The sequence below is a fragment of the Zea mays genome, chromosome 1, assembly GCF_902167145.1.
Source record: "Zea mays cultivar B73 chromosome 1, Zm-B73-REFERENCE-NAM-5.0, whole genome shotgun sequence".
Taxonomy (NCBI): Eukaryota; Viridiplantae; Streptophyta; class Magnoliopsida; order Poales; family Poaceae; genus Zea; species Zea mays.
The window spans coordinates 208,910,675-208,981,378 of record NC_050096.1 but is presented as its reverse complement, the minus strand read 5'-3'; the positions used below and the strand labels follow the sequence as shown (position 1 = coordinate 208,981,378).

General features: G+C 48.1%; 4 protein-coding genes and 1 pseudogene across 5 annotated transcripts; all 5 read left to right on the top strand.

The window, feature by feature from the left end:
- The first annotated feature begins 13,078 nt into the window (after positions 1-13,078).
- Positions 13,079-14,781, top strand: LOC118476114 (uncharacterized). Its single transcript, XM_035964231.1, has 2 exons — positions 13,079-13,879; positions 14,709-14,781. The coding sequence occupies exons 1-2, from the start codon at positions 13,467-13,469 to the stop codon at positions 14,755-14,757; spliced, it is 462 nt and encodes a 153-aa protein (XP_035820124.1). The 5' UTR covers positions 13,079-13,466; the 3' UTR covers positions 14,758-14,781.
- Positions 14,782-19,050: 4,269 nt separating this feature from the next.
- On the top strand, positions 19,051-20,769 carry LOC118476113 (uncharacterized). The gene is made up of 2 exons (XM_035964230.1): positions 19,051-19,851; positions 20,701-20,769. Exons 1-2 carry the CDS (start codon positions 19,439-19,441, stop codon positions 20,750-20,752), a joined length of 465 nt encoding a protein of 154 aa, XP_035820123.1. The 5' UTR covers positions 19,051-19,438; the 3' UTR covers positions 20,753-20,769.
- Positions 20,770-22,945: 2,176 nt separating this feature from the next.
- LOC103645230 (3-ketoacyl-CoA thiolase 1, peroxisomal-like) lies at positions 22,946-52,664 on the top strand (annotated as a pseudogene).
- A 5,781-nt stretch (positions 52,665-58,445) lies between these two features.
- Positions 58,446-63,603, top strand: LOC100273676 (Dihydroxy-acid dehydratase chloroplastic). Of its 2 annotated transcripts, XM_008669651.4 has the most exons (15): positions 58,446-59,126; positions 59,708-59,779; positions 60,100-60,147; positions 60,244-60,398; positions 60,506-60,700; positions 60,772-60,883; positions 61,121-61,190; positions 61,275-61,333; positions 61,420-61,543; positions 61,625-61,695; positions 61,872-61,973; positions 62,767-62,847; positions 63,008-63,166; positions 63,256-63,326; positions 63,422-63,603. In XM_008669651.4, exons 1-14 carry the CDS (start codon positions 58,650-58,652, stop codon positions 63,304-63,306), a joined length of 1,776 nt encoding a protein of 591 aa, XP_008667873.1. In that variant the 5' UTR covers positions 58,446-58,649; the 3' UTR covers positions 63,307-63,326; positions 63,422-63,603.
- A 644-nt stretch (positions 63,604-64,247) lies between these two features.
- Positions 64,248-65,450, top strand: LOC100277774 (uncharacterized). Its single transcript, NM_001291589.1, is given in 3 exon segments — positions 64,248-64,546; positions 64,896-64,975; positions 65,051-65,450. Coding segments are annotated over 3 exon segments (411 nt in total). The 5' UTR covers positions 64,248-64,462; the 3' UTR covers positions 65,298-65,450.
- The last annotated feature ends 5,254 nt before the right edge of the window (positions 65,451-70,704 follow it).

Genomic DNA, 70,704 nt, shown 5'->3' with positions numbered 1-70,704 from the left:
CAAACCTCTTTAGCAAATCTTGTGTGTACTTCGTTTGGGAGATGAAGGTGCCGTCCTTGAGTTGCTTCACTTGAAACCCAAGGAAGTAGGTCAACTCGCCCATCATCGACATCTCGAATTTCTGCGTCATCACCCTGCTAAACTCTTCACAAGACTTTTGGTTAGTAGAACCAAATATTATGTCGTCGACATAAATTTGGCACACAAAAAGATCACCATCGCAAGTCTTAGTGAAAAGAGTTGGATCGGCTTTCCCAACCTTGAAAGCATTAGCAATTAAAAAGTCTCTAAGGCATTCATACCATGCTCTTGGGGCTTGCTTGAGTCCATAGAGCGCCTTAGAGAGCTTACACACGTGGTCGGGGTACCGTTCATCCTCGAAGCCAGGGGGTTGCTCCACGTACACCTCCTCCTTGATCGGCCCGTTGAGGAAAGCGCTCTTCACATCCATTTGGTACAACCTGAAAGAATGGTGAGCGGCATATGCTAGCAAGATGTGAATTGACTCTAGCCTAGCCACAGGAGCAAAAGTCTCCTCAAAGTCCAAACCTGCGACTTGGGCATAACCTTTTGCCACAAGTCGAGCCTTGTTCCTCGTTACCACCCCGTGCTCGTCCTGTTTGTTGTGGAACACCCACTTGGTTCCCACAACATTTTGCTTGGGACGAGGCACCAGTGTCCAAACTTCATTGTGCTTGAAGTTGTTGAGTTCCTCCTGCATGGCCAACACCCAGTCCGGATCTAGCAAGGCCTCTTCTACCCTGAAAGGCTCAATAGAAGAGACAAAAGAGTAATGCTCACAAAAATTAACTAATCTCGAGCGAGTAGTTACTCCCTTGCTAATATCACCCAATATCTGGTCGACGGGATGATCCCTTTGAATCGTCGCTCAAACTTTGGTTAGAGGTGCCTGAGGTGCTTCTTCCTCTTCAACTTGAACATCCTGTGCTCCCCCTTGATCATGCGCCTCCACTTGAGGCACCTGTTTGTCACCTTGGGTTGGGGGATGCACCATAGTTGAGGAAGATGGTTGATCTTGCTCCAAATGTTCTTGAGGCCGTACATCTCCAATCGCCATGGTGCGTATCGCGGCCGTTGGAACGTCTTCTTCATCTACATCATCAAGATCAACAACTTGCTCTCTTGGAGAGCCATTAGTCTCATCAAATACAACGTCGCTAGAGACTTCAACCAAACCTGATGATTTGTTGAAGACCCTATACGCCTTTGTATTTGAATCATAACCTAATAAAAACCCTTCTACGGCTTTGGGAGCAAATTTGGAATTCCTACCCTTCTTCACTTTAATGTAGCATTTACTCCCAAAAACACGAAAATACGATACATTAGGTTTGTTACCGGTTAGCAGCTCATACGACGTCTTCTTGAGGAGGCGGTGAAGGTAGACCCTGTTGATGGCGTGGCAAGCCGTGTTCACGGCTTCCGACCAAAAGCACTCGGGGGGTCTTGAATTCTCCAAGCATAGTCCTCGCCATATCTATGAGCGTCCTGTTCTTTCTCTCTACCACACCATTTTGCTGAGGTGTGTAGGGAGCGGAGAACTCGTGCTTGATCCCCTCCTCCTCAAGAAACTCCTCCACTTGAAGGTTCTTGAATTCGGACCCGTTGTCGCTCCTTATCTTCTTCACCTTGAGCTCAAACTCATTTTGAGCTCTCCTTAGGAAGCGCTTGAGGGTCCCTTGGGTTTCAGACTTATCCTGCAAAAAGAACACCCAAGTGAAGCGGGAAAAGTCATCAACGATAACTAGACCATACTTACTTCCTCCTATGCTCAGATAGGCGACGGGTCCGAAGAGGTCCATATGTAGCAGCTCCAGGGGTCTTGATGTTGTCATCACATTTTTGGTGTGATGAGAGCCTCCCACCTGTTTCCCTGCTTGACAAGCTGCACAAGGTCTATCTTTTTCGAAATGAACATTGGTTAGACCTATCACGTGTTCTCCCTTTAGAAGCTTGTGGAGGTTCTTCATCCCCACATGTGCTAAGTGGCGATGCCACAGCCAGCCCATGCAAGTCTTAGCCATTAAGCATGCATCTAGACCGGCCTCTTCTTTTGCAAAATCAACTAAGTAAAGCTTGCCATCTAGTACACCCTTAAAAGCTAGTGAACCATCACATCTTCTAAAGACAGACACATCTACATTTGTAAACAAACAGTTATATCCCATATTGCATAATTGACTAACAGATAGCAAATTATATCCAAGAGACTCTACTAAAAACACATTAGAGATAGAGTGCTCATTTGAGATTGCAATTTTACCTAACCCTTTTACCTTGCCTTGATTCCCATCACCGAATATTATTGAGTCTTGGGAATCTTTATTCTTGACGTAGGAGGTGAACATCTTCTTCTCCCCCGTCATATGGTTTGTGCATCCGCTGTCAATAATCCAGCTTGAACCCCCGGATGCATAAACCTGCAAGGCAAATTTAGGCTTGGGTCTTAGGTACCCAACTCATGTTGGGTCCTGCAAGGTTAGCACAAATATCCTTAGGGACCCAAATGCAAGTTTTGTCTCCCTTGCATCTTGCCCCTAATTTTCTAGCAACTATCTTCCTATCCTTTCTACAAATAGCAAAAGAAGCATTTAAAGCATGATATATTGTAGAAGGTTCATTAACTTTCCTATGAACATTAACAGCATTTCTCCTAGGCATATTATGAATAACATTTCTCCTACCAACATTTCTATCATGCACATAAGAAGAACTAGAAGCAAACATGGCATGAGAATCAAAGGCATTATATACATTACAACTCCTATAAGCATTTCTAGGTTGTCTTCTATCATAGTACATAAAGGCATGGTTCTTTTGCACACTACTAGCCATAGGGGCCTTCCCTTTCTCCTTGGTGGAGATGGGAGCCTTATGGCTTGTCAAGTTCTTGGCTTCCCTCTTATAGCCAAGACCATCCTTAATTGAGGGGTGTCTACCAATCGTGTAGGCATCCCTTGCAAATTTTAGCTTGTCAAATTCATTCTTGCTAGTCTTAAGTTGGGCATTAAGACTAGCTAATTCATCATTTAATTTGGAAATTGAAACTAAATGATCACTACAAGCATCAATGTCAAAATCTTTACACCTATTACAAGTTTCAACAATTTCTACACAAGAATTAGATTTACTAGCTACCTCTAGTTTAGCATTCAAATCATCATTAAAACTTTTTAACTTAGCAATAGTTTCATGACAAGAAGATAATTCACTAGAGAGCATTTCATTCCTCTTAATTTCTAGAGCAAGAGATTTCTGAGCTTCTACAAATTTATCATGTTCTTCATACAACAAATCCTCTTGCTTTTCTAAAAGTATATTCCTATCATTCAAGGCATCAATCAATTCATTAATTTTGTCTACCTTGGTTCTATCTAATCCCTTGAATAAGCATGAGTAATCTATCTCATCATCATCACTAGACTCATCCTCACTTGAAGAAGCATAAGTACTAGTATTATGAGTGCTTACTTTCTTCTCCCTTGCCATGAGGCAAGTGTGACGCTCGTTGGGGAAGAGGGATGACTTGTTGAAGGCGGTGGCGGCGAGTCCTTCATTGTCGGAGTCGGACGAAGAGCAATCCGAATCCCACTCCTTGCCAAGATGAGCCTCGCCCTTTGCCTTCTTATAGTTCTTCTTTTTCTCCCTCTTGTTCCCTTGATCCTGATCACTATCATTGTCGGGACAGTTAGCAATAAAATGACCAAGCTTACCGCATTTGAAGCATGAGCGCTTCCCCTTGGCTTTGGTCTTGCTTGGTTGTCCCTTGCGACCTTTAAGCACCGTCTTGAATCTTTTGATGATGAGAGCCATCTCTTCATCATTAAGTCCGGCCGCCTCAATCTGTGCCACCTTGCTAGGTAGCGCCTCCTTGCTTCGTGTTGCCTTGAGAGCAAGGGGTTGCGGCTCGTTGATCGGACCATTCAAGGCGTCGTCCACGTACCTCGCCTCCTTGATCATCATTCGCCCGCTAACGAATTTCCCAAGAACTTCTTCGGGCGACATCTTGGTGTACCTGGGATTTTCACGTATATTGTTCACCAAATGAGGATCAAGAACGGTAAATGACCTTAGCATTAGGCGGACGACGTCGTGGTCCGTCCATCGCGTGCTCCCGTAGCTCCTTATTTTGTTGATAAGGGTCTTGAGCCGGTTGTATGTTTGTGTCGGCTCCTCGCCCCTTATCATCGCGAACCGTCCAAGCTCGCCCTCCACCAACTCCATTTTGGTGAGCAAGGTGACGTCGTTTCCCTCATGAGAGATCTTGAGGGTGTCCCAGATCTGCTTGGCATTGTCCAAGCCGCTCACCTTGTGATACTCGTCCCTGCACAAAGAGGCTAGCAACACAGTAGTAGCTTGTGCATTTTTATGAATCTGTTCATTAATAAACACAGGGCTATCCGAGCTATCAAATTTCATTCCACTTTCCACAATCTCCCAAATGCTTGGATGGAGAGAAAACAGGTGAGTACGCATTTTGTGGCTCCAAAATCCGTAATCCTCTCCATCAAAGTGAGGGGGCTTGCCAAGTGGAATGGGGAGCAATTGAGCATTTGAACTATGCGGGATGCGCGAATAATCGAAAGAAAAGTTTGAGTTAACCGTCTTTCGTCTATCGTAGTCGTCGTCGTCCTTTTGGGAGGAGGAAGATTCGTCGCTGTCGTAGTAGACAATTTCCTTGATGCGCCTTGTCTTCTTCTTCCTCCCGTCTTTTCTTTTGTGGCCCGAGCCTGAGTCGGTGGGCCTGTCATCATTGGGCTCGTTGACGAAGGTCTCCTTCTCCTTGTCGTTGATCACCATCCCCTTGCCCTTAGGATCCATCTCTTCGGGCGGTTAGTCCCTTTCTTGAAGAGAACGGCTCTGATACCAATTGAGAGCACCTAGAGGGGGGGTGAATAGGTGATCCTGTAGCACTTCAAAAACTTAAGCCACAAAACTTGGTTACTTGTTAGCACAGTAATTTGCCAAGTGGCTAGAGAAGGATCTCAACACAATAACCAAGAGATATCAATCACAGAGATGGCACAGTGGTTATCCCGTGGTTCGGTCAAGACCAACGCTTGCCTACTCCACGTTGTGGCGTCCCAACGGACGAGGGTTGCAATCAACCCCTCTCAAGCGGTCCAAAGACCAACTTGAATACCACGGTGTTGCTTTGCTTCTCTTAATCCCGTTTGCGAGGAATCTCCACAGCTTGGAGCCTCTCGCCCTTACACAAGATGTTCACGAAGAATCATAGAGCAAGGGAGGGATTAGCAACTCACACACGACACAAAGATCACAGCGAATACGCACACGCAAAACCCAGACTTGAGCTCAAGAGACTAGCACACTAGAACGGAGCTCAAATCACTAGAATGTCGAACAAGTGCGCAAGAATGAAGTGTGAGTGATCAATGATGCTCAAAGGATGCTTGGTGTACTCCTCCATGCGCCTAGGGGTCCCTTTTATAGCCCCAAGGCAGCTAGGAGCCGTTGAGCACAAAACTGGAAAGCCATTCTTGCCTTCTGTCATCGGGGGCACCGGACAGTCCGGTGCACACCGGACACTGTCCGGTGCCTGATTTCCTTCCTTAAATAGCGAAGTCGACCGTTGACAGACTTGGAGCCGTTGGCGCACCGGACATGTCCGGTGCACACCGGACAGTCCGGTGCCATCTTCTAGTCGTTGGCTCGGCCACGTGTCTCGCGCAGATTGCGCGGCCGACCGTTGGCCCGGCCGACCGTTGGCTCACCGGACAGTCCGGTGCACACCGGACAGTCCGGTGAATTTTAGCCGTACGTCGCCGGTGAATTCCCAAGAGCGGCCACTTCGCTCGAGCCAGCCTGGCGCACCGGACACTGTCCGGTGCACCACCGGACAGTCCGGTGCTCCCAGACTCAGCAGATTCTTGGCTGCTCGAGCCAAGACATTTCCAATTGGATTTTTCCTGTTTCCAGCACTTAGACACAATACATAAGTCCATAAAACAATGTACTAAGTCTGAGAAACATACCTTTATTCTTGATTTGTACTTTGTCCACCTTTTTACACTTAGACACTTGCGTTGGACACTAAATCACCAAAACACTTAGAAATGGCCCAAGGGCACAATTCCCTTTCAGTAGGACCGCTAACCTAGAGTAGAATGGTCGTTCTAAGGACTATAGACCTCTGTACCTGCCTTGACTTTGGTACCCCTTCAAAAGTTGGTCATATCGACCAAACCTATGTTCTACTATATATTATACCTTGCTGAAAATTATGTTTTATTCTAATCCTTCATTTATTTATGATTCATTATTTGCTGGTCATATTAGTTCTGTTCTCACTCTTTTGCTTGCGGTGCCTTTTGTAGATGGCTCGTCTTAGACACACTGCACGAAAGTCCGTCATCCCCTTCTTACCCTCCCGCCTTGCTGAGCGTCCGCTTCGCCGTCCCGTGGCCGGACAGTCCAGCCACTTGGAGAGACTGCACCACCGCCTGCATGAGGAGCAGGAACGTCGACGACAGGAGCAGCAGGGCTCTTCTTTCTCGCTCCAGCAGGAGATAGAGTCCGTGAGGAGCTGCTCTCCCGTGCTTCCCCTGGAGGCGCCCCCTGCACCACCACTAGGCGCCCCAGCCCTTGGAGTAGCTGCTGGAGGAGACCCAGATGGCGGAGGTAGCGACGACAGCCCGAGCCACGACACCGACTTCCCTGCTGACCATGAGCCGGAAGGATGGGTTGCTCGACCCATCACTCGCGACGCTGCTCGCGGGTGTCACTTCCATGATGCGCTCGACACCCTGCTACGTCAGGCACTTGACCGGCGTACTTGGTCCATCGAGTATCGCTGTGTGGTCTACCAGCACAGTCGCGGGGTCTACCCGGACCGCTGGGAGGCGACCTGCTTGGTGCGCCGTCCGGAGAACAGTCTCCAGGGCACGGAGGCTTGCTCAGAGCACTATTCTATCTCTGAGCGGGACTCAGCTGAGGCAGCCATGCAGGATGCTGCACGGCGTGCGCTTTCGCACTACTGCTCGGTTCTCGGTGGGGTAGCTGACGGTCTCGACCTGAAGTATTACCCCCGCCGTCCATCTGGCAGCACAGGAGGCATGATTGTTTCACCTGCTGGTGAGGACAATCCTAGGTTGAGCAGCACAGTCAACCTAGCCGCCGTGCTAAACACGGAGCTGGACCATGCATTAGACGAGCTGAGTAGGGCTCGTGCTGAGATCGCCCTGCTGCGGGCTGAGCGCGCGGAACGTCGTCACTTGGATGATGGTTCCCCCGCTCCCGTCGGGACTCAGCACCCGTACCGCTCACCTCGGCGTGGACGCCAGTCTTATGGCAATCCCGACTGCAAGACTAAGATAAATCTAGAACCATAGATCGCTAGAGTTGGATCTTGTAATTAATACAAAATACATACGTAGAAGCTACAGTCTTAGCGTTAGTCTTGCTGTTAGTTAGTCTTAGTTAGACAGGGTAGTTTGCTATATCCTGTGCATTTATGTTTGTCATGATGAACTATGTTTGGTTTGGATCTTTGTAATGACTGTCACCAGAGTGTGGGTACCCCCTGCATTATGGTTTACCTGTTATATGTTAATGGAGTTAGTTATATAGTTGGGAAAACCTTTATTCCACTTTCCTCTTTATCTGAGAAGCTGTGTGGTCTGTGTTGGAGATCAGTGAAGATGCTCATCTGTTCAGTGCTGTTGAAGAATTCTATACTCTTTTCTTATGCTGCAAGATTTGCCAGATCAGCTCTGATGTGTGGTTGCATTCTGCAGATGTCAGAGAACAGGCGCAGAGGAGGAAGGCGTGCTCAGCAGGAGCGAGCCGCTCCGCAGGATGAGGTGCCTCAGCAGCAGCACCTGCCGCCCCCGCCCCCGATGTCGATCGAGCAGATGTTTCTGATGCAGACTCAAGCGGTTCAAGCCATCGGTCAGACTCTGGCCGCCATTCAGCAGCAGCAGCAAGCACCACCTCAGCCTCAGATGCCTCAGATGCCCAGAGACAAGCGTGCTGAATTCATGAGAGGTCATCCACCAACGTTCGCTCATTCTTCTGACCCCATGGATGCTGAAGATTGGCTGCGCACTGTGGAGTGAGAGTTGCATACCGCTCAGTGTGATGACAGGGAGAAAGTCCTGTATGGTCCCCGTCTGTTGAGAGGAGCAGCCCAATCATGGTGGGAGTCTTACCTCGCCACCCATGCCAACCCCGATGCCATCACCTAGGAAGAGTTCAGAGGTAGCTTTCGTCAGTACCATGTTCCTGCAGGTCTGATGACAGTGAAGAAGGAGGAGTTCCTGACCCTTAAGCAAGGGTCATCATCTGTCAGTGAGTATCGAGACAGGTTTCTGCAGTTGTCTCGCTATGCTCCTGAAGATGTCAACACTGACGCCAAGCGACAGTACCGTTTCCTGAGAGGCTTGGTTGACCCTCTTCAGTACCAACTGATGAATCATACCTTCCCGACATTTCAGCACCTGATTGACAGAGCAATCATGACAGAAAGAAAGCGTAAGGAGATGGAGGATCGTAAGCGCAAGATCAGTGGAACTCAGCCTAGAAGCAGCAGCCGTCCTCGTTTTTCAGGCAATCAACCTCAGCAGTTCAGGCAGAACCAGCGTCCACCCCAGCAGCATCAGCAGTTCCAAAGGCAGTATCCTCACCACCAGTACCAGAACCGTTAGAGCAATCAGTCAGGAGGTCAGTTTCAGAGGCAGAATCAGCAGACACCTCGTCTTCCTGCCCCAGCAAACCAGTAGAACAGTCAGGCAGCACCAGCTCAGGTTGGAAACAGAGCATGTTCCCACTGTGGAGAGCAAGGTCACTGGGTGATGCAATGCCCGAAGAAGGCAGCCCAGCAGTAGTCAGGCCCCAATGCCCCAGCAAAGCAGAATGTGTCTCAGCCTGGAGCAGGCAACCGCTCTCAACCGCGCTATAATCATGGAAGGCTAAACCACTTGGAGGCTGAAGCAGTTCAGGAGACCCCCGGCATGATAGTAGGTATGTTTCCAGTCGACTCCCATATTGCAGAAGTGTTATTTGATACTGGAGCAACACATTCTTTCATTACTGCATCATGGGTAGAAGCACATAATCTTCCAATTACTACCATGTCCACCCCCATTCAAATTGACTCAGCCGGTGGTAGGGTTCGAGCCGATAGCATTTGTTTGAATGTAAGTGTGGAAATAAGGGGGATAGCGTTTCCCGCTAACCTTATAGTAATGGGATGAAATCGGTATGGATTTCATAGTCGGATTGCCTCGCACTCGAGCCGGCTACGATTCCATCTGGGTAGTAGTGGACTGTTTGACCAAGTCAGCCCACTTCATACCTGTCAAGACCAACTATAGCAGCGCAGTACTGGCAGAGTTGTATATGTCTCGGATCGTTTGTCTTCATGGTGTGCCAAAGAAGATAGTGTCAGACAGAGGAACGCAGTTCACCTCTCATTTCTGGCAACAGTTGCATGAAGCCTTGGGCACACATCTAAATTTCAGCTCAGCTTATCATCCGCAGACAGATGGCCAGACCGAAAGGACCAACCAAATTCTTGAAGACATGTTGAGAGCCTGTGCGTTGCAAGATCAGTCCGGATGGGATAAGAGATTGCCTTATGCAGAGTTTTCCTATAACAACAGTTATCAGGCCAGTTTGAAGATGTCACCATTTCAAGCGCTCTATGGGAGGAGTTGTAGAACTCCATTGCAATGGGATCAGCCTGGGGAAAAGCAAGTGTTCGGGCCAGACATTTTGCTTGAAGCCGAAGAAAACATCAAGATGGTCAGAGAGAATCTGAAGATAGCGCAATCAAGGCAGCGAAGCTATGTAGACACAAGAAGAAGAGAGCTGAGTTTCGAAGTCGGAGACTTTGTCTATCTGAAAGTGTCACCAATCAGAGGAGTCAGAAGGTTCGGAGTGAAAGGCAAGCTAGCACCCCGCTACATTGGTCCATATCAGATTCTTGCAAGGCGTGGAGAAGTGGCCTATCAGCTCAGTCTGCCAGAGAATTTGTCCGCTGTGCATGATGTCTTTCATGTGTCTCAGTTGAAGAAGTGCTTGCGTGTGCCAGAAGAGCAGTTGCCAGTGGAAGGTCTTGAGGTCCAGGAGGACTTGACCTACGTTGAGAAGCCAGTGCAGATCCTTGAGGTTGCATACAGAGTCACCCGAAGGAAGACCACCAGAATGTGCAAAGTCAGATGGAATCACCACTCTGAGGAAGAAGCAACCTGGGAGCGTGAAGATGATCTGATGGCCAAGTACCCAGAGCTCTTTGCTAGCCAGCCCTGAATCTCGAGGGCGAGATTCTTTTAAGGGGGATAGGTTTGTAACGCCCTGAATTTGGGGGTAGAATTTTTTCTTCTTTTCTCTCACCAAATTCAGGCGTTACTCTTTTCTTTTCTCGTTCTCTCGCTAAACCTTGACCTTTTCCAAAGTTTTAGCGGGGTTCGGCTTGGAATTCCCGTGTTAAGCAAAACCTTAAAATACTTTATGTTGCTTGATGCACCATGCCGAACTATGCATTCTTTGATTGCTTAGAGATGTAAGTGCATTCATCTAGGAAGATCGGATTTCGAAAAGGAGAAAAACCTTTTCTTTCTTTTTCTTTTTTCTTTCTCTCCCTCCTCCTTTTTCTCTCTCCCGCGCCGTGGGCCGCCCCGGCCGGCCCAGCCCCCCCCCCCCCCGCGCGCCCCCTTTTGGGCCCAGTTGGCCCAGTCGCCCCTCCCTCTTCCCCCAAATCCCTCTCTCTCTCCCTCCCTTTCTCCCATTTTCTCTCTAGCCGCCGCCCCCTGCCCTAGTCACCGCCCCTGCTCGTCGCCGGTTCGGCCACCCGTCTCCATCCCCGGTGAGGTCCCCCTCCCCCTCTCCTCCCTTCCCTCTCCCCTCCTCTCCCCCTCCCCGGCCCAACCGCCGCCCGGCTCGGCCGCCCCATGGCCGGCACGGCCGCCGCCGCCCCTGCGCGCCCTGCCCCGCCCCCTGGCCGGCTCGGCCGCCCCCTGCCCCGCGCCCTGCCCAGCCGCCCCTGCCCCAGGCCGGTTCAACCGCCCCCTGGCCGGTTCAACCCCCCCCCCCCCTTTTTATTTTTTTTATTTTATTTTATTTTATTTTATTTCATTACTGTTATATATTTTATTTTAGGCAGGTTAATCATTGTTCATGTTATTGAAATAGGAAACTTAATTTAGAATTCTGTTACGCTAGTTGATTCATATAATCAATTGTTTATCCAGTTCAATGTTGATCAACTAAAAATGACTAGGTTTCCATTAGTGCATATAACTAAATTCTTTTGTTAGAACCAATTGTAACTAATCATTAGTGCATAAGCTTTAACCCCTGTGAGACCTTTCCCTATTTCTTTCTAACCTTAACGAATGCGATGTCGAATGTCATACTTGATGCATATTTACTTTATTTGTCCCCTTGTGTGGTGTACTGTTTGTTTCCTAATTTGAATGGATGTATGTATGTATGCTTGCAATCGCATAGAGAACGATCTGGTCGAAGAGCCCGAGGAACTCGCAAGAGAAGCCCCTGAGCAGCAGTCGGTTGGTGGAGCCAAGTGTCCTTTGACCTATCTCTGTCCTAATCATTCTTTAATTCACCTCCCGCATTACACATTTATACCTAAGGATTGACTAGCTTTAGTTATCCATGTCCTTGTTTACCTATTTGGGTCGGATTATTATTGTTTAGCTTCATGCTATTGCTCAAACTCTAATCAATGAACATGATGAGATTATATATGATACGCTGTTTTCCCTTCTCTTATTATGATGTTGTACTTGTGGTCTTCAAGGGGGCTCGAGCGGTTTCTCGAGTGCCTCTCCGTAAGGACCTGTTCTATGGATGACCGCCCGGGAAAACAGTGCAACCATGAGGGTGGAGTGGGACGCCCTTAGCTGAATAATTAGAGGAACCGGGGTGTAGTTCGCTTAGCCGTTGTGCCGTCAATGGGGCTCGGTGTATGCGGCTCGCTCTGCCAAGGTTGATTTGTCCCTTGGGGAGGAGTGCGGTACATTTAGGAAACCTAACGGGCGGCTACAGCCCCGGGGAATCTTTGTAAAGGCTACGTAGTGAGACCCTGCCTATTCACCTTGGTAGTGTTTAAGGGTTTGATCGGCCCGAGGCAAGAGGGAATCACGGCTTGTGGGTAAAGTGCACAACCTCTGCAGAGTGTTATGAAACTGATATATCAGCCGTGCTCGCGGTTATGAGCGGCCAAGGGAGCTCCAGTGATTAGTGGTACTTGATCAGAGACATTTTGGTTTACAGATGACAATGAGGATGGTTATGATTATGCTTATGGTAATGGTAAGTGGTATTCTTTCCGTTTGGAAAGGGTACTTTGGGTTAATAACTTGGGTTAATGCTAAAACCTGGCTTTCTACTAGTAAATAATAAACTGACCAACTAAAAGCAACTGCTTGACTTATCCCCACATAAAGCTAGTCCACTACAGCCAAACCCTATCAAGATTTTGGACACTTTGACTCGAGTTACAAGAAATAAGGTGATAAAGATGTGCAAAGTACAATGGAGTCATCACGGAGAAGATGAAGCTACGTGGGAGAGAGAAGAAGAGCTTCACATAGATTTTCCCCATCTTTTCCCTAGACCTTCCTAAATCTCGAGGACGAGATTTTTGTTAAGGGGGTAGGATTTGTAATACTCAAAAGTGCAATAATGAGAATAGAGATAATCTCAATAATTTGGGACCTTTACTTATCATTACATGTGATCAACCCTAGTTAAAAGTGGATAATTAAAACAAAGAACACCTAAATAACCTATGCATCATGCTGGAGTTTATTTGATTGTGCATATGTGGATAATAAAAATAAAAGTATCAATAGCAACGTATTAATGTGCCCACAACATCCAAACCCTAATTTGAAAACAAAACCATGAAAATGGAGAAGGAAAGAAAGGAATATCATATAATACAAAATAAATTTATAAATATATAACTTCATCACACTTTGGTATAACCAAGTAGAATATTCAAACTGAGTACAAATTCTGCTGTGAAATTGAATTCAAATTCTAGATTGAAAATTTGGATTCAAAATATAAGAAAGAAAAGAAAATAACAGCAAAAGAAAAGAAAAAGGGATAAAAAGCCTACCTGGGCTGTGGGATCCAATTCGGCCCACTTTACTGTTTTCCCCGCGCAGCCCGTCATCCTGTTCCACACCGTTTTGCTGGTGTCGCCGTTGTGTGGGGCTGTCCGTGTCAGCCTCGCGGCTTACTCAGGGGCGCCATTTACCTCTCACTGACACAGGGGTCGACTCGTCAGATCTTCCACCTCCCAACAGAACTGATGCCGAAGTCTTCGGCCGCGTGACCGGCATCCGCGATTTGGACGGCGCCCCTTCCAACCGTCTACCCTAGGTACATAAAAGGGTCCAGCCGCATCCTCCCTTGGCCATTGGGGCTTGTAGGAGTAGCTTGCCATGTGAATGAGGGCGCCATTACCGGGCACAGGGAGGTGGGATGAGAGTGAAAGAGTCGTCGCATGGATCCGGCCGCCGACCCCCTACGTTCCTTCGCCGTCCTCGGGCTGGCGGCAACCACTGCCGCAGCCAACTCCGGCTTCGCGGACTCCAACCCGATCCGTCCTGTCACCGTCCGCGCGGCCTCTGCGCTCTTCCACCGTCTTCGTCGCGCTCGGCCGCACCCGCGACGCGCTTCGATTCGCCATCCTCGATACACCTGGTGCAGGCCTGGGTGTTGCGACTTGCCGCTGGGGGGTTCTCGTGGATTCACTAGCAAGGTTACCCTCGGATGCTCGCCCAGTTTCTCATCAGAGCTTCAACTCCGTCGTGTGCCGCACCGTGCCGTATGAGGCTCTTTGGACTTGTGTCTGCATCCGGTAAGTTCCCAGCTATGTTAGTCGCATTCGCAGGATCGTGTAGCGCCTGTCCAATTCGATTTTGGTACATGGGAGGGTCATGCAGGCGTCTCGATCGGTGATGCTCCGCCGTACTTGCTACCGAGAAGAAGGTGGGATGGGGGGAATTATCTTGGGCCATTGGATTCGTGTTGTGCGCACCAGATTAGATCTAGGGATAACCAAAGCATGAGCCATTGGATCAAGATTGCACGCGTTAGAACGGATCGCGGCACATTAAAATCTGGACCGTCCGGATCAGATCAAGCGGTTGTGTGATGTCCATACCCCTTCGACCTCGCGACTTTTACAAAATAAACCCCCTGGTTTCCAGTATTCAACCCGCCGTCCATGCGGATGTTGTCCTGAGTCTGGAGTCTTTTACGCGATAGCCCCTGTACTTTACAGAAAATGAGGCTCAGTCCAGAGATTAGAAAACCAGGGAAACAAAATTAGAAAATAGGTTTTTGGTATTAAATTAATTGCATAAACTTGTTTAATTTGTAGAAAATCCATATGAACTCCAAGTTGGTCCATTCCAGTTCCTAAATTTTCATAATATTATCGTCTATCCATTAGTGCCTCTGTTCTGGCATGAAAGACACATTAAAATTTATCTAGCAATTAATCTTGTAGTAAATACTTAAAACCTTCAGAAATTCATATCTTAAAATCTGTAACTCCAAATTTAATAATTCCAGTTCTTGTGATCTCATTTTAGTGTCTAGATTATTATTATGTATTTTATTTATATGTTTGGTGTAATGTTAATTTTTGTTATACTATATATGTATTGTGTTGATGCGAGTAGACGAGCAAGCTACAGAGGATTCTGGGGTTCAGCTGGTAGAGACTGCTGAGCAGGAGCTCGTTGAAGGCAAGTTGTGCCCTTGATCACTTCTTTTACCTATTCATGTTCTTATTAATCATAATGATCTGCATGGATTAATTTTGCTGGGACCCAATAGGTTACCCTAGATTTTGACTATCTTTATACCTTGTTTCACCACTGGTTTTACTACTAGATTTTTGGGTAGTACATGCTATTGCTTTATGTGGATTTGGGTATAGAGATATTTACTACTCATGATTACACTCTTTATTATCTGTTTATTCATTACTATTCATGATAAGATCATTATGTTAAATGGGAACATGGAGAACCACCCGGGAAAACAGTGCTACCACAAGGGTTTAATGGGACGCCCTTGGCTGATTAACTAGGAAAGCTAGTGGATGGCTATCTTACCCGAAAGGGGCAAGGGCAGTAGGGGAGTGGTCAGTGTAGGGAGGTCCTTGGGTTGATTTTGCTGCGATGGCGGTCAGGCGAGGGATTCCTGCACTGGAGCTTCCTATAAACTGTAGCGGGTAGTCTGAAGCTAGTGGAACTTTGTAAAGGCCTCGTAGTGGTACCCTGCCTCGCTCCTTGGTAGAGGTGTATGGGGTCTGATCAACTCCGTGGCAAATGGGTAACACGACTTGTGGGTAAAGATGTGCAACCTCTGCAGAGTGTAAAACTGGTATACTAGCCGTGCTCACGGTCATGAGCGGCTCGGACACTCACATGATTAATTATGGAACTTAAATTTAATTTGACATTTGCATTGCATTTGGGATTATTTTACTATTACCTTTCTTTATTATTATTAAGGTTTGGTATTTACTTACACTTAGTAATTGCTAATAAAATTTTGACCAACTTATAAAAGCAATGCTCAGCCTCAACCTTTATTTCATTAATCAGCCTTACACTTCATGAACTCCCACCTTTGGTGAGTTCGTGCCACATTATTCCCCACGACTTGTTGAGCTATGAACGTATGTGAGCTCACTCTTGCTGTCTCACACCCCCCCACAGGAGAAGAGCAGGTGGTTCAGGAGGAGCCACAAAGCGAGGAGTATGATCTGATCTAGGTGGCGTTGCTCAGTTGACATTGGCGCCGACGATCCTTAGTTCGTTTTATGTTTATTCTTTTATTTTGTATTATGTCTTCCGCTATGTAATAAATACTCTGATGTTTTACGACATTTATCTCTATACACTCTGTTATTATATATGTTGTCTCCTTTGGCGCATGTATGAGATGCACCCGGCTTTGTTCCTTAAAGCCGGGTGTGACAGAAGTGGTATCAGAGGAAATGTTGACTGTAGGACGAAACCTAGATAGAAATGGACAAAATCCTTACCTACTTATCCTACTTTGATTTATTCTATACTTATCTTACTCTGATTCATTCTATACTTACGTTACTTTGATTCTCTCTATACTTATCTTGATCCTGTCTCACCTTCTACTATTCTACTCTGATTATTCTTACCTTCTCTACTCTGAGACAAGATGGATTTCACACCTTGGAATCCTACATTTATGATCTTTTTAAGAGATATGAGACCTAAGACAAAAAAATTAAAATTATTTTCTCTATTAAAAATGTTGGTTGATTGTTCTGATGATCAATGCCTGATTTGCTTCTTTGATTGACTAAAATAGTATAGACGGGCATCTTAGCATGTACCACCATAAGGTAATGTATTAGCTTTAGTAGGTGACACACTAATCTACTTAGCTAATAAAACCCCTCGCAATAACATTCTTCGTAATTACTCGCCTTGTCTACAATCCTTTCTTTCATACCCTGTGTTTCTAACCCAGATGGGCTACCCCTATAGTGTTAGAAGAGAGCACTATAGATGTGATCCTTGGTATGTCATGGTTAAGAAAGACAAAGGCAGTATATACACCATGCTAAGGGAACCGTAGAACTCACCAGTTCGAAAGGAGAAAGATTTGAAGTTGGAATTGCAGTAACAACCGCCACCAGACTAGCGGCATTCATAGTAGATGGGAAGTTTGTTGGTAACAGCATCCATGCAGTTAGAGATTTTCCGGATGTCTTTCTAGAGGAGTTACTAGGGATGCCACCATATAGGGAAGTTGAGTTGGTTTTTGATCTCTTACCTGAGACTGCTCCTATTTCTAAACGGCTATACAGGATGTTCGTAGAAGAACTAAAGGAACTTAAGAAGCAATTAACAGAGTTACAAGAGGCTGGGTACATTCGTTCGAGTTCCTCACCTTGGGGAGCACCGGTTCTGTTTGTACAGAAGAAGGATGGATCACAACGGATGTGTGTGGATTATAGATCACTTAATGATGTTACTGTGAAGAACAATTATCCGTTACCCCGCATTGAGGATTTATTTGATCAGATGAGAGGTGCTAGGGTGTTCTCGAAGATTGATCTCCGATCAGGATACCATCAAATGAAGATTAGACCATCGGATATCCCTAAGACGGTTTTCTCAACCCGATATGGATTATATGAGTTCACGATTATGTCATTTGGATTAACCAATGCACCAGCTTATTTTATGAATTTGATCAATAAGGTGTTTATGGAGTATCTGGACAGATTTGTCGTGGTGTTCATCGACGATATTCTTATCTATTCTAAGAGTGAAAGTGATCATGAAGAACATCTAAGGTTGGTGCTACAGAAGCTACAAGATAATCAACTCTACGCCAAGTTTAGCAAGTGCGAGTTTTGGATTGACAAGGTGCCATTCCTTGAACATATTATTTCTAATGGAGGAATAGCAGTGGATCCTGCTAAAGTGAAGGAGATAATGGAGTGGAGAGTGCCCACTACTGTTACCGAGATTCGGAGTTTCTTGGGGCTTGCAGGATATTATCGGAGATTTATTGAAGAATTTTCTAAGATTGCCAAGCCTATGACCTCGCTTCTGGAGAAGGGTAGATAATTTAAGTGGGATGATAAATGTCAAGACAGCTTTGATCAATTAAAGAAGAGGTTGATGTCACCGCTAGTATTGATTATGCCAGATCTACAGAAGGGATTTGACATTTATTGTGATGCATGTGGCCAAGGATTGAGATGTGTGCTTATGCAAGAAGGACACGTGATCGCCTATGCGTCTCGTCAGTTGCGGAGACATGAAGTTAACTACCCCACTCATGACTTAGAACTAGCAGCCGTTGTGCATGCACTTAAGATTTGGAGACATTACATTATGGGAACCAAGTGCCAAGTGTACACGGATCATAAGAGTTTGAAGTATATATTCACTCAGAAGGATCTCAACATTAGACAACGTCGTTGGTTGGAGCTCATTAAGGATTATGATTTGGAGATTCATTATCACCCGGGCAAGGCGAATTTGGTTGCAGATGCCTTGAATCGGAAAGAGCATGTTCACTCCACTTTTGTTGTCCAGCTACCCGATGAATTAGCAAACGATTTTGAGAGACTCAACCTGGGAATTGTTACACACACTGAAGGTGTCACCACTCCGGGGTATGAGGAGATTTAAAGTTAAAGGAAAGTTGTCCCCTCGCTTCATTGGACCTTTCTTGATCTTAAAGCGAGTGGGAGAAGTTGCATATCAATTGGAGTTACCGGATAATCTTGCGGATGTTCATGATGTTTTTCATGTATCTCAGCTAAAGAAGTGCCTCAGGGTTCCTGAGGAGCAGTTACCAATGGAGGACCTTAGTGTTCAAGATGACCTGACTTATGCTGAGTACCCTATCAAGATTTTGGACACTTTGACTCGAGTTACAAGAAATAAGGTGATAAAGATGTGCAAAGTACAATGGAGTCATCACGGAGAAGATGAAGCTACGTGGGAGAGAGAAGAAGAGCTTCACATAGATTTTCCCCATCTTTTCCCTAGACCTTCCTAAATCTCGAGGACGAGATTTTTGTTAAGGGGGTAGGATTTGTAATACTCAAAAGTGCAATAATGAGAATAGAGATAATCTCAATAATTTGGGACCTTTACTTATCATTACATGTGATCAACCCTAGTTAAAAGTGGATAATTAAAACAAAGAACACCTAAATAACCTATGCATCATGCTGGAGTTTATTTGATTGTGCATATGTGGATAATAAAAATAAAAGTATCAATAGCAACGTATTAATGTGCCCACAACATCCAAACCCTAATTTGAAAACAAAACCATGAAAATGGAGAAGGAAAGAAAGGAATATCATATAATACAAAATAAATTTATAAATATATAACTTCATCACACTTTGGTATAACCAAGTAGAATATTCAAACTGAGTACAAATTCTGCTGTGAAATTGAATTCAAATTCTAGATTGAAAATTTGGATTCAAAATATAAGAAAGAAAAGAAAATAACAGCAAAAGAAAAGAAAAAGGGATAAAAAGCCTACCTGGGCTGTGGGATCCAATTCGGCCCACTTTACTGTTTTCCCCGCGCAGCCCGTCATCCTGTTCCACACCGTTTTGCTGGTGTCGCCGTTGTGTGGGGCTGTCCGTGTCAGCCTCGCGGCTTACTCAGGGGCGCCATTTACCTCTCACTGACACAGGGGTCGACTCGTCAGATCTTCCACCTCCCAACAGAACTGATGCCGAAGTCTTCGGCCGCGTGACCGGCATCCGCGATTTGGACGGCGCCCCTTCCAACCGTCTACCCTAGGTACATAAAAGGGTCCAGCCGCATCCTCCCTTGGCCATTGGGGCTTGTAGGAGTAGCTTGCCATGTGAATGAGGGCGCCATTACCGGGCACAGGGAGGTGGGATGAGAGTGAAAGAGTCGTCGCATGGATCCGGCCGCCGACCCCCTACGTTCCTTCGCCGTCCTCGGGCTGGCGGCAACCACTGCCGCAGCCAACTCCGGCTTCGCGGACTCCAACCCGATCCGTCCTGTCACCGTCCGCGCGGCCTCTGCGCTCTTCCACCGTCTTCGTCGCGCTCGGCCGCACCCGCGACGCGCTTCGATTCGCCATCCTCGATACACCTGGTGCAGGCCTGGGTGTTGCGACTTGCCGCTGGGGGGTTCTCGTGGATTCACTAGCAAGGTTACCCTCGGATGCTCGCCCAATTTCTCATCAGAGCTTCAACTCCGTCGTGTGCCGCACCGTGCCGTATGAGGCTCTTTGGACTTGTGTCTGCATCTGGTAAGTTCCCAGCTATGTTAGTCGCATTCGCAGGATCGTGTAGCGCCTGTCCAATTCGATTTTGGTACATGGGAGGGTCATGCAGGCGTCTCGATCGGTGATGCTCCGCCGTGGGGAAGTCATCAGCGCCGCCGTACTTGCTGCCGAGAAGAAGGTGGGATGGGGGGAATTATCTTGGGCCATTGGATCCGTGTTGTGCGCACCGGATTAGATCTAGGGATAACCAAAGCATGAGCCGTTGGATCGAGATCGCACGCGTTAGAACGGATCGCGGCACATCAAAATCTGGACCGTCCGGATCAGATCAAGCGGTTGTGTGATGTCCATACCCCTTCGACCTCGCGACTTTTACAAAATAAACCCCCTGGTTTCCAGTATTCAACCCACCGTCCATGCGGATGTTGTCCTGAGTCTGGAGTCTTTTACGCGATAGCCCCTGTACTTTACAGAAAATGAGGCTTAGTCCAGAGATTAGAAAACCAGGGAAACAAAATTAGAAAATAGGTTTTTGGTATTAAATTAATTGCATAAACTTGTTTAATTTGTAGAAAATCCATATGAACTCCAAGTTGGTCCATTCCAGTTCCTAAATTTTCATAATATTATCGTCTATCCATTAGTGCCTCTGTTCTGGCATGAAATACACATTAAAATTTATCTAGCAATTAATCTTGTAGTAAATACTTAAAACCTTCAGAAATTCATATCTTAAAATCTGTAACTCCAAATTTAATGATTCTAGTTCCTGTGATCTCATTTTAGTGTCTAGATTATTACTATGTATTTTATTTATATGTTTGGTGTAATGTTAAATTTTGTTATACTATGTATGTATTGTGTTGATGCGAGTATACGAGCAAGCTACAGAGGATTCTGGGGTTCAGCTGGTAGAGACTGCTGAGCAGGAGCTCGTTGAAGGCAAGTTGTGCCCTTGATCACTTCTTTTACCTATTCATGTTCTTATTAATCATAATGATCTGCATGGGTTAATTTTGCTGGGACCCAATAGGTTACCCTAGATTTTGACTATCTTTATACCTTATTTCACCACTGGTTTTACTACTAGATTTTTGGGTAGTACATGCTATTGCTTTATGTGGATTTGGGTATAGAGATATTTACTACTCATGATTACACTCTTTATTATCTGTTTATTCATTACTATTCATGATAAGATCAATATGTTAATGGGAACATGGAGAACCACCCGGGAAAACAGTGCTACCACAAGGGTTTAATGGGACACCCTTGGTTGATTAACTAGGAAAGCTAGTGGATGGCTATCTTACCCGAAAGGGGCAAGGGCAGTAGGGGAGTTGTCAGTGTAGGAGGTCCTTGGGTTGATTTTGCTGCGATGGCGGTCAGGCGAGGGATTCCTGCACTGGAGCTTCCTATAAACTGTAGCGGGTAGTCTGAAGCTAGTGGAACTTTGTAAAGGCCTCGTAGTGGTACCTGCCTCGCTTCCTTGGAAGAGGTGTATGGGGTCTGATCAACTCCGTGGCAAATGGGTAACACGACTTGTGGGTAAAGATGTGCAAGCTCTGCAGAGTGTAAAACTAGTATACTAGCCGTGCTCACGGTCATGAGCGGCTCGGACACTCACATGATTAATTATGGAACTTTAATTTAATTTGACATTTGCATCGCATTTGGGATTATTTTACTAATACCTTTCTTTTTTATTATTAAGGTTTGGTATTTACTTACACTTAGTAATTGCTAATAAAATTTTGACCAACTTATAAAAGCAATGCTCAGCCTCAACCTTTATTTCATTGATCAGCCTTACACTTCATGAACTCCCACCTTTGGTGAGTTCGTGCCACATTATTCCCCACGACTTGTTGAGCTATGAACGTATGTGAGCTCACTCTTGCTGTCTCACACCCCCCACAGGAGAAGAGCAGGTGGTTCAGGAGGAGCCATAAAGCGAGGAGTATGATCTGATCTAGGTGGCGTTGCTCAGTTGACATTGGCGCCGACGATCCTTAGTTCGTTTTATGTTTATTCTTTTATTTTGTATTAAGTCTTCCGCTATGTAATAAATACTCTGATGTTTTACGACATTTATCTCTATACACTCTGTTATTATATATGTTGTCTCCTTTGGCGCATGTATGAGATGCACCCAGCTTTGTTCCTTAAAACCGGGTGTTACACATTCCAAGTCATCTAGTTGACATACTCAAGCCCTCCCAACCACATATATTCATTGATTCATCCTATACACAAGATTTAGACCACTACAACCAACACAAGTGCCACAAAAGAGAGAGCAAGCAAAAGAGAGCTACTCATTTGAGTTTAGCACTAGTGCCTTGTGAGATTCATTGAGAGATAGTGTGTGCTACTTCTTTGTGTTCCTTTGCGCGTGGAGTTTTGACTCCCATTGAACTTCCTCCAAAGTTTTGGAGGCTTGTAAAGCTAGCAAGAGACACCAAAGAGTGTGGTGGTCCTTGCGGGATCTTGAGTGATCCGTGAGAAGAAGAAGAGCTCGCCGGTCTTGCGTGATCGGTGGAGAGAGGGAAAGGGTTGAAAGAGACCCGTCCTTAGTGGACTCCTCAACGGGGACTAGGCCTTCGAGGGCCGAACCTCGGTAAAACAAATCACCCGTGTCTCGTGTGCTTATTGCTTGTGATTTGTTTGTGCTTTCCCCTTCCAAGTTCTTCTTGCACGATTTGTTTGTGCCTTCTCTTTCCAAGTTCTTCTTGCACTATTCTTTGCTAATATTATTTGGTGTTGCTTTAAGTTAAATTCTCATTTAGTGAAGCAACACCTTGCAAGAAAGAACTTGTGCTATTGCTCTTCTCATCTAAGCCCTCTTGCTTTATTCTCATAGACTTATTAGTTGTATTGTTTTATCAATTCCGCATTATTTAGCAATACTCTTTTCAAGCAAAGACTTAGTTTTTATACTCCGATAATTGTGTATCTTGTTCTAACCACTAATCAAAGGATCTAGTTGGGGGATAAAGTTTTAATTTTCAGGTTTCTCCTATCCACCCCCCCCTCTAGGCGACTTTCACTATCACCCAAGTCGACTTAATTTACGATTGATAGTCATAGCGTCAACCGTCAAGGAAACCACACACAGATGCACATCCAAGCTAGTCAAATCAGTTTGAATTCGGTTCGACAAAAAAGGAAACAACCTTCGAAGTCCACCTACGTATCATCGGTTCTATTACCTTTGTGTTTCCCTTCTGTCCAGGCTGTTCTGGACAACACTAGAATCAATCAGCTGACATCGGTGACATCGTCATTGGGACGGTGCTTGGCCCTGGTTCCCATCGTGCAAACGAGTGCAGGATGGCTGCGTTGTTTGTTGGATTCCCTGGTAACTGATAACTGTTGTTTACGATCATGCATGCTACCTAATATGAAGAAGTGAAAGGGAATTAGGCTTACACCTAGTTCCTAAATAATTTTGGTGGTTGAATTGCCCAACACAAATCTTTGGACTAACTAGTTTGCCCAAGTGTATAGATTATACAGGTGCAAAAGGTTCACATTCAGTCAATAAAAAGACCAAGTGTTGGATTCAACAAAGGAGCAATGAGGCAACCGAGGGCACCTCTGGCTGGAGGCACCGGACTGTCCGGTGCGCCCAGAGGACACCAACTCAAGCTCTTCGCCCTCGAGAATTCTCGGAAGCCGGCGCGCTATAATTCACCGGACTGTCCGGTGTGCACCGGACATGTCCGGTGCTCCAAGGAAGCGCGGCCTCCGGAACTCACCAGCCTCGGGTTTGCATGGCAGCCGCTCCGCTAAAATTCACCGGACTGTCTGGTGTGCACCGGACTGTCCGGTGTACCAGCGGAGCAACGGCTCCTTCCGGCGCCAACGGTCGACTCTGACAGTAAACAGTGCAGAACAGTACACGCGGCAGAAGTCAGAGCAGAGGATCAGAGAGGCACCGGACTGTCCGGTGTGCACCGGACTGTCCGGTGCCACATGAGGACAAAAGCCTCCAACGGTCGACCAGCTCCAACCCCAACGGGTAGGATGACGTGGCAGGGGCACCGGACATGTCCGGTGTGCACCGGACTGTCCGGTGCGCCCATCGCCAGCAGCTTCTCCAACGGCTACAATATTGGATGGTGGCTATAAATACCACCCCAACCGGCCACTTCAAGGTGTGGGAGTCCAAGCAACATTCCAAGTCATCTAGTTGACATACTCAAGCCCTCCCAACCACCTATATTCATTGATCCATCCTATACACAAGATTTAGTCCACTACAACCAACACAAGTGCCACAAAAGAGAGTGCAAGCAATTGAGAGCTACTCAATTGAGTTTAGCCCTAGCGCCTTGTGAGATTCATTGAGAGATAGTGTGTGCTTCATCTTTGTGTTCATTTGTGCGTGGAGTTTTGACTCCCATTCGAACTTCCTCCAAAGTGTTGGAGGCTTGTAAAAGCTAGCAAGAGACACCAAAGATTGTGGTGGTCCTTGTGGGATCGAGAGTGATCCTTGAGAAGAAGAAGAGCTCGCCGATCCCTGTGTGATCGGGAGAGAGAGGGAAAGGGTTGAAAAAGACCCGTCCTTAAGTGGACTCCTCAACGGGGACTAGGCCTTCGAGGGCCGAACCTCGGTAAAACAAATCACCCGTGTTCATTGTGCTTTTGCTTGTGATTTGTTTGCTTTCCCTTACTCTAAGTTCTCTTGCATTACTTTTTGCTCATATCATTTGGTGTTGCTTCAAGTTAAAACCTAATTTAAGTGAAGCAACACTCCGCAAGAAAAGAACTTGAGTTAGTACTCTTTTTCATCTAAGCTTTCTTATCATAGAACTATTTGGTGTATTGATTTATCACTTCCGCATTATTTGAAAGCTATACTCTTTACTAGTAAGAACTTAGTTTTTATACTCCGATAATTGTTCATCTTGTTCTAACCACTAATCAAAGGATCTAGTTGGGGGATAAAGTTTTAATTTTCAGGTTTCGCCTATCCACCCCCCCTCTAGGCGACTATCAAGAAGACGATCCTATCTTCTGGTGGACAAAAAAGGAAGAGATAATGATGCATCCCATGATGATGTTGTTGTTGCAGAAACCGTCCCTATTAGAACTGTAAACCGCCAGTGTTCATCTGGGCTACAGGCAGTAGCCGATGTCGCAGCTGCTATAAAGGTTGGTTACTATGACATAGTGAAAGGGAAATATGCCTTTGGACAATTTCTATAATGTTTTGGTGATTAAGTGCCCAAAATGTTTAATTAAGTTCTCATGTGCCAAGTTAAGTGAGAAGTGCAAATCAAAGATAAAGGTACGTTTCTAGACTTAGTACATTGTTTTGAGTACTAACATATTTTGTCTAAGTGCTAGAAACAGGGAGAAAAATTAGAAAAAGACTTGGCTCTGTGCAGGCAACTCTAGCTCGGCTTGGCACACCGGACTGTCCGGTGGTGCACCGGACAGTGTCCGGTGTGCCAGGCTGGTCCGCGTGAAAAGGCTGCTCTCAGGACTCGACGGCGGCGTACGGCTATAAATCACCGGACCGTCTGGTGGTGCACCGGACTGTCCGGTGAGTCATCCGCGGCGAACTCGTCGTCCCCGGGAAAAGCAAAGGGGCGACGTGGCTATAATTCACCGGACTGTTCGGTGGTGCACCGGACTGTCCGGTGAGCCAACGGTCGCCAACGCCAACGGTCGGTCACGCAATCTTCGCGCGACACGTGGACTGCTCCAACGGTCAGCTGGTGCACCGGACTGTCCGGTGGGCAAATCAGCTCTGAGGACCAACGGTCGAATGTGCCAGAAAAGGAAGGAGATCGCGCACCGAACAGCTACAGTGACTATCTGGTGCACCACCCGACAGAAGGCAAGTTTGGCCTTCCAAGTTGGCCTCCAACGGCTCCTAGCTGTCTTAGGGCTATAAAGGGACCCCTAGGCACATGGAGGAGCTACACAGGCATTCACTAAGTATTCTAAAGCATCCAGACTCTTCTCCCGCGCATTTGCTTCGTTGTGTTAGAGATTTGAGCTCCATCCGAGTCACGAACTCCCGGTGTGGTCATTTGAGCTCGAGCCTTCACTTGTGTGTGTGGGTGTGCTGTACATTTTTTAGTCTTGTGTGTGTTACTCTTCCCAACCTTACTCTGTGCTTTCTTTGTGATATCTATTGTAAGGGAGAGAGGCTCCAAATTGTGGAGATTCCTCGCAAACGGGAAAACACTTGAAAGGAAAAGACCGTGGTATTCAGGTTGATCATTGGATCACTTGAAAGGGGTTGAGTGCAACCCTCGTCCATTGGGATGCCATAAGGTGGAAGTAGGCAAGTGTTACTTGGCCGAACCACAGGATAAAAATCGAGTGTCTCTTGTGTTGCTCCTCTCTGTGATTGTTTGTGTTCGCAAGAGCTCGCCTCATAGACTTGATTAACTTGCGCTAATATCTCTTTAATCAAGCTTGTTGGAGTTTAGTATTGAATTTTACAGGATCACCTATTCACCCCCCTCTAGGTGCTCTTAATTGGTATCAGAGACGTACTCTTCATCTAAGGGGCTAATCGCTCGAAGAGATGGATCCTAAGGGAAAGGGGATGGTGGTCAACGACAAGGAAAAGGAGTCCTTCCTCAATGAGCCTAGAGACGACAAGCCAACCGACTCTAGCTTGAGTCACAAGAAGAAGGACGGGAAGAAGAAGAGGCGCATCAAGAAGATCGTCTACTACGACAGTGATGCATCTTCTTCTTCACCAAGAGACGACGACGATGACGATTCTTCGTCAAAGAAAAAGGCGGTTAATCAAAACTACTCTTTTGACTATTCTTGCATGCCGTACAATTCAAATGTCCATTTACTTTCTATTCCTCTTGGAAAACCCCCACACTTTGATGGAGAGGATTACTCATTTTGGAGTCATAAAATGCGTAGTCATTTGTTTTCTCTCCATCCTAGCATCTGGGAAATTATGGAAAATGGGATGCATTTTGATAGTACAGATAATCTTGTATTCATTAATGAACAAATTCATAAGAATGCCCAAGCTACTACTGTCTTGTTAGCTTCGCTTTGCAGGGATGAATACAATAAAGTAAGTGGCTTGGACAATGCCAAGCAAATTTGGGACACCCTCAAGATCTCACATGAGGGAAACGATGCTACCATGATCACCAAAATGGAGTTAGTGGAAGGCGAGCTAGAGAGATTTGCCATGATCAGGGGAGAAGAGCCAACACAGACCTACAACAGGCTCAAGACCCTGGTCAACAAGATTAGAAGCTATGGAAGCACAAGATGGACAGACCACGACGTCGTCCGACTTATGCTCAGGTCCTTTATAGTTATTGACCCCCATCTTGTGAACCTTATCCATGAAAATCCCAGGTACACAAAGATGATGCCTGAGGAGATACTCGGAAAATTCATAAGCGGGCGCATGATGGTTAAGGAGGCAAGGTATGTAGATGACGCCTTAAATGGCCCTCTGCCCGTCTACGAGCCGCAGCCCATTGCGCTCAAGGCAACTAGCAGCAAGGAGGCACTACCAAGCAAGATAGCTCAAGTGGAGGCTATCGGCCGAAGATGAAATGGCGCTTATCATCAAGTGCGTTCAAGACCGCACTTAAAGGACGCAAGGAGTATACCAACAAGAATAAAACAAAGGGAAAGCGCTCCTACTTCAAATGCGGTAAGACTGGTCATTTTATTGCTCAATGTCCCGATAATGAAAATGACCAGGGACAAGAAAGACATGGGAAGAAGGAGAAGAAGAAAAGCTATAGGAAGGCAAAAGGCGAGGCTCATCTTAGAAAAGAATGGGATTCTGACTGCTCCTCATCCGACTCCGACGATGAAGGACTCGCTGCCTCGGCCTTCAATAAGTCTTCGCTCTTCCCCAACGAATGCCACACTTGCCTCATGGCCAAGGAGAAGAAGGTAAGTGTTCGAGATACCCCTAAGTACACTACTTCTAGCGATGATAATTCTTCCGACGATGAAGTAGATTACTCTAGTCTATTTAAAGATTTAGATAGAGCCAAAGTAGAGAAAATTAATGAATTAATTGATGCTCTAAATGAAAAGGATAGACTTTTAGAAAAGCAAGAGGATATTTTGTATGAAGAACATGATAAATTTGTTAGTGTTCAAAAATCTCTTGCTCTAGAAATTAAAAAGAATGAAATGCTATCCTCTGAGTTGTCCGCATGCCATGAATATGTCTCTAGTTTAAAGAATTTAAATGATGAATTAAATGCTAAACTAGAGAAGGCAAATGCAACTAGATCTTGTGTAGAACATGTAGTTATTTGCAATAGATGCAAGGACTTTAATGTTAATGGTTGTGATGAACATCTTATTGCTATTACTAAATTGAATGATGAAGTGGCAAGTCTTAATGCTCAACTTAAGGCTTGCAAAAATGATTTTGATAAATTAAAGTTTGCTAGGGATGCCTACATTGTTGGTAGACACCCCTCAATTAAGGATGGACTTGGTTTTCGAAGGGAAACCAAGAACTTAACAAGCCAAAAGGCTCCCATTCTCACCAAGGAGAAAGGGAAGGCCCCTATGGCTAGTAATACTCAAAGGAATCATGCTTTCATTTATAATAGGAAAATTGTTAGTCATTCCAATTATAATAGGAATTATGATCATGATGCTTTTGATTCACATGCTATGTTTGCCTCTAGTTCTACTTTTGTGCATGGTAGAAATAGGCCTAGGAGAAATCATGTTGTGTCTCATACTCCTAGAAAAATGTACAATGGACCTTCTACTATTTACCATGCTTGTAATGCTTCTTTTGTTCTTTCATGCAAGAATGCAAAAGTAGTGGCTAGGAAATTGGGATCCAAATGCAAGGGAGACAAGACTTGTATTTGGGTTCCAAAAGTTATTGTGACTAACCTTGCAGGACCCAACAAGAGTTGGGTACCTAAAACCCAAGCTTAAATTGCCTTGCAGGTTTATGCATCCGGAGGATCAAGCTGGATAATCGACAGCGGATGCACAAACCACATGACGGGGGAGAAGAAGATGTTCACCTCCTACGTCAAGAACAAGGATTCCCAGGATACGATTATCTTTGGAGATGGGAATCAAGGCAAGGTCAAAGGTTTGGGAAAAATAGCCATCACAAGCAAGCACTCTATTTCAAATGTATTTTTAGTAGAGTCATTAGGATACAACCTCCTGTCTGTAAGTCAGTTGTGCCACATGGGCTACAATTGTTTGTTTACAAATGTTGATGTATCTATCTTTAGAAGGAGTGATGGTTCATTAGCATTTAAGGGTGTATTAGACATCAAACTCTACTTAGTTGACTTTTCGAAAGAGGAGGTCGATCTAGATACATGCTTAATAGCTAAGACTAGTATGGGTTGGCTGTGGCATCACCGTCTAGCACATGTTGGGATGAAGAACCTTCATAAACTTCTAAAGGGAGAACATGTGTTAGGACTAACCAATGTTTGTTTCGAAAAAGATAGACCTTGTGCAGCTTGCCAGGCAGGGAAACAGGTGGGAAGCACTCATCACAGCAAGAATGTGATGACAACGTCAAGACCACTGGAGCTTCTTCACATAGACCTCTTTGGACCCGTTGCCTACCTTAACATCGGGGGAAGTAAGTATGGTCTTGTAATTGTTGATGATTTTTCCCGCTTCACTTGGGTGTTCTTTTTGCAGGATAAATCAGAAACCCAAGGGACCCTAAAGCGCTTTCTAAGGAGGGCTCAAAACGAGTTTGAGCTCAAGGTGAAAAAGATAAGAAGCGACAACGGTTCCGAGTTCAAGAATCCGTAAGTGGAGGAGTATCTTGAGGAAGAAGGCGTCAAGCACGAGTTCTCTGCTCCCTACACACCACAACAAAATGGTGTGGTAGAGAGGAAGAACAGGACACTTATCGACATGGCGAGAACGATGCTTGGAGAATTTAAGACGCCCGAGCGGTTTTGGTCGGAAGCTGTGAACACAGCTTGCCACGCCATAAACCGGCTCTACCTACATCACCTTCTCAAGAAGACCCCGTATGAACTCCTTATCGGTAACAAACCCAACATTTCTTATTTTCGTGTATTTGGGAGCAAATGTTACATTCTGGTGAAGAAAGGTAGACGCTCTAAATTTTCTCCCAAGGCAGTAGAAGGGTTTTTACTAGGGTATGACTCAAATACAAAGGCGTATAGAGTCTTCAACAAATCATCGGGTTTGGTTGAAGTCTCTAGTGCCGTTGTATTTGATGAGACTAATGGCTCTCCAAGAGAGGAAGTTGATCTTGATGACATAGATGAAGATGATGTTCCGACGGCCGCAATGCGCACGATGGCGATAGGTGATGTGCGACCACAGGAACAACAAGAGCAAGATCAACCATCTTTCTCTACAATGGTGCATCCCCTAACTCAAGATGATGGACAGGTTCCTCAAGAAGAGGCGCGTGATCAAGGGGGAGCACAAGAAGAACAAGTTATAGAGGAAGAAGCACCACGGGTCCCTCCAACTCAAGTCCGAGCAACAATCCAATGACATCACCCTGTTGACCAGATTCTGGGTGACATAAGCAAGGGAGTAACTACTCGCTCAAGATTAGCTAACTTCTGTGAGCATTACTCGTTTGTCTCTATTATTGAACCTTTTAGGGTAGAAGAGGCCTTGCAGGATCCGGATTGGGTGTTGGCCATGCAGGAAGAGCTCAACAACTTCCCCCGATGTTGGCCTTACAGGATCCGGAGTCTGAGCATTACTCGTTTGTCTCTATTATTGAGCCTTTCAGGGTAGAAGAGGCCTTGCAGGTATACGTGGAACAACCCCTAGCTTTAAGGATGATAGGTACCCCGACCATGTGTTCAAGCTCTCTAAGGCGCTCTATGGACTTAAGCAAGCCCCAAGAGCATGGTATGAATGCCTTAAAGATTTCTTAATTGCTAATGCTTTCAAGGTTGGGAAAGACGATCCCACTCTTTTTACTAAGACTTGTGATGGTGATCTTTTTGTGTGCCAAATTTATGTCGATGACATAATATTTGGTTCTACTAATCAAAAGCCTTGTGAGGAGTTTAGCAGGGTGATGACACAAAAGTTCGAGATGTCGATGATGGGCGAGTTGACCTACTTTCTTGGGTTCCAAGTGAAGCAACTCAAGGACGGCACCTTCCTCTCCCAAACGAAGTACACTCAAGATCTTCTCAAGAGGTTTGGGATGAAGGACGCCAAGCTCGCGAAGACACCGATGGGAACCGATGGGCATGTCGACCTCAACAAAGGAGGTAAGTCCATTGATCAAAAGGCATACCGGTCTATGATAGGTTCCTTGCTTTATTTATGTGCTAGTAGACTGGACATTATGCTTAGTGTATGCATGTGTGCTAGATTTCAATCCGACCCCAAGGAATGTCACCTTGTAGCCGTTAAGCGAATTCTTAGATATTTAGTTTCTACGCCTTGCTTCGGGATCTGGTATCCAAAGGGGTCTACCTTTGACTTGATTGGATACTCAGACTCCGATTATGCTGGGTGCAAGGTTGATAGGAAGAGCACATCAGGGACATGCCAATTTCTAGGAAGGTCCCTGGTGTCCTGGAGTTCAAAGAAACAAACTTCCGTTGCCCTATCCACCGCTGAGGCCACTACAGGAAACGCATAAATTTTCGTGGGCCGAAATATTTTTGTCAGCCGGCCCATAGGATAAAAATCAAGTGTCTCTTGTGTTGCTCCTCTCTGTGATTATTTGTGTTCGCAAGAGCTCGCCTCATAGACTTGATTAACTTGCGCTAATATATCTTTAATCAAGCTTGTTGGAATTTAGTGTTGAATTTTACAGGATCACCTATTCACCCCCCTCTAGGTGCTCTCACATAGGTACTTAGTATCTGAATATACATGCTACTTTCACTCTTGTGCTTTAGTTTGGCTGCTGAATCGCCGCTCTCCCTCTAAATTAGGATTAGTGCTGGTTTGGAATCCATGTCCATAAATTCCATTGCTTGGGAAGGACAAGTTTACCCAAAAGTAAGGATTATTAACCACACTGTAAATTGAAATAGTTTTTCCTTTTTACACAAAAAGGAAACTTTCGTAACACATTTTTCTCTCTCCTTGCAGATAAGCGCATTTCAGAAAGCACATGATTGTCTTCTGCCCATGGGAATTACTTCTGAAAATGTTGCCCATCGATATGGTGTAACCAGGCAAGAGCAAGATCAGGCCGCCGTGAGTTCCTCATTAAGCATCGACTATATGAATTAACAACTAAAGCTTTTTTCTGGTGACCCTCCTTTTTCAGCTAGATTTCTCTCTCTCTCTCTCTCTCTCTCTGCTGAATCGTTATCTGATAAACCAATCAAACTGTGTAGGCAATTCCAGTCAAGTGAGTGAAGGTGCTGGAGTTGTTGTTCTCATGAAAAGATCTATGGCTCTGAAGAAAGGGCTGCCCATTCTTGGTGTTTTCAGGTTGCCCAATCTGCCCTATCTTGATTAGTCCACATTGTTTTTGTCGTCGAAGAAAGGTGCTTGGCATCGTCTATTAGGAGCTTTGCCGCTGTTGGAGTGGATCCAGCTATTATGGGCATTGGTCCTGTTGTGGCCATTCTTGCTGCTGTGAAGTCTGCAGGCCTTGAGATTGGAGACATTGATTTGTTTGAACTGAATGAGGTATGTGTCGATTGCCTTGATCTACACCCTCTTCTCTCACCTATTTATCCATAACATCTGATTACTGAATCATCCATGCTTAGGCCTTTGCCTCTCAGTTTGTCTATTGCTGCAACAAGTTAGGGCTAGACCGCTCCAAAGTAAATGTAAATGGAGGCGCGATTTTCCTTGGACACCCTCTGGGTGCAATAGGTAATGGAACATCTATTTACCTGCTATATTTTTTCTGAGCAAAGTCGGTTAAACTTGTGATTCTTTGTATGTTCAGGTGTCCGGTGCGTGGCCACTCTTCTAAATGAAATGAAGCGTCGGGGCAGAGACTGCAAATTTGGTGTTGTCACCATGTGTATCGGTTAGTTTTACTTATCAGTTATCACATACTAACGTGTATAGGCAAAGCATGTCAACGCATAGATGTAATTTGATATTCTGTAGTTGACCATGATGCGTCGTAACAATTGCAGGATCTGGAATGGGGGCAGCAGCTGTGTTCGAGTTGTGTTCGGCCCGGCTGGAGGTATCGACCATCACTTGTCACTATAACCCGATAGTGATCGGCGACCGTGAGCTTCCATGTTATTGCGTTCTGATACTTGAGACTTTTATTATGACTATGTATGAGATATTGTCTCTTATTAGTACTGGATGGTGAGATGTGTCTTATTATGACTATGGATGAGACTTTTGTGATGTAATTGATGGATGAGAATTTTGTGATGTAATTGATGAGACTATGGATTTAAATATTGTTATGTGATTGTGTGTGAGATGTTTTATGTGAATATATGTTGTGCTATATAGCTGTTGATATATTTGTTATGTTGTGGAATGTGGTGTAAAATAAAAATAAACAACATTTGTAATGCTGGTCAAATTAACTTCCTTGTCAGGTACCATAATTAGGGGTACCCCCAACACTCCTAATCACGGCTGGTAAACACCCTCAGTCCAACTGACGGGCGTGGTTCAAGTCAAGGCTTTGTTTACCCAAGGGACGCAACCTCGCCCGAGCCCAGCCTCGGGCTGGAGCAGTAGTCCCAGACGAGTTCACGCCCCGCCCGAGGGCCTCCTTAGGCAGCAGGCACCTCCTCGGCTCTCCTGAAGCCCGACTCGGGTAGGCTTCGTTATGAAGTAACCTTGGCCGGACCGCCTCACCAACCGACCGCTTCGCAGGCGCATTTAATGCAGGGAACGCCTGACGCCGTATCCTGACACACGCGCCTTAGTCAGCTAGGCCGAAGTGACCGCAGTCACTTCGCCCCTCTCTTTTACTGTCCGATATGACAGGAAAACAGCGCCGCCCGCCCCGCTCCGACTGCCGTGCCAACCACCCAGGCGAAGACTGACAACAAGTCACGATCAACCACCGAGTTCGGCCTCGGGCGCAACAGGAACCTCTGCCTCGCCCGACCTCAGGCTCTGGCCTCGGGAGGAGGTCTCCGCCTCGCCCGACCCCCAGACTCGGCCTCGACCTCGGTCTCGGAAGGAATCGCGTCCTCGCCCGACCCCGGTCTCGGCCTCAAGAGAAGTCTCCGCCTCGCCCGACCTTGGGCTCGGACCGACCGCGCCAACAGGAGATACATCATTACCATATCCCTAGCCAGCTCAGGCTACAAGGAACAAGACTAGTGTCCCATCTGGCTTACCCTGGCGACGGGTAATGATGGTGCCCCGCGTGCAACCATGACGCCGGTGGCTCTCAGCCCCTTACGGCAGCAAGGAGACGTCAGCAGGATCCCTGCCGCACTGCCAGCTGTGCTCCTACAGGGCTCAGGCGCTTCTCCGACGGCCACGCTATCACGTGTACAGGGCTCAAGCTCTCCCCCGACAGCCACGTTGGCATGTACACAAGGCTTAGGCATTTCTCTGCCGGACACGTTAGCGCATAGCTACACCCCCTATTGTATGTCTGGATCCTCTCCTTGCTTCTATAAAAGGGAGGTCCAGGGCCATCCTGGAGGGGGGTTCGCGCGGGGAAGGAGCGAATGAACAGGCTCTCTCTCTCTCTCTTTCCCTCTCGCGACGTGCTTGTAACCCCTACTACGAGCAGCACCTCTGGTGCAGGATAATACAAGGCTTGTCCCACCTCTCGTGTTCCATCCCGCGCCAACCCATCTGGGCAGGGGCACGCAGCGACAATCTCACTCGTCGGTCCAGGGACCCCCTGGGTCCGAAACGCCGACAGTTGGCGCGCTAGGTAGGGGCCTGCTGCGTGTTAACGAACACCTTCCCGTTGAGTTCCAGATGGGGAGTCTTCATCAACCTCTTCAGCCCGGGACGGTGCTTCGCTTCGGGAGTCTCGAGTTCATGTCCCTCGACGGCAGCTACGACATGATACTCCTCCCCTCGCGGCGCGACGACAACGACGGTCTTCGACTCGCCCGGCGGCGGCGAGCTCGGCGACAGCATCTCCCCGCAGCAGAAGAGGAGCACTCCGGTCGTCCCCGCCACCCTCCTCACTGGAGGAGGCGGAGACGGGGCAACCATGGCCACGCAGGAGGCGGCACCTTGTCGGCTGTCGCACCAGAGCGAGTCGACGACGCCGGCACTCCCCCGAGGGACATGTCAGGCATTGTCCTTGCGCCTGAGACGACGGCGGGTGTCACCTCCCCGCAACGTGTCAACCCCAAGCGGACTGATGACGCCAGCACCCTCGCAAAGGATCTGCTGAGCGTTACCCTCGTACCTGAGATGACGGTGTGCTCCGCCCCCGACGCGACTTCACCATCGTCCATCGACCAAGAGGTACCGTCCGTTTTCCATCCCGTACCCTTTCGATTCAGCTTCGATCCACCTAGCGACCCCGCTACGGTGAACGCCTTCGTAAAGGCATATCCAAACCTTCTGGGGTACCATATGTGGTCGACCTGGGACCGACTGACAGCCGTCTCAACCTTCGGGCCGGCGGGTTCCGAGGAAGAGGACGGCTCCGACTTCGGTTGGAAATTCTCTGGCCTCAATGACCCCGGTGCCATGCGGGACTTCATGTCCGCATGTGACCACTGCCTCTCCGGTTGTTCTGACGATGGCCACGGCCTTGACGACGAGGGTTACGACCCAAGTCGTGAATGTTTCCACGTCGATTAGGGAGATCACAACGAAGGCAACCACCTCGGTATGTCGGAGGTTGACGATCCCCTTGGGCCCGCATCTTGCGTTGACATCCCATGGGAGCTAGCTGTGGTCCCAATTAGGGGTGGATAACGAGCCAGCTCGGCTCGGCTCGTCCGAGTTCGAGCTGGCTCGTTAAGCTAACGAGCCAGCTCGGCTCGGCTCGTTAAGGTAACGAGCCACAGAGTCAGCTCGGCTTGGCTCGTTTACGAGCTCGAGCTGGCTCGTTTAGCTCGCGAGCCAGAGCAGAAAAAAATAAAATGTATATAATAATTATTTTTTAGTTAATTTCAAACTAATTTAACAATAGAAAATAGTAATTATACTCATAGTTTCACAAACCATGTCAATATAACACCAAATTAGCACAATTCATCACTCATTAATTCACAATTCACATGCATGTTCATCAGTTTAACCCATAATTATATTTGCATAGACCAAATTAACACATAGGCATAGTTCATTAATCATTAATTTAATTCATAGGCTATAGACACCTCACATATATATAACATGTTCATCAATTATTCTATAAATGATATGTATATAGTTTCGTTTTACTAGAATATGGTAGCTCATTTAGCTCGCGAGCTGGCTCGTTAACGAACCGAGCTGGCTCGTTAACGAATCGAGCTAGGATGTTAGCTCAGCTCGTGACAAAATTCAAACGAGCCGATCCGAGCCGAGCCGAGCTGACCATGAAACGAGCGAGCCAGCGAGCCACGAGTATTTTGTCCAGCCCTAGTCCCAATCCCTGCGGGGGGTCGGGACATACAGCTCGAGCAAATCCGTGAGATGCAGGCTCGGGTCGACGGGGAAGCAGGTCGGCTTGTGCAGCTCCGACAGAGTATCGAGCAGGAGTGGGCAGGCCGAACACTCGCTGGAGGGGCCTGTCATCGGGCCCAAGACGTCCAGCTCCGCATCGTCGACAATGCCAGGGCAGCGCTGCCCCCAGTCATCAGCGGGTCCGGCCAGGACCTAGCTGCAGCGGTGATACTACTTCGAGCCATGACGGAGCCATCCACCACCGAGGGACGGCGTATCCAGGGCGAACTCAAGGATCTCCTGGAAGGCGCCGCAGTTCGACGAGCCGAGAGCTCCGCCTCCCAGAGGCGAGCTAACCCCTCGGAGCATCACGCGGTGTCCTCCCGACACATGCGGGAAGCCTCGGTCCATCCCGAGCGCACGCGGGACGAGGCGCCTGCTACCCGGGATCGCCTCAGCAACGAGCACCACCATCTCGACCGTCGAACCTGCCTCGACGAGAAGGTGCGCCGAGGCTACCATCCCAGGCGTGGGGGACGCTATGACAGCGAGGAGGATCGCAGCCCCTCGCCCGAACCACCCGGTCCGCGAGTCTTCAGCCGGGCCATACGACGAGCGCCGTTCCCTGCCCGTTTCCGAGCCCCGACTACCATCACCAAGTACTCGAGGGAGACAAGGCCGGAGCTGTGGCTCACGGACTACCGACCGGCATGCCAGTTGGGAGGGGCGGATGATGACAACCTCATCATCCGTAATCTACCCCTTTTCCTCTCTGACGCCGCCCGAGCCTGGCTGGAGCATCTGCCTCCTGCGCAGATCTTCGACTGGGAAGATCTGGTCAAGGCTTTCGTGGGAAACTTCCAAGGCACGTACGTGCGCCCTGGGAACTCGTGGGATCTCCGAAGCTGCCGCCAGCAGCCAGGGGAGTCCCTCCGAGAGTACATCTGGCGGTTTTCGAAGCAGCGCACCGAGCTGCCCAACGTTACCGACTCGAATGTCATCGGGGCTTTCCTTGTCGGCACCACTTGCCGAGACCTGGTGAGCAAACTGGGGCGCAAGACTCCCACCCGTGCGAGCGAACTGATGGACGTCGCCACCATGTTCGCCTCGGGTCAGGAGGCGGTCAAAGCCATCTTCCGAAAAGACAAGCAGCCTCAGGGAGAGTCGAAGAAAGACGCCCCCGAGGCGTCCGCCCAGCGGGGCACGAAGAAGAAGGCCAAGAACAAGTCGCAAGTGAAACGCGACGCCGCCGACGCGAATCTCGTCGCTGCGGCCGAGCACAGAAACCCTCGGAAACCTCCTGGAGGGGCCGGCGCGTTCGACAAGATGCTCGAAGAGCCACGCCCCTATCACTAGGGTCCCGTCAAGCACACCCTCGAAGAATGTGTCATGCTCCGGCGCTACTTCCATAAGACCGGGCCCCCGGCGGAAGATGGCAAGGGCCATGACAACAACAAGAAGGAGGGCGACAAGGAAGAGGAGTTCTCGGAGGTCCACAACTGCTTCATGATCTACAGTGGGCAGGCGGCGAACGCCTCGGCTCGGCACCGCAAGCAGGAGCGCCGGGAGGTCTGCTTGGTGAAGGTGGCAGCGCCAGTCTACCTAGACTGGTCCGACAAGCCTATCACCTTCGACCGAGGCGACCACCCCGACTTCGTGCCAAGCCCAGGAAGGTACCCGCTTGTCGTCGATCTGATCATCAGCAACGTTAGGCTCTCCAAAGTCCTCATGGACGAAGGCAGCAGCCTTAACATCATCTACGCCGAGACCCTGGAACTCTTGGGGGTTGATCGGTCCGAGGTCCGGGCCGGTGCGGCACCTTTTCACGGGATCGCGCCTGGAAAGCGTATCCTCCCCCTCAGACGGATCGACTTGCCCGTCTGCTTTGGGACTCCCTCCAACTTCCGAAAGGAAGCTCTTACCTTCGAGGTCGTCGGGTTCTGAGGAACCTACCATGTGGTGTTGGGAAGGCTGTGCTACGCCAAGTTCATGGCCGTCCCCAACTACACCTACCTCAAGCTCAAGATGTCGGGCCCGAATGGGATTATCACCGTCAGCTCCACGTACCGCCACGCGTACAAATGCGACGTGGAGTGCGTGGAGTACGCTGAGGCCCTCGCCGAGTCCGAGGCCCTCATCGCCGACCTGGAACGCCTCTCCAAGGAGGCGCCCGACGCGAAGCGGCACGCCGGCAACTTCGAACCAGTTGAGGCAGTCAAGTCCGTCTCTCTCGACCCCAGCAACGACGCTAGCAAGAAAGTCCGGATCGGCTCCGAGCTCGACCCCAAATAGAAAGCAGTGCTCATCGACTTTCTCCGCGCAGACGCCGAAGTCTTTGCGTGGAGTCCCTCGGACATGCCCGGCATACCGAGGGACGTCGCCGAGCACTCACTGGACATCAGAGTTGGAGCCTGACCCGTGAAGCAAACCCTGTGCCGTTTTGACGAAGAAAAGCGTAGGGCCATAGGCAAGGAGATCCACAAGCTACTCGCGGCAGGGTTCATCAAAGAGGTATTCCATCCCGAATGGTTAGCTAACCCTGTTCTTATAAGGAAGAAGGATGGGAAATGGAGGATGTGTGTAGACTACACTGGTCTAAACAAAGCATGTCCGAAAGTTCCCTACCCTCTACCTCGCATCGATCAAATTGTGGACTCCACTGCTGGGTGCGAAACCCTGTCATTCCTCGATGCCTACTCAGGCTATCACCAAATCAAGATGAAAGAGTCCGACCAGCTCGCGACTTCTTTCATCACACCTTTTGGCATGTACTATTACACGACAATGCCATTTGGTTTGAGGAATGCAGGCGCCACCTACCAGAGGTGCATGAACCACGTGTTCGGAGAACACATCGGCAGAACGGTCGAGGCTTACGTCGATGACATCGTTGTCAAGACGAAGAAAGCCTTCGACCTCCTCTCTGACCTTGAAACGACATTCAAGTGTCTGAGAGCGAAAGGTGTGAAACTCAATCCTGAGAAGTGTGTCTTCGGAGTACCCCGAGGCATGCTCCTTGGATTCATCATCTCCGAGCGGGGCATCGAGGCCAATCCGGAGAAAATCGCGGCCATCACCAACATGGGACCGATCGAAGATTTGAAAGGAGTACAGAGGGTCATGGGATGCCTTGCGGCTCTGAGCCGCTTCATCTCACGCCTTGGCGAGAAAGGCTTGCCTCTGTACCGCCTCTTAAGGAAGGACGAGCGCTTCACTTGGACCCCCGAGGCCAAGGAAGCCCTCAGAAACCTTAAGGCGCTCCTTACAAACACACCCATCCTGGTGCCCCCCGCTGCAGGAGAAGCCCTCTTGATCTACGTAGCCGCAACCACTCAGGTGGTCAGCGCCGCGGTCGTAGTCGAGAGACGAGAAGAAGGGCATGCACTGCTCGTCCAGAGGCCAGTCTACTTCATCAGCGAAGTGCTTTCCGAGACTAAAGTCCGCTACCCGCAGATCCAGAAGCTGCTCTACGCAGTGGTTCTGACACGACGAAAGTTGCGACACTACTTCGAGTCTCATCCGGTGACTGTGGTGTCATCCTTCCCCCTGGGGGAGATCATCTAGTGCCGTGAGGCCTCGGGTAGGATAGCAAAGTGGGCGGTGGAACTCATGGGCGAAACGCTATCATTCGCCCCTCGGAAGGCCATAAAATCCTAGGTCTTGGCAGACTTCCTGGCTGAGTGGACTGACACCCAGTTACCAACAACTCCAATCCAACCCGAGCTCTGGACCATGTACTTCGATGGGTCACTCATGAAAATAGGAGCAGGCGCTGGCTTGCTCTTCGTTTCACCCCTCGGAAAGCATCTTCGCTACGTCATACGCCTCCATTTTCCGACATCAAACAACGTGGCCGAGTACGAGGCTCAGGTTAACGGACTGCGCATCGCCGCCGAGCTAGGGGTCCGGTGCCTCGACGCTCATGGTGACTCACAGCTTGTCATCGACCAAGTCATGAAAAACTCCCACTATCGCGACCGGAGGATGGAAGCCTACTGCGACGAAGTCCGGTGCCTGGAAGACAAGTTCTACGGGCTGGAGCTCAACCACATCGCCCGACGGTACAACAAGACTGCGGATGAGCTAGCGAAGATAGCCTCGGGGCGGAAAACGGTTCCCCCGGACGTCTTCTCCAGAGACCTACATAAACCATTCGTCAAGATCGACGACACACCCGAGCCCGAGGAAGCCTCGGCCCAGCCCGAGGTACCCTCGCCCGAGCCCGAGGAGGCCTCGGCCGAGCCCGAGGTACCCTCGGCCATCGAGGATGAGGCCTTGCCCGTCGAGGGGGAACAGAATAGGGTCACGCCAGATCCGAACTGGCAGACCCCGTACCTGGAATATATCCTCCAAGGAGAGCTTCCCCTCGACAAGGCCAAAGCTCGGCGACTGGCTCGGCGCGCCAAGTCGTTCGTCTTGCTGGGTGATGAAAAGGAGCTCTACCACCGTAGCCCCTCGGTGAAAGTCGCTTAGAGGGGGGGTGAATAGGGCAAAACTGAAATTTACAAAGTTAATCACAACTACAAGCCGGGTTAGCGTTAGAAATATAATCGAGTCCGAGAGAGAGGGTGAAAAACAAATCGCAAGCAAATAAGAAGTGAGACACGCGGATTTGTTTTACCGAGGTTCGGTTCTTGCAAACCTACTCCCCGTTGAGGTGGTCATAAAGACCGGGTCTCTTTCAACCCTTTCCCTCTCTCAAACGGTCACTTAGACCGAGTGAGCTTCTCTTCTCAATTACACGGGACACAAAGTCCCCGCAAGGACCACCACACAATTGGTGTCTCTTGCCTTGGTTACAATTGAGTATGATCACAAGAAGAATGAGAAAGAAAAGAAGCAATCCAAGCGCAAGAGCTCAAATGAACACAACAAATATCTCTCTCTCTAATCACTAAAGCTTTGTGTGGAGTTGGGAAAGGATTTGATCTCTTTGGTGTGCCTTGTATTGAATGCTATAGCTCTTGTAAGGTGTAGAAGTGTAGAAACTTGGATGGCATTGAATGTGGGGTGGTTGGGGTATTTATAGCCCCAACCACCAAACTAGCCGTTTGGTGGAGGCTGCTGTCGACGGGCGCACCGGACACTGTCCGGTGCGCCAGCCACGTCACCCGACCGTTAGGGTTCGACCGTTGGAGCTCTGACTGGTGGGGCCTCTGGGCTGTCCGGTGGTGCACGGAACATATCCTGTAGACTGTCCGGTGCGCCAACTACGCGTGCTCTGACCTCTGCGTGCGCAGGCGCGCATTAAATGCGTTGCAGTCGACCGTTGCGCTTGAAGTAGCCGTTGCTCCGCTGGCACACCGGACAGTCCGGTGCGCCACCGGACACTGTCCGGTGCGTCACCGGACGGTCCGGTGAATTATAGCGGAGCGCCCTTTGATTTTCCCGAAGGTGACGAGTTTAGCTTCAAGTTCCCTGGTGCACCGGACATTGTCCGGTGGCACACCGGACATTGTCCGGTGGCACACCGGACAGTCCGGTGCGCCAGACCAGGGTGCCTTTGGGTTGTCTTTGGCTCTCTTTGTTTGAACCCTTTCTTGGTCTTTTTATTGGTCTATTGTGAACTTTTGGCACCTGTAAAACTTATAGACTAAAGCAAACTAGTTAGTCCAATTATTTGTGTTGGGCAATTCAACCACCAAAATCTATTTAGGAAAAGGTGTAAGCCTATTTCCCTTTCAATCTCCCCCTTTTTGGTGATTGATGCCAACACAAACCAAAGCAAATATAGAAGTGCAGAATTGAACTAGTTTGCATAATGTAAGTGCAAAGGTTGCTTGGAATGAAACCAATAAATATTACTTACTAGATGCGCATGGATGTCTTTTCTTCTTATTAACATTTTGGACCACGCTTGCACCACATGTTTTGTTTTGCAAAATGTTTTGGAAATTCTTTTCAAAAATCTTTTGCAAATAGTCAAAGGTAAATGAATAAGATTTTTGAGAAGCATTTTCAAGTTTTGAAATTTTCTCCCCCTGTTTCAAATGCTTTTCCTTTGACTAAACAAAACTCCCCCTTAATGAAATCCTCCTCTTAGTATTCAAGAGGGTTTTAGATATTAATTTTGAAGAGGGTATTACCAATTGGAAATTATATCAAAATAAGATATCAATTGTAAACTTCACCAATAAGATATCAATTGTAAAACTTCACCAATTAATAGACTCCATACCAAATAACCTATATTTTTGAATTTGGTGGTGGTGCGGTCCTTTTGCTTTGGGCTAATACTTTCTCTCCCTTTGGCATGAATCGCCAAAAACGGATACTTTGAGTGAAATATAAGCCCTTTTAACTACTTTCTCCCCCTTTGGATAGAAGTATAGAAGTGAAGATTATACCAAAGTTGGAGAGGTGGAGCGACGGCGAAGGATGAATGAGTCGATGAAGCGGAGTGGAAGCCTTGTCTTCGCCGAAGACTCCTTTTCCCTTTCAATCTATGACTTAGCATGAAATGGACTTGAAAGAACACATTAGTCATAGCACATGAAAGAGATGATCAAAGGTATATATATGAGCTATGTATGCAAGTCATCAATAAAAATTCCTAGAATCAAGAATATTTAGCTCATGCCTAAGTTTGGTAAAAGTTTGTTCATCCAAAGGTTTGGTAAAGATATCGGCTAATTGTTCTTTGGTGCTAACATATGCAATATCGATATCCCCCTTTTGTTGGTGATCCCTTAGAAAATGATACCGAATGGCTATGTGTTTAGTGCGGCTATGCTCAACGGGATTATTCGCCATGCGGATTGCACTCTCATTATCACATAGAAGAGGAACTTTGGTTAATTTGTAACCATAGTCCCTAAGGGTTTTCCTCATCCAAAGCAATTGTGCGCAACAATGACCTGCGGCAATATACTAGGCTTCGGCGGTTGAAAGAGCCACAGAATTTTGCTTCTTTGAAGCCCAAGACACCGAGGATCTCCCCAAGAACTGGCAAGTCCCCGATATGCTCTTTCTATTAATTTTACACTCCGCCCAATCGGCATCCGAATAACCAATTAAATCAAATGTGGATCCCCGAGGGTACCAAAGCCCAAACTTAGGAGTATAAACTAAATATCTCAAGATTCGTTTTACGGCCCTAATTTGAGCTTCCTTAGGATCGGCTTGGAATCTTGCACACATGCATACGAAAAGCATAATATCCGGTCGTGAAGCACATAAATAGAGTAAAGAACCTATCATCGACCGGTATACCTTTTGATCTACGGATTTACCTCCCGTGTCGAGGTCGAGATGCCCATTTGTTCCCATGGGTGTCTTGATGGGCTTGGCGTCCTTCATCCCAAACTTGTTTAGAATGTCTTGAATGTACTTTGTTTGGCTAATGAAGGTGCCCTCTTGGAGTTGCTTCACTTGAAATCCTAAGAAGTACTTCAACTCCCCCATCATTGACATCTCGAATTTTTGTGTCATGATCCTACTAAATTCCTCACATGTAGATTCGTTAGTAGACCCAAATATAATATCATCAACATAAATTTGGCATACGAACAAATCATTTGCAAGAGTTTTAGTAAATAAAGTAGGATCGGCCTTGCCGACTTTGAAGCCATTAGCAATAAGGAAATCTCTTAGGCATTCATACCATGCTCTTGGGGCTTGCTTGAGCCCATAAAGCGCCTTAGAGAGCCTATAGACATGGTTAGGATACTCACTATCTTCAAAGCCGAGAGGTTGCTCAACATAGACCTCCTCCTTGATTGGTCCGTTGAGGAAGGCACTCTTCACGTCTATTTGATAAAGCTTGAAGCCATGGTAAGTAGCATAGGATAATAATATACGAATTGACTCAAGCCTAGCTACGGGTGCATAGGTTACACCGAAATCCAAACCTTCGACTTGTGAATATCCCTTGGCCACAAGTCAGGCTTTGTTCCTTGTCACCACACCATGCTCATCTTGTTTGTTGCGGAAGACCCACTTGGTTCCTACAACATTTTGGTTAGGACGTGGAACTAAATGCCATACCTCATTCCTCGTGAAGTTGTTGAGCTCCTCTTGCATCGCCATCACCCAATCCGAATCTTGAAGTGCTTCCTCTACCCTGTGTGGCTCAATAGAGGAAACAAAAGAGTAATGCTCACAAAAATGTGCAACACGAGATCTAGTGGTTACCCCCTTATGAATGTCGCTGAGGATGGTGTTCACGGGGTGATCTCGTTGAATTGCTTGGTGGACTCTTGGGTGTGGCGGCTTTGCAACTTGCTCATCCTCCTTGTCTTGATCATTTGCATCTCCCCCTTGATCATTGTCGTCTTCTTGAGGTGGCTCATCTTCTTGATCTTCCTCTTCATCATCATGAGCCTCATCCTCATCTTGGGTTGGTGGAGATGCTTGCATGGAGGAGGATGGTTGATCTTGTGCTTGAATGGGCTCTTCGGATTCCTTAGGACACACATCCCCAATGGACATGTTCCTTAGCGCGACGCATGGAGCCTCTTCATCATCTAATTCATCAAGATCAACTTGCTCTACTTGAGAGCCGTTAGTCTCATCAAACACAATGTCACAAGAAACTTCAACTAGTCTAGTGGACTTGTTAAAGACTCTATATGCCCTTGTGTTTGAATCATATCCTAGTAAAAAAGCCTTCTACAGCCTTAGGAGCAAATTTAGATTTTCTACCTCTTTTAACAAGTATAAAACATTTGCTACCAAAGACTCTAAAATATGAAACATTTGGCTTTTTACCGGTAAGGAGTTCGTAAGATGTCTTCTTGAGGATTCGGTGTAGATACAACCGGTTGATGGCGTAGCAAGCGGTGTTGATCGCCTCGGCCCAAAACCGATCCGATGTCTTGTATTCATCAAGCAAGGTCCTCGCCATGTCCAATAAAGTTCTATTCTTCCTCTCCACTACACCATTTTGTTGTGGCGTGTAGGGAGAAGAAAACTCATGCTTGATGCCCTCCTCCTCAAGGAAGCCTTCAATTTGAGAATTCTTGAACTCCGTTCCATTATCGCTTCTAATTTTCTTGATCCTTAAGCCGAACTCATTTTGAGCCCATCTCAAGAATCCCTTTAAAGTCTCTTGGGTTTGAGATTTTTCCTGCAAAAAGAACACCCAAGTGAAGCAAGAATAGTCATCCACAATAACTAGACAGTACTTACTCCCGCCGATGCTTATGTAAGCGATCGGGCCGAATAGGTCCATGTGGAGGAGCTCGAGTGGCCTGTCAGTCGTCAAGATGTTCTTATGTGGATGATGAACACCAACTTGCTTCCCGGCTTGGCATGCGCTACAAATCCTGTCTTTCTCAAAATGAACATTGGTTAGTCCTAAAATGTGTTCTCCCTTTAGAAGCTTGTGAAGATTCTTCATCCCAACATGTGCTAGTTGGCGATGCCAGAGCCAGCCCATGTTAGTCTTAGCAATTAAGCAAGTGTCGAGTTCAGCTCTATTGAAATCAACTAAGTATAGCTGGCCCTCCAACACTCCCTTAAATGCTATTGAATCATCACTTCTTCTAAAGACAGCGACACCTACATCAGTAAATAGACAGTTGTAGCCCATTTTGCATAATTGAGATACGGAAAGCAAATTGTAATCTAATGAATCAACAAGAAAAACATTGGAAATGGAATGGTCAGGAGATATAGCTATTTTACCCAAACCTTTGACCAAACCTTGGTTTCTATCCCCGAATGTGATAGCTCGTTGGGGTTGGTTTTTCTCATAAGAGGAGAACATTTTCTTCTCCCCTGTCATGTGGTTTGTGCACCCGCTATCGATGATCCAACTTGAGCCCCCGGATGCATAAACCTACAAAACAAGTTTAGTTCTTGATTTTAGGTACCCAAACAGTTTTGGGTCCTTTGACATTAGAGACAAGAACTTTGGGTACCCAAACACAAGTCTTTGCTCCCTTGTGTTTGCCCCCAGCATACTTGGCAACTACTTTGTCGGATTTGTTAGTCAAAACATAAGATGCATCAAAAGTTTTAAATGAAACGTCATGATCATTTGATGCACTAGGAGTTTTCCTATTAGGCAATTTAGCACGGGTTGATTGCCTAGAGCTAGATGTCTCACCCTTATACATAAAAGCATGATTAGGGCCAGAGTGAGACTTCCTAGAGTGAATTCTCCTAATTTTGCTCTCAGGATAACCGGCAGGGTATAAAATGTAACCCTCGTTATCCTGAGGCATGGGAGCCTTGCCCTTAACAAAATTAGACAATCTTTTAGGAGGGGCATTAAGTTTGACATTGTCCCCCTTTTGGAAGCCAATGCCATCCTTGATGCCAGGGCGTCTCCCACTATAGAGCATGCTTCTAGCAAATTTAAATTTTTCGTTTTCTAAGTCATGCTCGGCAATTTTAGCATCTAATTTTGCTATATCATCATTTTGTTGTTTAATTAAGGTCATGTGATCATGAATAGCATCAATGTTAATATCTCTACATCTAGTGCAAATAGTAACATGCTCAATGGTAGATGTAGAGGGTTCGCAAGATTTTAATTCTACAACCTTAGCATGCAATATCTCATTTTCACTTCTAAGGTTAGAGATAGTATCATTGTAAACATCAAAATCTTTGGCCTTAGCAATCAATTTTTCATTTTCATTTCTAAGGCTAGCAAGAGAATCATTCAATTTTTCAATCTTAGCAAGCAAATTAGCATTATCATCTCTAAGATTGGAAATTGAAGCATTGCAAACATTTGAATCAACCTTAGCATTTAAACTAGCATTTTCATTTCTAAGGTTGGCAATTAAATCATGGCATGTGCTTAGCTCACTAGTTAATTTCTCACATTTTTCAACTTCTAGAGCATAAGCATTTTTAACCTTAACATGGTTTTTGTTTTCCTTGATTAGGAAGTCCTCTTGGGTGTCCAAGAGTTCATCCTTCTCATGGATGGCACTAATTAGTTCATTTAGTTCTTCTTTTTGTTGCATGTTGAGGTTGGCAAAAAGAGTACGTAAATTATCCTCCTCATCACTAGCATTATCATCACTAGGGGATTCATATTTGGTGGAGGATTTAGATTTTACCTTCTTCCTTTTGTCGTCCTTTGCCATGAGGCACTTGTGGCCGACGTTGGGGAAGAGGAGTCCCTTGGTGACGGCGATGTTGGCGGCGTCCTCATCGGAGGAGTCGGTGGAGCTCTCGTTGGAGTCCCACTCGCGGCACACATGGGCATCGCCGCCCTTCTTCTTGTGGTACCTCTTCTTTTCCTTTCTTCTCCCCTTCTTATCGTCGCCCCTGTCACTGTCACTAGAAATAGGACATTTGGCAATAAAGTGACCGGGCTTACCACACTTGTAGCAAACCTTCTTGGAGCGGGACTTGTAATCCTTCCCCCTCCTTTGCTTGAGGATTTGGCGGAAGCTCTTGATGATGAGCGCCATCTCCTCATTGTTGAGCTTAGAGGCGTCGATTGGTTGTCTCCTTGATGTAGACTCTTCCTTCTTCTCCTCCGTCGCCTTGAATGCAACCGGTTGTGCTTCGGGCGCGGAGGGGCCATCTAGCTCGATGATCTTCTTTGAGCCTTTGATCATCAACTCAAAGCTCACAAAATTACCTATTACTTCCTCGGGGGTCATTTGTGTATATCTAGGATTACCACAAATTAATTGAACTTGAGTAGGGTTAAGGAAAACAAGGGATCTTAGAATAACCTTAACCATCTCATGGTCATCCCATTTCTTACTCCTGAGGTTGCGCACTTGGTTCACCAAAGTCTAGAGCCGGTTGTACATTTCTTGTGGCTCTTCCCCTTGGGGAAGTCGAAAGCGACCGAGCTCCCCCTCGACCGTCTCCCATTTGGTGATTTTGGTCACCTCGTCTCCTTCGTGCGCGGTCTTGAGTACGTCCCAAATCTCCTTGGCGCTCTTCAATCCTTGCACCTTGTTATACTCCTCTTGACTTAGAGAGGTGAGGAGTATAGTGGTGGCTTGTGAGTTGAAGTGCATGATTTGGGCCACTTCGTCCTCATCATAATCTTCATCCCCTACGGATGGTACCTGTACACCAAACTCAACAACATCCCATATACTTTTGTGGAGTGAGGTTAGGTGATATCGCATCATATCACTCCACCTAGCATAATCTTCACCATCAAACGTTGGTGGTTTGCCTAATGGGACGGAAGGTAAAGGCGTTTGTTTAGGAATGCGAGGATAGCGTAGGGGGATCTTACTAAACTTCTTGCGCTCATGACACTTAGAAGTTACGGATGGCGCGTCAGAGCCGGAGGTCGATGGTGATGAAGAGTCGGTCTCATAGTAGACCACCTTCCTCATCTTCTTCTTTTTGTCACCACTCCAACGCGACTTGTGTGAAGGGGATTTCTTTTCCTTCCCCTTCCCTTTGTTGTGGGACTCTTCCGATGAAGTCTTCCCGTGGCTTGTAGTGGGCTTATCGCCGGTCACCATCTCCTTCTTGGCATGATCTCCCGACATCACTTCGAGCGGTTAGGCTCTAATGAAGCATCGGGCTCTGATACCAATTGAAAGTCGCCTATAGGGGGGGTGAATAGGACGAAACTGAAATTTACAAAGTTAATCACAACTACAAGCCGGGTTAGCGTTAGAAAATATAATCGAGTCCGAGAGAGAGGGTGAAAAACAAATCGCAAGCAAATAAGGAGTGAGACACACAGATTTGTTTTACCGAGGTTCGGTTCTTGCAAACCTACTCCCCATTGAGGTGGTCACAAAGACCGGGTCTCTTTCAACCCTTTCCCTCTCTCAAACGGTCACTTAGACCGAGTGAGCTTCTCTTCTCAATTACACGGGACACAAAGTCCCCGCAAGGACCACCACACAATTGGTGTCTCTTGCCTTGGTTACAATTGAGTATGATCACAAGAAGAATGAGAAAGAAAAGAAGCAATCCAAGCGCAAGAGCTCAAATGAACACAACAAATCTCTCTCTCTAATCACTAAAGCTTTGTGTGGAGTTGGGAGAGGATTTGATCTCTTTGGTGTGTCTTGTATTGAATGCTATAGCTCTTGTAAGGTGTAGAAGTGTAGAAACTTGGATGCCATTGAATGTGGGGTGGTTGGGGTATTTATAGCCCCAACCACCAAACTAGCCGTTTGGTGGAGGCTGCTGTCGACGGGCGCACCGGACAGTCCGGTGCGCCACCAGACACTGTCCGGTGCGCCAGCCACGTCACCCGACCGTTAGGGCTCGACCGTTGGAGCTCTGACTGGTGGGGGCGTGGGGCCTCTGGGCTGTCCGATGGTGCACCAGACATCTCCTGTAGACTGTCCGGTGCGCCAACTGCACGTGCTCTGACCTCTGCGTGTGCAGGCGCGCATTAAATGTGTTGCAGTCGACCGTTGCGCTTGAAGTAGTCGTTGCTCCGCTGGCACACCGGACAGTCCGGTGCGCCACCGGACACTGTCCAGTGCGTCACTGGACGGTCCAGTGAATTATAGCGGAGCACCCTCTGATTTTCCCGAAGGTGACGAGTTTAGCTTCGAGTTCCCTGGTGCACCGGACACTGTCCGGTGGCACACCGGACAGTCCGGTGCGCCAGACCAGGGTGCCTTTGGGTTGTCTTTGGCTCTCTTTGTTTGAACCCTTTCTTGGTCTTTTTATTGGTCTATTGTGAACTTTTGGCACCTATAAAACTTATAGACTAGAGCAAACTAGTTAGTCCAATTATTTGTGTTGGGCAATTCAACCACCAAAATCTATTTAGGAAAAGGTGTAAGCCTATTTCCCTTTCACTCGGGCATCCTCCAACGATGCATATCCATTGCCCAGGGACAAGAGCTATTGCAAGAAATACACTCGGGGGCTTGCGGCCACCATGCAGCACCTCGAGCCCTCGTGGGGAATGCCTTCCGACAAGGTTTCTACTGGCCAACCGCGGTGGCCGACGCCACTAGGATTGTACGATCATGCCGGGGGTGTCAATTCTACGCGAGGCAAACACGCCTGCCCGCTCAGGCCCTGCAGACGATACCCATCACCTAGCCATTTGCTGTGTGGGGGTCTAGACCTCGTTGGTCCCTGCAGAAGGCACCCGAGGGCTTCTCGCACCTACTGGTCGTCATCGACAAATTCTCCAAGTGGATCGAGGTCCGACCCTTGACCAGCATTAGGTCCGAGCAGGCGGTGGCGTTCTTCACCGACATCATCCATCGATTCAGGGTCCCAAACTCCATCATCACCGACAATGGCACGCAGTTCACCAGAAAAAAGTTCCTGGACTTCTGCGACGACCACCACATCCGTGTGGACTGGGCCGCCGTAGCTCACCCCATGACGAATGGGCAGGTGGAGCGTGCCAACGGTATGATCTTGCAGGGACTCAAACCGAGGATCTACAATGACCTCAACAAGTTCGGCAACCGATGGATGAAAGAGCTACCCTCGGTGGTCTGGAGTCTGAGGACGACGCCGAGCCGTGTCACGGGTTTCTCGCCGTTTTTTCTAGTCTATGGGGCTGAGGCCGTCCTCCCCACGGACTTCGAATACGGCTCCCCGAGGACCAGGGCGTACGACGACCTAAGCAACCAGACCAGCCGAGAGGACTCGCTGGACCAGCTCGAAGAGGCTCGAGACGTTGCCTTACTACATTCGGCATGGTACTAGCAGTCTCTGCGACGCTACCACGCCCGAAGCGTTCGGCCCCGGGGCTTCCAAGTGGGAGACTTGGTGCTTCATCTACGACAGGACGCCCGAGGGCGCCACAAGCTCACTCCTCCCTAGGAAGGGCCCTTCATCATCGCTAAGATTTTGAAGCCCGGAACATACAAGCTGGCCAACGACCAAGGCGAGGTCTACAGCAACGCTTGGAACATCCAACATCTACGTCGCTTCTACCCTTAAGATGTTTTAATTCGTTCATGTACCTCGTTTTCTTTACATACATGAAGTCTAACCGTCAAGGAAGGGTCGGCCTTGCCTCAGCAAAGCCCGACCCTCCCTCGGGGGCTAGAAGGGGGGAACCCCTCTGCGTCAAAATTTTCCTCGGAATTTTTTTTTACCAAAACGACCTTTCGTGCTTTCGACTTCTGTATCGATAGCGGGATCCTAAAAACGACGAGAGTACACGTAAGCGGCAAGGCCGACCGAGCCGAGGGACTCCTACGCCTCCGGGATACGGATACCCCACTCGTCACCTTCCACGAAAAGTAACTCTCGCTCGGACAAGTGGTTCTGCTACCAACGAACAAGTCATGGTGCACGAAACAAGAGGAAAGAAAACACAGCTTTATGATACGACGATGAAAGTGTTTAGGCCTCGGTGGCCACAAAGAACACACACATGCTACAAATAAACTGCTCCAGCAGGATCAGGCATCGGCAGGGGAAGCAGCTGCGCCCTCGACGCCGTTTTCGCCTTCGACGAGGTCTAGCCCAGCCTCAGACGACGACGCGGGCGGAAGGATCTCCACCTCGAAGGAGGAGGCCAGCACCGCGCTCGGGCCCTCGGCGGTCGCGTCAAGCCTCTGGACCTCGGCTAAGGCAGCCTCGTCTTCGTCGGGTAGACAGTACCCCTCGCTGACCCGCTCCAAGTCCACGTCGTAGTGGGAAGCGAGCACGGCGAAGGCCCGCCTAACGCCGTGGTGCAGCGCCCCGCGGAGTCTGCTGCGCACATGGCCGCCCAAGGCCCGCAGATGACTCTAGGGGGAGCTACCCGAGGGGACGTCGTCAAGGTCAAAGGCTCGGCAAAAGGCTGAGATAGCCTCGGACATAGCCACACGGTCGGCCTCATTCTGCTCAGCCGCCCGGGCGTGCGCCTTGACGGACTCATTAAGAGTCGTCTCGAGCTCTGCAGATAGCCGATCAAAATTCTTCAGACACGAGTTGAAGAATGAAGCTGAATTGAAGTCGCAAAGCAGGCGAAACATACCTTCAGCCCAGGCAAGCTCCTGCGAGGCCACGACTTGGGCAGATTGGGCAGATCCGACGGCCACAGCCAGGTCCACCGCAAGGGCCCCTGCCCGAGCAGACACCTCGGCCAGCTGACCCTCAAGGGCCTCAGCCCAGCCTGCGGCCTGGGCAGCCTGGCTCCGAGATTGGTCCCGCTCGTCGATGGCCTGGCCAAGCTCCAGCTGCCGCTGCTGTGCCTCCGTCCGTGCCAACGCCGCCTCTGCCCGCGCTGCCGCTGCCTCTACCTTCAGATCATCACAGAGCAGCCGAAGGTCCGCCAGCTCGATGCTCTGTCGGGCAAGGAGCTCATTAGCCTTGGCAAGCGCGGCCCTCTGGGACCGCAGCGAACCCCAGATGCCGCTCTCGCGGCGGATGAACATCGACTTGGTGGTGCTTACATCCGCCAGTTCCTGAGCAAGGAAGACAAGGTATTACAAAGAATGCCTTGGCCACGCAAGGTATGCACCTGAAATGCTTACCTGGAGGACCCTGGGAACGTCCCTGGAAAGGATCTCCATGGTCGACCGAAGCGACCCCATCGCCGCCTCGACATACTTGCGGAGCTCATCCCGAGACTGCTCCTCCTGCTCATCGTTGAGGACGAGGAGGGGTTTCGAGGCGCCGTGGCTCTAGAACCGGAACGCCCGCCCACACCACTCATTGGGGTTGCGCTGCGCGGGGATGAGGACGCCGCCCCTCGAGAAGGGCCGCGGTGTTGTGCGCTCCTCCGCTAAGGCGTCGGGTTCCCCTGCAGTCAACACGTCGGGCACCATCGCCATCGACACGTTGGGCTTCCCCTCGGCTAAGGTGGCGGGTTTCCGGTCACCGACCTCGGCAACAGCGTTAGCCCCCTCCTTAGGGCCAGGAATGGGGAGGTCGGGGACGACCGCGAGTGGCGACGCCCCAACCATCTCAACGTCGGGGGCGGTGGACGGCTCCGCGGGCGAATCAGCAACGACCGTGGCAGGAGTCGACGCCAGCACCGACGACACGTCAGGCGGGCTCGGGGCCACGACCGCGTCAGCAGCCTCCCCCGGCATGATGACCGCCCTGATGGAGGGGTTGGCCTGGGAGGCTTGCCCCATGGCAGCTCGTGCCACCTGGGCCCCCGCTCGGGAGCATCCTGTGCGGAGGCCAGCCAACCGGCATGGCGCGCCGCGGCACCGGCAGCAGAAGCCGACACCGTCTTAAGGGCCTTCGTGGGGGCCAGGCCGGTTATGCCCTGCCTCCGCTTGCTGAAAGGAAGAGAGAAAGCAAGTTCAAGACACGCGACGAAAGAAGCCAAAACAGAGGCATTCTCAGGCACTTACCCGCTTCGGACCAAGGCCAATCGTGCCTGCGAGGAGGCCCCTCGGGCCTCGGTCCCCGCAGGCACTGCCAAGGGTTGCCCCGCTACCGACTTCGGCGCCGCTCCCACCTCGGGCGCTCGAGGCGCCGAAGGAGCGGCTTGCCCAGGCGTCGCCTCAGCGGTCAGAGGATCAACCTCCTGCGCAGCCGGCATGGGCGTTTGATCTTGGGGGACAGAGGGGTCAGGTGCCCCCTCGGCCTGCCTCCGCTCCTCAGACTGGGACCCTGATGTCCCGACCCCGGGCACTGATGATACCAGCCCACCAGGAGGCTAGCGCGGTAACCCCTGGCCCGGCCCCGGGTCCGGACTGAGGCCAAGACGGGCCACCATGTCGTCGTCCTCGTCATCATCATCGTCATCATCATCGTCGGGCGTCTCCGGTGACGGCTCCCTCGAGAGCCCGTCCCTCTCTTACCTCTGACGGCGCTTCTCCAAGGCGTCCCGAGCTCGCATCCGCTCGCGAGCCCGAGCCTTCTCCACGTCTTTCTTCTCCTTCTTCTCCGCGGCAACCCTCCGCGCGGCTCGGTCCACCGCGTCCTCCAGGACCGGCGGCAGGGCGGGTTTATAAAAGCTTAACTCCTGGGGAAGAGCAAAGATCCCAACAGTGGGAATCGAAGGCAACTCGGTGCAATACAGGAGAAGGAGCGGATACTTACCAGGGAAACGTACCCATGGTCGGGGTGCATCGCAAGCTGGGTAAGGGCGCCAGCCTCCAGTCTCCCTACCGTACCCGCTACCCGCTTGCGGAGGTCATCATCGGGGAGGGAGGCCGAGGACATCTGCGAGCCCTCCAGATCGCCCCCTGGTCTCATCTCCGAGAGCTGCAACCGCCGCTCTGCCAAAGGGAGCACCCTCCAACGATGGATGGCGGCAACAACCCCCGTAGCGGTAAGGCCCCCATCTCGTAACCTCTGCAAAGCTTGCAGAATAGGATGGAGCTTCTCCTGTCTCTCGCGCATGGCGCCCCAGCGCCAGTTGCTGCCGGCGGCGATCACCACTCGTTGATAAAACGACGGAAGCCTCCCGTCGTCGTTCCGGAGATAAAACCATCGGCGCTGCCACCCCTTGTTCGAAGACACAAGGATGGCAGGGATGTACTGCTGCGCGCGCCCCTGCCTCAGCTGAAGGGTGCAGCCACCGGCCCGCACCGCCATACGGACCTTCTTCGCATCCGTCGTCAAGGCAAAGAGCTCCGCGGAGAAGAGGTGGGTCCACAGATCCCAGTGAACTTCGATCCCTAGAAAACCCTCACAAACCACCGCGAAGATGGCCGCTTGCACAATGGAGTTGGGGTTGAGGTTGTGCAGCTCCACCCCGTAGTGGTGCAGGAGTGCCCGCATAAAGCGGCTCGCTGGCACTCCAAACCCCCGCTCATGGAAGGGGATGAAGCTAACCACGTACCCCGGCGGCGGGGAAGGGACGACCTCGCTCAAGGCCATCCACTCCGGCTGTGCCCCACCAGAGAGGGGACGGAGCAGACCATCGACGACGAGGGCCTCCAGATCCTTCGCGACGACGGTGGAGGAGGGCCACGGGTCGCGCGGCGGGACAACGGTCACCCTGTCAGCCATCACCGAACAAAGGTGGTGGAGGCAGAGGGGATGAGGTGCGCGGTTTCCTTTTCCCTGGCTATTCTCTTAGGTTGCGAAAACCAGAGCAAAAGGCAGGCGCAAATGGCAGAGTGACGAACCACTCTCGGCCCCCCTTCCGAGTATATAAAGGCCCGAGCGAGAACCGTTCAAAACTTCGCCCGAACTCGCCACGAAATTCAAAACTCGAAGGTAAAACGATCTTTCCGTTCCTCAAACGGCTCGCACGCGCAACGGGCGCCACGTGAATCGCCCGTCCCGTCGCATTAACTCCCCGGCGGAGCAAGCGACACCTCTGGCAGGCGAGGCGGGCGTCGTTTCACCTCCGCCATGATGACCGCGTCAGAAAAGGTGCGCCACCTTATTTAAATACATATCCTTCCCCTCCTCCTCTCTCTCTCTCGCTACAGGGACCGGGAAAGGGAATGTTTTGGAAAGGATCCTTCTCGGCGAAGGAAACGGGCCCCGAGCCCTCCTACTGATCAGGGGTTCGAAGGCTGGCCCCTCGGAAGGGTTTCGACAACCGCCCCAGAGCACTCGGGCTTCAAGCCCATTACTGATCAAGGGTTCGAAGGCTGGTCCCTCGGAAGGGTTCGACAGCCGCCCTAGAGCACTCGGGCTCCGCGCCCACTACTGATCAGGGGTTCGAAGGCTGGCCCCTTGGAAGGGTTCGATAGTCGCCCCAGAGCATGCAGAGTGAGGGATGACTCTGGGTACGTCCGATACATGGCCGAGGCTCGGGCTACGCTCCCGAGGTACCCTAGGACATTTCCGAGACCGGCGGGAACAATTTGTAACGGAATCCCACCGGAGGGAGGCATCGAGCCCTCGGACCCTATCGAAGGGGTCCAGGTCCGGCGAATCACCCGCAGGTACTTTTGGAGCGCGCCTCTGGGCCACCAGCCGACCCCTAACGAATAGGGCACGGGCGTCCACTCGGATCACCCGTTAGCAGCTCACTGGAAACACCATGTTCGGCGCCCTCCGAGGGCAACATGGCGCTTTCCCCCCTCCTCCTTGCGGAAAGGCGACACAGGGGCGTATGATAAAAGTCGGGAAAGTCCTTGATCGTCCTCTTGCTCCGTGCAGAGGCTCGGGGGCTGCTCTCGCACCCGGCTACGGCCAAACTGTTGACAGCGTCAACCAACCAGCGTGATAACTCGGAACCTGACCATGCACCCGGGCTACGGCCAGGCCGCATGAGGGAACGATCAGATCGACCGAGGCACCACGAAAAGAATTCAGACCTCGGAGGAGTCAAACCACTCCTCCGAGGCCTCGGGGGCCACACCCGGCGGGTGCGCTCGTGCGCACCCACCAGAACAAAGCAAAACTGAGAAAGGCCGGTCCCCTCACCGAAAATGCGGCAAAAGCCTCCAAGCGAGTACCAACACTCCCTTCGAGGCTCGAGGGCTACTGTCAGGTACCATAATTAGGGGCACCCCCAACACTCCTAATCACGGCTGGTAAACACCCTCAGACCAACTGACGGGCGCGGTTCAAGTCAAGGCTTCGTCTACCCAAGGGACGCGACCTCGCCCGAGCCCAGCCTCGGGCTGGAGCAGTAGTCCCAGACGAGTTCACGCCCCGCCCGAGGGCCTCCTTAGGCAGCGGGCACCTCCTTGGCTCTCCCGAAGCCCGGCTCGGGTAGGCTTCGTTGTGAAGCAACCTTGGCCGGACCGCCTCACCAACTGACCGCTTCGCAGGCACATTTAATGTAGGGGACGCCTGACGCCGTATCCTGACACACGCGCCTCAGTCGGCCAGGCCAAAGTGACCGCAGTCACTTCGCCCCTCTCTTTTACTGTCCGATATGACGGGAAAACAGCGCCGCCCGCCCCGCTCCGACTGCCATGCCAACCACCCAGGCGAAGACTGACAACAAGTCACGATCAACCACCGAGTTCGGCCTCGGGCGCAATAGGAAGCTCTGCCTCGCCCGACCTCAGGCTCTAGCCTCGGGAGGAGGTCTCCGCCTCGCCCGACCCCCAGACTCGGCCTCGACCTCGGTCTCGGAAGGAATCGCGTCCTCGCCCAACCCCGGCCTCGGCCTCAAGAGAAGTCTCCGCGTCGCCCGACCTTGGGCTCGGATCGACCGCGCCAACAGGGGATACATCATTACCCTATCCCTAGCCAACTCAGGCTACAAGGAACAAGACCGGCGTCCCATCTGGCTTACCCCAGCGACGGGTAATGATGGTGCCCCGCGTGCAACCATGGCGCCAATGGCTCTCAGCCCCTTACGGCAGCAAGGAGACGTCAGCAGGATCCCTGCCGCACTGCCAGCTGTGCTCCTACAGGGCTCAGGCGCTTCTCCGACGGCCACGCTATCACGTGTACAGGGCTCAAGCTCTCCCCCGACAGCCACGTTGGCATGTACACAAGGCTTAGGCATTTCTCTGCCGGACACGTTAGCGCATAGCTACACCCCCATTGTACGTCTGGATCCTCTCCTTGCGTCTATAAAAGGGAGGTCCAGGGCCATCCTGGAGGGGGGTTCGCGCAAGGGAAGGAGCGAACGAACATGCTCTCTCTCTCTTTTCCTCTCGCGACGTGCTTGTAACCCCTACTACGAGCGGCACCCCTGGTGCAGGATAATACAAGGCTTGTCCCACCTCTCGTGTTCCATCCCGCGCCAACCCATCTGGGCAGGGGCACGCAGCGACAATCTCACTCGTCGGTTCAGGGACCCCCCGGGTCCGAAACGCCGACATTCCTAGAGGCTTATTAAGACGTAGGAACTAGGGGCTACAGTCAGCACTGTAGAAAGTTAGCCAGCTAACTTTCTAGGGCTACGGTCAGCCGTAGGAAGTTAGTCGTAGGAAGTTAGTCAGCTGACGGCGCTGACGACGTGAAGCTACTAACTTCCGAGAAGCTACTAACTTCGAAGAGGCTTTTTTGGCTGTAGGAAGTTAGCTAACTTCCTAGAGGGCTCTAGGAAGTTAAGCTAACTTCCGACAAAAAATTTCTGAGAGCCAAACTTTCGACGGGATGACTTAACTTCCGAGAGTTTAGCTAACTTTCTAGGGTTTAGACCTAACTTCCTAGGGTTTATTTAGGAAGTTTACTATTTTGGTGTAGTGAAACCAAACACCTTTTGAGTTTTAATATTATAGTATCATCAAATACGATAGTATTATTTCAAAACTATAAAAATACTAAACTTCCAGACATGGCCTTATCTGTCATGGTGACATGCCTCTGACACATAGGATTTTGCTGATGAAAATTGGCGCGATAAAATAGATTAGTTTTTAAAGAACTATATTATTATTTTAGAAATAGTTTTAAAAAGTTTACAAATATTTTTTTCCAGTTCTCGACCTGGCTATGCTGTCTCGTCGCCTTCCCCCTCCTGCCGCGGCCGTCAGCCGCCGCACGCACGTTCGCCCACAGCCACAGCTCCACTTGTCCCTGTCCATCCATTCATCATTCCCCGTCACTCCACCAATTCACCACCCAAAACCCTAAACCCCATTCCGTACCTCAACGCCGCCGCCGCCGCCGCCGCCGCTGCGATGCAGTCCATGGCGCTCACCTCCCCCTCACTCCCGGAGGTCGGCCCCGTTTCCGGCCGCCGTCTCCAGCGCATCCGTGCCACCGCGGTATCCGACGAGCTCAAGCTGAACAAGTACAGCGCGCGCATCACGGAGCCCAAGTCGCAGGGCGCCTCGCAGGCCGTGCTCTATGGGGTCGGGCTCACTGACGCTGACCTCCGCAAGCCGCAGGTCGGCGTCTCGTCGGTGTGGTACGAGGGGAACACCTGCAACATGCACCTGCTCCGCCTCGCGGAGGCCGTCCGTGACGGCGTCCGCGAGGCCGGCATGGTCGGCTTCCGGTTTAACACCGTCGGTGTCAGCGACGCCATTTCCATGGGCACCCGGGGCATGTGCTACAGCCTCCAGTCCCGTGACCTCATCGCCGACAGCATCGAGACCGTCATGGGAGCGCAGCACTACGACGCCAACATTTCCATACCTGGGTGCGACAAGAACGTGAGTTCCTTTCCACTGTCTCTGCTGTTGCAGATACGATGGATTGGGTGTTCCGAAATGTGTTCATACAGTTCAGTGGGACTGTGTGGGGGAGTCAAAAGTTGCTACTCCATGATCAGATAATCTGCACATGAGCACACCCAAGCCTGAACTATCACATGATGCTCAAACACCACTAAAATCTTCATTCTGGTCTCTACTGGTGTTTACTCTTTGCCGGAGATTGTGCTGGTTTGGAGTTCGTGGTGCAATTTTAGCTCCTTTCTAGAAAAGGGAATAAATTTAGCAACAAGGACTTGAACTTTCTTCTATGCTCCATGGCCATCTCACTAGTTTTCTTCTGGATACAACAAAATTGCATTATTTGCTGAAAGGAATGAGCTTTCCTATGTCTCTTGTAAAGAAATTGTATCTGGCTCGTTGTTTGAATGGGTGCTGAGGTGATTTGACATGTGAGTTCAGTCGAGCTTAGGAACTACTAGAACGGGTTAAGGTTTCTAGCTTTGCACTATCCCATCCTTGAATAATCATGCACATTAGATCTTAAGTTGCAACTGGATTTAGCAGTCCTTTGTTTGCAGATGCCAGGTACAATAATGGCAATGGGACGGCTTAATCGACCTAGCATAATGATATATGGTGGAACTATTAAGGTAATGCTCTCCTGGTCTCTTGCTGACTTGCTGTATTATAACTAATTCTGAAATGTGCTGTTCTTCAACAGGATGTTTGGCTTGCTTGAATAGGCAAATAGAATTTGTGAATTGTGATGGAACAAACTGCTTTACTATGAGAACTGAATAACTAATTGATACTGTGGAGTGATTTATGCTAGAAATTCAGGTTAACATGGTTGGTAATTGCCAGTGTGTGTGTTTTGGAGTCCTTAACCAATGATAAAATCTGTTAAATATGCATGTTTTTTGAGCTGCTTCTTATCGACAATTTTCTGATGGATTTTTTTTTGATGCAGCCTGGTCACTTTCAGGGCAATTCCTATGATATAGTATCTGCTTTCCAGGTATGTTTATGGCCTTTGGTCTGTTCAGCAACTCTACTTCTTTGGCAATGTACATCCTACAGCTAATGCTTGCTTGCATTTTGATGTTCTGCGCAGTGCTATGGAGAATATGTTAGTGGTTCAATCACTGATGAGCAAAGAAAGAACGTCCTCCGCAATTCATGTCCAGGAGCAGGTGCCTGTGGTGGTATGTACACAGCAAACACTATGGCATCTGCTATCGAAACTTTGGGCATGAGTCTTCCATACAGGTGTGAATTGTATCTGAATTTTCTCTCTCATTTGTCACTAAACAGTAAATACTTGGAGGATGTAGTTTGACTTCTTTTTATTAACCTTGCTGTTTTATGTATCAAAGTTCTTCGACACCTGCTGAGGACCCACTAAAACTAGAAGAGTGCCGTCTTGCTGGGAAGTATCTTTTAGAGTTGCTAAAGATGGATTTGAAGCCTAAGGACATTATCACTGAGAAGTCATTGCGAAATGCAATGGTTATTGTTATGGCACTTGGTGGTTCGACTAATGCTGTTCTGCATTTGATTGCCATTGCTCGGTGCGTTATCATCCTCTTGCATGTGCTTTCTACTTAGGTTGAAAAAAACTCATCTGGTTGTCTTCTTTCAGGTCCGTTGGTTTGCATTTGACTCTTGATGATTTCCAGAAGGTCAGTGACCAAGTTCCTTTCCTTGCAGACCTCAAGCCCAGTGGCAAATATGTCATGGAGGATCTACATAAGGTAAATGCTTAATGGTTCTAAGATTCACTTTGTTTTGAGCAATGCTCAATTCAGCTTAAGTTTCTAGTTTACCTTTTCAACGCACTATTGCTCTGTTATATTGTATTTTTAATGTACTCACACATTGTGATTTTCTTCACATATTTTTTTATGAAAAGTGCTTAAACCAAAGAAGTGAGAATATCTGTAAACTTAAATTAATCAATGCTATGTATGAGAGTAAGCCCCATGTTACAGATTGGTGGGACACCTGCAGTCATTCATTACCTTTTGGAGCAAGGTCTTCTTGATGGTGATTGCATGACTGGTGGGTACAGTCAATAATTTCTATTGTGTAATTTAATATCTGCATATTTTAGTTAATAACATGGTCTTTCTTTTCCCATTTCAGTTACTGGTAAAACTCTAGCTGAGAATGCTAAAATCTTCCCTCCTCTGTCTGAGGGGCAGGTATTGCTCAATTATGAGTTCTGTAGCCTTGTCAACTAATACCTTGAATCGTGAGTCATGACATTTATCTTTGTTCTGACACACAGCAAATAATTCGACCACTTGACAATCCTATCAAACCAACTGGCCATATTCAAATACTTTATGGAAATCTTGCACCGGAAGGTTCTGTCGCAAAAATAACTGGCAAAGAGGGACTGTTCTTCTCAGGTGATTTCTTGCTTCCATCTCCAATCCTTGGAAGCCTCCATACTTTGTGTAGAATTTAACTTTTATTTGGTAAAATGTCAGGTCCCGCATTAGTTTTTGAGGGTGAAGAATCCATGATCACAGCTATCTCAGAAAACCCAGCGAATTTCAAGGTAATATGTGCGATGCAAGTATTTTCTGCATGTGCCACTGTCGCTATTGCTTGCCATTTCTTCCTTTTTATTTGGAGAGCACGATTGCCTTTTTCTTCTCTCTGCGAGTGGAACATATTGTTTCAGAGCATGCATTCGTATGACAAATCATTTTATTGCTCTGATGGTTTCAACAGGGAAAGGTAGTAGTAATCCGAGGAGAAGGACCAAAAGGAGGGCCAGGGATGCCTGAAATGTTGACTCCAACAAGTGCAATAATGGGTGCTGGTCTCGGAAAGGTACCACTTAGCTCATAGCCTAGCATTTTTCCAGCAATTATACTATAGATTTTATTTAGTCTTAGATATGATGTACTTAAACAAGGTTTTTGCCATCTCTCACCTCTTTAGCACCGCACATTCATGAATGATGTTGTAGTTGGTAATGTGACAAATAACTTATATGCATAACCTTCTTCATCTCAGATGATGCACAATTCTGATGTTCTTCTGTTCTCCAACACGATTGTAGTGTAATGGTAAGCTCCCCAGTTGAGGGAGACACCGACCGGGGTTCAAATCCTGGTGGCAGCAAAAAAATCCCCTCACCGGCAACCCAAAAAAGAGTGGCAGGGCGCCCGGTCTGTGGCACCTCACCTGTGCTTGGTTTGGGCCCTCCTTCAAGAGTGTAGTTGCGATGGTCCTGAACCCAATGGGTCGTGGTTGGCCCAGGTTACGGTGTGGTTCTATAGGGTGAAACCAGGGTTTTGGGGTTTTCTGGGCCGGCTTGTGTGGATTTCTTTCTTAGTGCAAAGCCGTGCCCATGGGGGTGGTCTTCCCCCGCCGCTCCAGTTTTTCTTCTGCTCTCCAAAAATTGTTGAAATTTTAAGGCAACAAGAGCCCTTCGCACATTCTTAAATACAATACAAAGGATCAGATTTTCTTTGCCCATGTTCTTTGTATTTGCATTATCTGGTGCTTCCTAAGTTTTGGTACCTTGATCTAGATGCACGTGTGCCTGGCCACTACCCTGGTTATTCTTCACTACAGCTGATGTGATAACCTCTTAACCAGTGCCCAATCTCCATTACAGGAGTGCGCCCTGCTGACAGATGGTAGATTTTCAGGAGGCTCACATGGATTTGTTGTCGGCCACATATGCCCTGAAGCACAGGTACTGCATTGCAGGCTTGTGGCACTCAACTCAACCAGCGTAGTTTTGTACCGGTTTCTTTTTTCAGTAACATTCAAGATTAATCTTCTCAGTGCAGTACATGATAGTTAAAATAAACTGCAGAAGGTTTGTATTATTCACAAAAGGAGCTATTTTTCAGGAAGGTGGCCCAATTGGCCTTGTCCATAGTGGTGATGTAATCACCATCGATGTAAGTAAGAGGGTAATCGACGTTGACCTTACCGAGCAGCAGCTCGAAGAAAGACGGAGGAAATGGACCCCACCGCCATACAAGTCCACCTGTGGAGCTCTTTGGAAGGTACTATAGCTTAAACGTTGTCTGCGTTGTTGGCATCAGAGTAATCCTTGGCTCCGTGCTGAATGTCTCTTCTCCATGTATTATTGCAGTACATCAAGCTTGTGGCTCCAGCGTCTAGAGGATGCGTCACTGATGAGTAGGATGTGTTACATTCTGTTAGGTTGTGCACATGATGTGTTTGTCAATCAAAAGCTGTTGCCAGGAACAATTTCCCTGTTAGAGTGATTCATTGTAGTTCGGTTTTGCATGTGGCAGGTATGACAATAAATTGCCGGTTTCTAAGAGCTTAGCAATGCTGCAGAAACTGCTGAATAATCGAGTGTAATCGGGGTCCGTGAGCAATCACATCTTTGTCAGTCTCCCTTGTTTTGTTTGTCTCATTGTTTGTAGTACCTTGTTCAAAGAGATGATAATGTCGATTATTCTTTGGTCCTCCACATGTAACCACTTAGCGTCTGGTGTGGTTAAGGTAGTGTTTGGTTCCAGAGTACGGTGGGCTGAAGCTGTTTCACTCCTAATTTATTGTTGTTTGGATTGATTTCAGATAAAATGGAGCTGCTTTAAAAAAAGAAAATTATGTTTAAATGTTGAACCATTCGGTTCTCTAAAATCTAACATGGAGCGGTTTCATGTCAAGAAAGGTGTTTTACTAGTGCTACAACTACAAGCCCACAATCGAACAATCTTGTAGTCTAGTAACAACATAATTGCATACGTTGAGTTGTGCTTTAATCGATTTAGGGGGTGTTTGGTTTGCCCCTGCTAAAATTTAGCCCCTATCATATCGAATGTTTGAACCTCCGTTCAGGGTATTAAATGTAGTCGGATTATAAAACTAATTTCTCAGCCGAAGATTAAAAAGTGAGACGAATCTAGTACAGTTGGTTGGGTCTATATTTCATACTCCTATTTGAAAGTTAAACGCTTGATGTGACCCGGGCTAAACTTTAGTCCACAGAACCAAACACCCCCTTAATAGTTTCTGCCACCTGGAGGAAAATGTCCCTCAGTTTTCATTCAGTCGCTCAAATATCAAATCTATTAATAATGAATGGATAAAAAAAACGTTAAGGGAACAACATGTTTTTTTTGGGTCGCTTCGTTCACAGTTGGACTTGCACGGATGGACCCGTCCCACCCTACTTCTCCTCCACCCTCCGCCCAGAACCCACAACGCCGCCGCGTTCGTCTGCCACTGCCTGCCCGAGCCGCCGCTCCCCTTCCTCGGTCTCTCCTCGCTTCCCAGTCCCAGTCCTAGCCCAGCGCGCCGCGGCGCTAACTGGCCAGCTGGTAGTGATGGCAACCGAGCCGCCGCCGGCAGCGGAGAAGAAGAAGGCGCCGCTCCCCAAGGTGGTCACGCTCAATAAAGCCCTCAAGCTGGTGAGCTCCTCGTCGCCGCCTACTCGGCTCCTCAGTTCCTTCCTTCCCCTGTTTGACTGTTTCTTCCTCCGGTGGTGTTCGATGCAATGCTTTCTCCTGTTCTCTTCTACCAGCGTTAGGTTTTGTAGACGTTGCCGCTAATTTGATAGATATAGACACAATCACTATGGAAATTCAACCTCTCCGGTTGTTTAGGCGCTGTCTCCTTCGCATTCCCTGGTCTCCGCGGGCGCCTAACGCGTCACGCGGCATCGAATACTAGTTCAAGCTGCAGGCCTGCTGTTTCATATACTTTCATCACTCAATTCACATAAGCAGATACCTGACCCATGGCATAAATCATTCTCAGGCCCAGACATGGGTGGACAAAATGAGTGCATCGGAGCCGGATGAACCCAACGATAAGGATTTCGAGGGCCGGCCACCAAAGTATATGATTCATTGATTTTTTTCTTTCTTTTTTTTTACCTGGATAACTGGTATGTGACTGTAAAATTTTTTTAGGCTCGGTCTTGGTGCTAAAGCGGCACCTGGTGTGAAGCGTGTGGTTCCCACTGACCCAGTTGAGAGGAGGTTGCTTGGGAAGGTGAATGCGCAGAAGAGGAAGGCCTTGGAGGATGATGATAGAAATGCTCAGGTGGCGAATGAGGCTAGCGACGACGATGAGCCTGAAAGCAGGACCAGTGCCTTTAACAAGAAGAGGCCAGTGCCTTCAGTTACTTCTACACCTTTAGGGAAGAAGGCTAAGTGACAAGCTATATGCATAGACTACCTGAGTGATCTGCTTGTTTTGATCACGTTTCGTACTAACTCCCAGACTGATGCTATTTTCATAAGGCATAGTATACCTTCTCATACTCCAGTTTGTGATTCCTGAATTTAAAGGGATAGCTGTGCTTGATATTGTTAAGGCTCATTGCCGATTCAGAAATTCACATACTCTCTGTTTAAAGCTAAATACACTGTGATATTCATTTGATTATTTTTTCCTTTGATTCAAACGTCATGCCTGTTCAAAGCTGTCATTATTTGTTTTCAAGGATCGATGCCTTAAAAGTTTATGTGCATCATGTTATATCATAATGTATCTACCTTTAGATCAAGTGTGGCAAATGAGTTTATTCTTCCTTTCTGGAATGCAAGTATCTCTTCCTTTATTTAGGTCCAGCGAATCCTATTCCTGTATATACCATCTTGATCCAGCAGTGTCACGGCGGCTGTTCAGTGAATGGAAGAGAGTCAACAGGAGCATATGCATAAAATGACATTTTTATATGACTACAAATGCAAGGTTTCTTATGTTTGTGTTGTGATCAGTGAGCATATGGGGTGAATGAAAAAACCCACGCTGCTACATTGCACAGGCAAAACCAAGTTAGTAATCAATGTTACATCAACACTCAAGTATTTTCTTGTCTTTGTGCGTTTCATCAGATAAGTAACATGCCCATTTACTTTCACAATTTTGTTTCTCTCTATAGTTGATTGTTTTCTGAATGATAGTATGGTACCATGTGAAAGGTGGAAGTTGGATATGTCTTTATGCCGTAGCTAGAAAAGTTAGATCTGATGTCAACAACAGTTGAACTTAACACAGAGAAGTTAGTACATAACAACTTAGATATGTGCAATGGTGCGCATTGTTTTCAAGTCGGGCTATCAGCTGGTTGATCTAGAGGACCAACCAGGCGTCTAATCGTGATTAGGACAACGATTAGGACGTCTAATAGGTCCTGTGACTATTGACTAGAGCTGTGGATACGATGGTAAGAACCAAGAAGACAAGAACTAGAGACTACAGACATACTGATAATAAGATAGAAAAGGGGGAGGAGGGGAGCTCATCTTGTCTGTCGTAAGTTGTCATTGGTGCTGGTCTGGAGCCGACGCTGGTGACCTGGAGACGTCGGAAGTGGGTGCGGAGCCGGCGCGGGTGGACTGCAGCAGCCGCCAGTTACTGCACTGGACCCTAGCCGCCACGGGTTGGAGAGGGGCGTAGGCAGGGTTTGGTGAGGGGAGGCAAGCTGTTTATGTGACTGTAGATGGGCAAAAAAAACAATAAAGCCCAATAGTAAACCCTAGTCGCCACTAAACCCTAGCCATCACCGGACGACTAGAAACTCTCTAATCAGATGCCTAATCAACGATCTAGATGCTTAATTGGACGATCTAGAAAACCGGAAAGTCTGACGACTAGCTCGACTAATCGCGATGATGACTTGTAAAACAGAGATCGTGCGTACATAAAAACCATTTCTGCTGGACAGTGAGAGTGCTCTGCTGAATGGGGTATGCTAACAAAAATGACTGAAGTTTGTCTGTCCGTCCTGGTTGGAGACGATGGAGTGTCGGAGGTGCGCAACGCAACAAGATTCCAGATGCCAGCCTTGCTGTGGAGCAGTCAGGCAGGTACAGTACGTCTGTTGTTGGGTTGGGGGGTTCCAAAATAGAATCTTGCCCAGCTCCAAGCAATGCCATAAGTGGAGGAGGGTACTCGCAGGCGTGAGCCCGTCTGAACCTGACGTAGGAGCACGCTGCTGATTGGAACGAACAGTGTGCCCTCTGTTGTTGGCTATCTGGAGTAAAGCGAGCAGCAGGCAGGCACGAGCCGTTGCTTGTGCCATCTGGAACCGGCTGCGACAAGACAGGATGCCCCGGGACCGTTGCCTGCCGCCCGCGGTAATCTTCCAATCTGGGTGCGGTGATGACGACGGACGAATAGGCCACCGGCCTGTTCTGTTCTGTTCATCCATCGGCCATTGGCAACACTGAACCTGGAAGAAGAAGAAGAAGAGAGCCGGCCCGGCATATGCATGCGTCCGTTCATCTCACGTAGACGAAAAGCATGACGGCCACATCACGCTTGCCGTGCTGCCGCAGCACCTGACAGAGGCAGTGCCGGCTTTTGAGCGAGAGGGACCGGTAGTAGGCTGTGTACCGTACAGCATGTTTCTGGACTGACTCCTCGATCCGGAGTTCTGTCGGTAGAGAAACTTGTTGTGATGGAACTATCTGCAGGTTTTGCCGTCTTGGGAAGAAGATGAGCAAAATGCTTGGACATTATTAGAATTCTAATGAAACATGCATCCCCCCCTCTCCTGTCATCCTCACAAAGGAACACGAACGCGTGTAGAGGTGGTGCATCGACATGGTCGGCGTATATATGTACATGCTGATGCAGTGCAGACATTTTCCACTGATGCTAACCGCACTGATTCAGATACATCTGTGTCACTCACGCTCAAAGGGAAAAGGTCGTTGGCAGTTTGCGCGCGCATATATATATATATATATATATATATATATATATATATATATATATATATATATATATATATATATATATATATATATATATATATATATATATATATATATATATATATATATATATATATATATATATATATATATATATATATATATATAGTTTATCTATTAAGAGCCCTGGGCTCTATATAACTGTGGAGAGCCCCAGTCATCAACTGCAAACCCACGTCCGATCACTTTTTATACAAGCGAACTGATTTAGCGTAAACAAAGTAACAGCCGCGAGCCCGCGTTCCAGAAATAGCGGCTTAGGCCCACTTTCCACGTGTTTACACTATTCCATTCTTCCGTTTATACACAATAAAGATTTAGCGTAAATACTTCAGCCGACCCACGTTCCAGAAATTCAGGAATTGGCCCACTACCCCACTTCCCACGCGGTCAAACATTTCTATACCCTAACCCCCGCGCGGTCAACCTTCCTGGCCGACTCGCCGCGATTACTCAGGCGACGCCAGGGCGATTCGCCTTCCTCCCCTCCCGCCAGGGCGATTCCCCTTCCTCCGCCCCCACTCGCCCTCAACCCTAATCGGCGCCACCGTTGCCAGTGTCGTGGAGCCGCCCGACGCTGACAATCCTCCGCCCACGCGTCACATTGTTCTTCTACACGCTCGCCGATGGTTGTCCTGCTTCCCAAGGTGCTCGAGTTCCTCTGTAATTTTTATGCAACACTGCTACTTCCTAATCTCCCCATTCATATGCTCCATTTCCTTATGCATCGTTTGCCGTATTTGCGCGACGTTAATCTCTGCGCCGTATTCCAGGTGCCCAACTTCATCAACCTCTGTCGGATTTTCTGGCCGTCAATAACAAAGAAATCACAGGTGATATATTTACGCTAAATTATTTTTTGTTTACTGCATAAATGTTTTTTGTTTGTCGATATATGAATGCTTATTCTAGTACTGTATAAATATTTATTTTTGTTTTGTTTATTTTTCTTTGTCCAAACCCATCAGATCTAGTTCAAATTTTTTGCTTCCCATCTAGCAGTTCAAACCCATCAGATCCAGTTTCAATTGGTACATTTTCTTTATCATCATTGTGTGACTGCAGAAATTGTATTGTAAAAATCCAGTGATCTCTTTGGAACATCAATTTTCAAAAGAAAAAAATAATACCAAACATTGATAATAACAGTGTGGGAATTATACTAATATCTGCCCAAAATCTTTAGCTCTGCTGGTATTTTTTGTAATATCTATCTTTTTATATAACCTTGTTAATGCGATGGATGCAAATATTTATGACCTGAAACTGAAAACTGCATTCAGCCTTTTATTTGAACCCACCAAACCAATCTTGAAAACTGCATTGCAGTGTTCACGGCGTAGCTCATTAATGTTTTCATATTATTCATATATAAAATGTAACCAGGATACCAGAGAGATGATGATCAGCCCAAGGTACTTGGATCATTTTTAGCAGCTAGCAAGTTATTTTAGTCAATCCAAACAGGCTTAGCATGACAAACACCCCATATGCATATGATTCGGCTAGATCATTTTTTGGCTCCTCGTGGATTTGTGTGCATGTTAGTTATTCGAAGATAAATGTTTTCAGTTATTTGAAATGTGTGTCTCTCAAGGCCTTAGCAAAGCTATATAGCAAGTGGCTTCAGTCAAACATAATAAGTAGGAAACCCATAACAACACGCATGTTGCCAAGTGGGTATTAGTAAGGGATAACATGTTTTCTTACTGGCGTCTTATCAGGCACGTTAAGATCTATTCACGCTAAATTGGTGATCTACTTACGCTAAATTGGTTTTTTGTTTACTGCATAAATGTATATTTTTGTTTGTCGGGATATGAATGTTTATTCTAATACTGTATAAATGTTTATTTTTTGCTTAGTCACTACTACTACTGCATAACTGTTTATTTTGTTGGTTAAATACTGTTTTAGATGAACATACTGTTGGTATGCATAGATGTATATGGCAATTTCTACAATGCAATGATACGACTTTGTTGATGTTTTGTTCACTTACTATCTATGTTGGTAGGGCCATATAACACAATTGATGTGAATTATACATACCTTTATGAAGCAGTGGTTGATATTTTGATGTGCAAACAAGTGTGTTGTTCATGACTTCGTGCTACTATATATTATTCAGATAAACTGAAATGCAATTCACTTTTTTATATACTTACTGGATCATATTTTCACATAAATATGGTCATCAATCATGTCCAAATTGCAACAATAAATTTTTGAACTTCTGGTTGCATGTTTTGTTTTAGTCATGTATAAATGTTTATGTTGCTGCTTATTAACTACTACTATTGCATAAATATATATTTTTCTGAGTAAATATTGTTTTAGAGTAACAGTCTGTTGGTTTGCATATATGTATATGGCAATTTCTATAATGCAATGATACATTTTTTTTGATGTTTGACTGTGTTGACATTTATTTTGTTAGGGTCATATAACACAATTAATGACATTTTTTCCAATTAGTTCGTATAATCATTGGTGTATATGTTGATGTAACTCAATAAAGCACATATGTTTTACATTGTTCTTTTGCAGGCTGCTGCTTCAATAATGCGGAAGGTTGATCGACCCCCAACCAATCCGAAGCGTTTAATCATTGAGTCAAGTCAAGAATGTTTCAGTGTTGACATTCCGCGCTCGACTGACATGGCAGACCCTACAAATACACGGTCTGATGGTGATCCTCCGCAGCATAGAAAGAGGGGTGTTGCAGCTGATGCTAAAAACATTCCTATGCCTAATGTGGATGATGATGACTTTGAGCCACCAAAAAAGAAGTGCAATGTCTCAATGGATGCCCCAAATAAGACGCAGGTGAGTTT

What these genes read in the sequence shown, in the direction of transcription:
- LOC118476114 (XM_035964231.1), top strand. Translation starts at nt 13,467, where the DNA reads ATGAGGGCGCCATTACCGGGCACAGGGAGGTGGGATGAGAGTGAAAGA. An exon ending in TGGACTTGTGTCTGCATCCG is followed by an intron (nt 13,880 to 14,708) that starts GTAAGTTCCCAG and finishes TGATGCGAGTAG; the next exon opens with ACGAGCAAGCTACAGAGGAT.
- LOC118476113 (XM_035964230.1), top strand. Translation starts at nt 19,439, where the DNA reads ATGAGGGCGCCATTACCGGGCACAGGGAGGTGGGATGAGAGTGAAAGA. An exon ending in TGGACTTGTGTCTGCATCTG is followed by an intron (nt 19,852 to 20,700) that starts GTAAGTTCCCAG and finishes TGTTGATGCGAG; the next exon opens with TATACGAGCAAGCTACAGAG.
- LOC100273676 (XM_008669651.4), top strand. Translation starts at nt 58,650, where the DNA reads ATGCAGTCCATGGCGCTCACCTCCCCCTCACTCCCGGAGGTCGGCCCC. An exon ending in TATATGGTGGAACTATTAAG is followed by an intron (nt 59,780 to 60,099) that starts GTAATGCTCTCC and finishes TTTTTGATGCAG; the next exon opens with CCTGGTCACTTTCAGGGCAA. An exon ending in TGATGGTGATTGCATGACTG is followed by an intron (nt 61,191 to 61,274) that starts GTGGGTACAGTC and finishes TTCCCATTTCAG; the next exon opens with TTACTGGTAAAACTCTAGCT.